Here is a 60,948-nt window from a genome sequence, read left to right as displayed (position 1 = left end):
ATAGCCCATGAAGATCTCCGCCACGGGGGGGCAACTTGGACAGGAAGATCACATCAGTGACTCAACCCACTCAAGTGACGCACCCCTCCTAGGGACGGCATGGAAGAGCACCAGTAAGGCAGTGACTCAACCCCTGTAATAGGGTTTGAGGCAGAGAATCCCAGTGGAGAGAGGGGAACCGGCCAGGCAGAGACAGCAAGGGCGGTTCGTTGCTCCAGTGCCTTTCCGTTCACCTTCACACTCCTGGGCCAGACTACACTCAATCATAGGACCTACTGAAGAGATGAGTCTTCAATAAAGACTTAAAGGTTGAGACCGAGTCCGTGTCTCTCATATGGATAGGCAGACGTTTCCATAGAAATGGAGCTTTATAGGAGAAAGCACTGCCTCCAGCTGTTTGCTTAGAAATTCTCAGAGCAGTAAGGAGGCCTGCGTCTTGTGACTGTAGCGTACATGCAGGTATGTACGGCAGGACCAAATCGGAGCAAGCCCATGTAATGCTTTGTAGGTTAGCAGTAAAACCTTGAAATCAGCCCTTGCCTTAACAGGAAGCCAGGGTAGAGAGGCTAGCACTGGAGTAATATGATCAAATGTTTTGGTTCTGGTCAAGATTCTAGCAGCTGTGTTTAGCATTAACATAGGTTTATTTACCGCTTAGCCGGAAAGTAGAGCATTGCAGTAGTCTAACCTAGAAGTGACAAAAGCATGGATTCATTTTTCTGCATCATTTTTGGCCAGAAAGTTTCTGATTTTCGCAATGTTACATAGATGGAAAAAAATCTGTCCTTGAAACAGTCTTGATATGTTCGTCAAAAGAGAGATCAGAGTGCAGAGTAACACCGAGGTCCTTCACAGTTTTATTTGAGACAACTGTACAACCATAAAGAATAATTGTCAGATTCAACAGAAGATCTTTTTGTTTTTTGGCACAAGAACAAGCATCTCTGTTTTGTCAGAGTTTAAAAGCAGAACATTTGCCACCATCCACTTCCTTATGTCTGAAACACAGGTTTCCAGGGAGGGCAATTTTGGGGCTTCACCAAGTTTCATTGAAATATACAGCTGTGTGTCATCCGCATAGCAGTGAAAGTTAACATTATATTTCCGAATGACATCACCAAGAGGTAAAATATATAGTGAAAACAATAGTGGTCCTAAAACGGAGCCTTGAGGAACACCGAAATTTACAGTTGATTTGTCAGAGTACAAACCATTCACAGATACAAACTGATATCTTTCCGACAGATAAGATCTAAACCACGCCAGAACTTGTCCGTGTAGACCAATTTGGGTTTCCAATCTCTCCAAAAGAATGTGGTGATCGATGGTTTCAAAAGCAGCACTAAGGTCTAGGAGCACGGGGACAGATGCAGAGCCTCGGTCTGACGCCATTAAAATGTAATTTACCATCTTCACAAGTGCAGTCTCAGTGCTATGATGGGGTCTAAAACCAGACTGAAGAGTTTCGTATATATTGTTTGTTTTCAGGAAGGCAGTGAGTTGCTGCGCAACAGCTGTTTCAAAACGCTGTTAGAGATGGGAAATTCGATATAGGCCGATAGTTTTTAATATTTTCTGGGTCAAGATTTGGCTTTTTCAAAAGAGGCTTTATTACTGCCACTTTTAGTGAGTTCGGTACACATCCGGTGGATAGAGAGCCGTTAAATACGTTCAACATAGGAGGGCCAAGCACTTCTAAGGTCTTTGAAAGCCAAATCAACAAACAGATTACCGACCATTTCGAATCTCACCATACCCTCTCTGCATGCAATCGGGTTTCAGAGTTGGTCATGGGTGCACCTCAGCCACGTTCAAGGTCCTAAACGATGTCTTAACCGCCATCAATAAGAAACATTACTGTGCAGCCATATTCATTGATCTGGCCAAGGCTATCGACTCTGTCAATCACCACATCCCCATTGGCAGACTCGACAGCTTTGGTTTCTCAAATGACTGCCTTGCCTAGTTCACCAACTACTTCTCTGATAGAGTTCAGTGTGTCAAATCGGAGGGTCTGTTGTCCGGACCTCTGGCAGTCTCTATGGGGGTGCCACAGGGTTCAATTCTTGGAACGACTCTCTTCTCTGTATACATCAATAATGTCGCTCTTGCTGCTGGTGAGTCTCTGATCCACCTCTACGCAGACGACACCATTCTGTATACTTTTGGCCCTTCTTTGGACACTGTGTTAACAACCCTCCAGGCAAGCTTCAATGCCATACAACTCTCCTTCTGTGGCCTCCAATTGCTCTTAAATACAAGTAAAACTAAATGCATGCTCTTCAACCGATCGCTGCCTGCACCTGCCCGCCTGTCCAACATCACTACTCTGGACGGCTCTGAATTAGAATATGTACAAATACCTAACTACAAATACCTAGGTGTCTGGTTAGACTGTAAACTCTCCTTCCAGACCCACATCAAACATCTCCAATCCAAAGTTAAATCTAGAATTGGCTTCCTATTTCGCAACAAAGCATCCTTCACTCATGCTGCCAAACATACCCTTGTAAAACTGACCATCCTACGAATCCTCGACTTCGGCGATGTCATTTACAAAATAGCCTCCAATACCCTACTCAACAAATTGGATTCAGTCTATCACAGTGCCATCCATTTTGTCACCAAAGCCCCATACACTACCCACCATTGCGACCTGTATGCTCTCGTTGGCTGGCCCTCGCTTCATACTCGTCGCCAAACCCACTGGATCCAGGTCATCTGCAAGACCCTGCTAGGTAAAGCCCCCCTTAACTCAGCTCGCTGGTCACCATAGCGTCACCGACCTGTAGCATGCGCTCCAGCAGGTATATCTCTCTGGTCATCCCCCAAAACCAATTCTTTCTTTGGCCGCCTCTGCTCCCAGTTCTCTGCTGCCAATGACTGGAATGAACTACAAAAATCTCTGACACTGGAAACACTTATCTCCCTCATTAGCTTTAAGAACCAGCTGTTAGAGCAGCTCACAAATTACTGCACCTGTACATAGCCCAACTATAATTTAGCCCAAACAACTACCTCTTTCCCTACTGTATTTATTTTATTTATTTATTTATTTTGCTCCTTTGCACCCCATTATTTTTATTTCTACTTTGCACATTCTTCCACTGCAAATCTATCATTCCAGTGTTTCACTTGCAATATTGTAATTACTTTTCCACCATTGCCTTTTTTTGCTTTTACCTCCCTTATCTCACCTCATTTGCTCACATCATATATAGACTTGTTTCTGATGTATTATTGACTGTATGTTTGTTTTACTCCATGTGTAACTCTGTGTTGTTGTATGTCTCGAACTGCTTTGCTTTATCTTGGCCAGGTCACAATTGTAAATGAGAACTTGTTCTCAACTTACCTACCTGGTTAAATAAAGGTGAAATAAAAATAAAATAAAAGCACAGGAAACAGCTCTTTCAGTAGTTTAGTTGGAATAGGGTCCAGTATGCATCTTGAAGGTTTAGAGGCCATGATTATTTTCATCAATGTGTCAAGAGATACAGTATTAAAAAACTGCAGTCTCTGAAGCTTGCTTCGGAACTCGGGTAATTTCTGTATACCAGGGAGCTAGTTTCTTATGACAAATGTTTTTTGTTTTTAAGGGTACGACTGCATCTAGAGTATTGCGCAAGGTAAAATTGAGTTCCTCAGTTAGGTGGTTAACGGGTTTTTGTACTCTGATGTCCTTGGGTAGGTGGAGGGAGTCTGGAAGGGCATCTAGGAATCTTTGGATTGTCTGAGAATTTATAGCACGGCTTTTGGTGATCCTTGGTTGGGGTCTGACCAGATTATTTGTTGCGATTGCAAACGTAATAAAATGGTGGTCGATAGTCCAGTATTACGAGGAAAAACATTAAGATCCACAACATTTATTCCATGGGACAAAACTAGGTCCAGAGTATGACTGTGTCAGTGAGTAGGTCCGGAAACATGTTGGACAAAACCCACTGAGTCGCTGATGGCTCACTAAAAATGAGAATATTATCTGCTATGACTACAAGGTCCGATAGGAATTCAGGGAACTCAGTGAGGAACGCTGTATATGGCCCAGGAGGCCTGTAAACAGTCGTTATGAAAAGTGATTAAGTAGGCTGCATAGATTTCATGACTAGTAGCTCAAAAGACGAAAACGTCTGGGTTTTTTTGTAATTTGAAATTTGCTATCGTAAATGTTAGCAACACCTCCGCCTTTGCAGGATGTGCGGGGGATATTGTCACTAGTGTAACCAGGAGGTGGGGCCTCATTTAACACAGTAAATTCATCAGGCTTAAGCCATGTTTCAGTCAGGCCAATCACAACAAGATTATGATAGTGATTAGTTCATTGACTATAACTGCCTTGGAAGTGAGGGATCTAACATTAAGTAGCCCTATTTTGAGATGTGAGGTATCTCTTTCAATAATGACAGGAATGGAGGTCTTTTTTTCTAGTGAGATTGCTAAGGCGAACACCGCCATGTTTATTTTTGCCCAACCTAGGTCGAGGCACAGACACGGTCTCAATGGAGATAGCTGAATTGACGACACAGACTGTGCTTGTGGCAGATTCCACTAAGCTGGCAGGCTGGCTAACAGCCTGCTGCCTGGCCTGCACCCTATTTCATTGTGGAGCTTAGAGGCTCCTATTTCATTGTGGAGCTACTTCCGGAGCCGACAGAGATTGCCGCCTCGCTTCACGTTCCTAGGAAACTATGCCGTTTTTTTACGTGTTATTTCTTACATTGTTACCCCAGGTAATCTTAGGTTTTATTACATACAGTCGGAAAGAACTATTGGATATAAGAGCAACGTCAACTCACCATCATTACGATCAGGAATACGACTTTCCCGAAGCGGATCCCCTCTTTTGCCCACCACCCAGGACAATCGATCGGATCCCAGCCTGCGAACCCAAAACAACGACGCCGTAAAAGGGGAAGACGAGACGTTCTTCTGGTCAGGATCCGGAAACAGGCACATCGCGCACCACTCCCGAGCATACTACTCGCCAATGTCCAGTCTCTTGACAACAAGGTAGATGAAATCCGAGCAAGTGTAGCATTCCAGAGATACATAAGAGACTGTAACGTTCTTTGCTTAACGGAAACATGGCTCACTCGAGACACGCTATCGGAGTCGGTACAGCCAGCTGGTTTCTTCATGCATCGCGCCAATGGAAACAAGCATATTTCTGGTAAGAAGAAGGGTGGGGGGGGTATGCCTTATGATTAGCGAGACATGGTGTGATCAAAACGTACAGGAGCTCAACTCTTTCTGTTCACCTGACTTTGAATCCCTCACAATCAAATTTCGACCGCATTATCTACCAAGAGAATTCTCTTCGATCATAATCACAGCTGCATATATTCCCCTCCAACGAGATACATCGATGGCCCTGAACGAACTTCATTTGACTCTATATAAACTGGAAACCACATATCCTGAGGCTGCATTCATTGTAGCCGGGGATTTTGTTAACAAGGCTAATCTGAAAACAAGACTTCCTAAATTCTATCAGCATATCGATTGTGCAACCAGGGCTGGTAAAACCCTGGATCATTGTTATTCTAACTTCCGCAACGCATATAAAACCCTCCCCCGCCTTCCTTTCGGAAAAGGCTGACCATGACTCCAGTTTGTTGCTTCCAGCCTGTAGACAGAAACTAAAACATGAAGCTCCTGCGCTCAGGTCTGTTCAACGCTGTTCCGGCCAATCTGATTCCACGCTTCAAGATTGCTTCGATCACGTGGACTGGGATATATTCCGCATTGAGTCAAACAACAACATTGATGAATACGCTGATTCGGTGAGCGAGTTTATTAGCAAGTGCATTGGCGATGTCGTACCCACAGCAACTATTAAAACATTCCCAAACCAGAAACCGTGGATTGATTGCAGCATTCGCACAAAACTGAAAGCGCAAACCACTGCTTTTTATCATTGCAAGGTGACCGGGAACATGACCGAATACAAACAGTGTAGCTATTCCCTCTGCAAGGCAATCAAACAAGCTAAGCCTCAGTATAGAGACAACGTAGAGCCGCAATTCCATGGCTCAGACACAAGAGATATGTGGCAGGGTCTACAGTCAATCACGGACTATAAAAGGAAAACCAGCCCCGTCGTGGACCAGGATGTCTTGCTCCCAGACAGACTAAACAACTTCTTTGCTCGCTTTGAGGACAATACAGTGCCACTGACACGGCCCGCTACCAAAATCTGTGGACTCTCCTTCACCTTAGCCGACATGAGTAAAACATTTAAATGTGTTATGTGCCAGACGGCATCCCCAGCCGCGTCCTCAGAGCATGCGCAGACCAGCTGGCTGGTGTGTTTATGGACATATTCAATCATCCCAGTCTGCTGTTCCCACATGCTTTAAGAGGGCCACCATTGTTCCTGTTCCCAAGAAAGCTAAGGTAACTGAGCTAAACGACCTCCGCCCCTGCAGCACTCCCTTCCGTCATCATGAAGTGCTTTAAGAGACTAGTCAAGGACCATATCACCTCCACCCTACCCAACACCCTAGACCCACTCCAATTTGCTTACCGCCCCGATAGGTCCACAGACGACGCAATCACAACCACACTGCACACTGCCCTAACCCATCTGGACAAGAGGAATACCCATGTGAGAATGCTGTTCATCGATAACAGCTCAGCATCCTCAACACTGGGGCCCCACAAGGGTGCATTCTGAGCCCTCTCCTGTACTCCCTGTTCACCCACGAGTGCGTGGCCATGCACGCCTCCAACTCAATCATCAAGATTGCAGACGACATTGCACCCCCCTTTCCACATCGACTGGACAGTAGTGGAGAGGGTAGTAAGTTTTAAGTTCCTCGGTGTACACATCACGGAGAAACTGAATTGGTCCACCCACACAGACAGCGTGGTGAAGCTGCGCCTCTTTAACCTCAGGAGGCTGAAGAAATTTGGCTTGTCACCAAAAGCACTCACAAACTTTTACAGATGCACAATCGAGAGCTTCCTGTCGGGCTGTATCACCGCCTGGTACGGCAACTGCTCCGCCCACAACCGTAAGGCTCTGCAGAAGGTGGTCCGGTCTGCAAAATGCATCACCGGGGGCAAACTACCTGCCCCGAAGGACTCCTACACCACCCGATGTCACAGGAAGGCCATAAAGATCATCAAGGAAAACAACCACCCGAGCCACTGCCTTTTCACCCCACTATCATCCAGAAGGCGAGGTCAGTACAGGTGCATCAAAGCAGAGGCCTGAGAGACTGAAAAACAGTTTCTATCTTAAGGCCATCAGACTGTTAAACTGCCACCACTAACATTGAGTGATGCTGCCTATATACTGACTCAACTCGAGCCACTTTAATAATGTAAAAATTGATGAAAAATGTATCACTAGCTACTTTAAACAATGTCACTTCATATATTGTTTACATACCCTACATTACTTATCTGATATGTATATACTGTACTCTATACCATCCACTGCATCTTGCCATCTTGATGTAATATATGTATCACTCGCCACTTTAAACAATGCCACTTTTATGTTTACATACCCTACATTACTCATCTCATATGTACAGTGCCTTGCGAAAGTATTCGGCCCCCTTGAACTTTGTGACCTTTTGCCACATTTCAGGCTTCAAACATAAAGATATAAAACTGTATTTTTTTGTGAAGAATCAACAACAAGTGGGACACAATCGTGAAGTGGAATGAATAATTTTGCACGCCCAATTTTTCAGTTTTTGATTTGTTAAAAAAGCTTGAAATATCCAATAAATGTCGTTCCACTTCATGATTGTGTCCCACTTGTTGATTCTTCACAAAAAAATACAGTTTTATATCTTTATGTTTGAAGCCTGAAATGTGGCAAAAGGTCGCAAAGTTCAAGGGGGCCGAATACTTTCGCAAGGCACTGTATATACTATACTCTATACCATCTACTGCATCTTGCCTATGCCGTTCTTTACCATCACTCATTCACATATATTTTTATGTACATGTTCGTATTCATTCCTTTACACTTGTGTGTATAAGGTAGTTGTTGTGAAATTGTTAGGTTAGATTACTCGTTGGTTATTACTGCATTGTCGGAACTAGAAGCACAAGCATTTCGCTACACTCGCATTAACATCTGCTAACCATGTGTATGTGACAAATACATTTTATTTTATTTTTTAGTTAGAGCCCTGTCTATGTTCGTAGATAAGATGAGAGCACCACTCCAGCTAGGATGGAGTCCGTCACTCCTCAACAGGCCAGGCTTGGTCCTGTTTGTGAGTGAGTCCCAGAAAGACGGCCAATTATCTACAAATTCTATCGTTTGGGAGGGGCAGAAAACAGTTTTCAACCAGCGATTGTGTTGTGAGACTGTAGAGCTCATTACTCCCCCTAACTGGATGAGGGCCAGAGACAACTACTTGATGCCGACACATCTATCTTGCTGATTTACACGCTTGTTGCTCTTGGTGACCTTTGACTGTTTCATCCTAACATTGTTGGTGCCGACGTGTATGGCAATATCCCTATACTCTCTACACTCGCCAGTTTTAGCTTTGCCAGCACCATCTTCAGATTAGCCCAAACGTCGGTAGCCCTGCCCCCTGGTAAACAGTGTATGATCGCTGGATGATTCGTTTTAAGTCTAATACTGTGGGTAATGGAGTCGCCAATGACTAGGGTTTTCAATTTGTCAGAGCTAATGGTGGGAGGCTTCAGCGTCTCAGACCCCGTAACAGGAGAAGTTGAGACCAGAGAAGGCTCGGCCTCTAACTCCGACTCGCTGCTTAACTTCTTCGATATAGGGGGCGCTCTTTTAATTTTTGGATGAAAAACGCTCCCGTTTTAAACAAGATATTTTGTCACGAAAAGATGCTCGACTATGCATATAATTGACAGCTTTGGAAAGAAAACACTCTGACATTTCCAAAACTGCAAAGATATTGTCTGTGAGTGCCACAGAACTGATGTTACAGAAAAAAACTGATAAAAATACAATCAGGAAGTGCTGCATTTTTTAAAACCGCCTCATGGCAATTACTCCTTATATGGCTGTGGAGGAGCTAGGAGTCATCTTACCTTTTCCACGTTTTCCCCAAGGTGTCTGCAGCATTGTGACGTATTTATAGGCATATCATTGGAAGATTGACCATAAGAGACTACATTTACCAGGTGGTCGCTTGGTGTCCTCCGTCACAATTATTGCGTAATCTCCAGCTGCAGTATTTTTCAGTTTTCTTCTGATGAGAAGCCAGCTGCCACCACTGATAGATTATTGAATAGATATGTGAAAAACACCTTGAGGATTGATTCTAAACAACGTTTGCCATGTTTCTGTCGATATTATGGAGCTAATTTGGAAAAAAGTTTGTCGTTGTAAGTGACTGCATTTTCATTTTTTTTCTTAGTCAAACGTGATGAACAAAATGGAGCTATTTCTCTTACACAAATAATCTTTTTGGAAAAAATTAACATTTGCTTTCTAACTGAGAGTCTCTTCATTGAAAACATCCGAAGTTCTTCAAAGGTAAATTATTTTATTTGAATGCTTTTCTTGTTTTTGTGAAAATGTTGCCTGCTGAATGCTAGGCTTAATGCTATGCTAGGCTATCAATACTCCTACACAAATGCTTGTGTAGCTTTGGTTAAAGCATATTTTGAAAATCTGAGATGACAGTGTTGCTAACAAAAGGCTAAGCTTGTGTTTCAATATATTTATTTCATTTCATTTGCGATTTTCATGAATAGGAAACGTTGCGTTATGGTAATGAGCTTGAGGCTATGATTACGCTCCCGGATACGGGATTGCTCGATGCTAGAGGTTAATAATGGGGAGAACCGGTTGAAAGTTTCTGTCGGCTGAATGAGCAACACCGGTTGAGCATTCCTACAGAATTTCCCTCCAGAAGCCATGAGAAAGTTGTCTGGCTGCGGGGACCGTGCGAGGGGATTTATACTACTATCTGTACTTACTGGTGGCACAGACGCTGATTCATCCTTTCCTACACTGAAATGACCCTTGCCTAATGATTGCATCTGAAGCTGGGCTTGCAGCATAGCTGGCCTCGCCGAAAGGTGATCGTTCTCCTGTATATTATAAGTACAGCAACTGCAATTAGAAGGCATCATGTTTATGTTACTACTTAGCTTTGGCTGTTGGACGTCCTGACGAACCATGTCCAGATAAAGCATCCGGAGTGAAAAAGTTGAATGAAAAAAGTTGAGTGAGGGAAAAACTAAAAATATAAACATAATTAAAAAGTAAAAAACGTAAAGTTGTCAGGTAGCAAAGTAAGGTTAGCAACAAAACAAACAGCAGCACGTAAACAAATTGGTAAATTGTGACCGGAAAATTTGTGTGGAGATTGATGAAAAAAAAATATATAGTTTTAACAATTTTAGAATAAGGCTGTAAAGTAAAATGTGGAAAAGAGATCTGAATACTTTCCGAATGCACTGTACATACAATGGGGCAAAAAAGTATTTAGTCAGCCACCAATTGTGCAAGATCTCCCACTTAAAAAGATGAGAGAGGCCTGTAATTTTCATCATAGGTACCCTTCAACTATGACAGACCAAATGAGAAAGAAAAATCCAGAAAATCACATTGTAGGATTTGTAATGAATTTATTTGCAAATTATGGTGGAAAATAAGTATTTGGTCAATAACAAAAGTTTATCTCCATACTTTGTTATATACCCTTTGTTGGCAATGACAGAGGTCAAATGTTTTCTGTAAGTCTTCACAAGGTTTTCACACACTGTTGCTGGTATTTTGGCCCATTCCTCCATGCAGATCTCCTCTAGAGCAGTGATGTTTTGGGGCTGTTGCTGGGCAACACAGACTTTCAACTCCCTCCAAAGATTTTCTTTGGGGTTGATATCTGGAGACTGGCTAGACCACTCCAGGACCTTGAAATGCTTCTTATGAAGCCACTCCTTCATTGCCCGGGCAGTGTGTTTGGGATCATTGTCATGCTGAAAGACCCAGCCACGTTTCATCTTCAATGCCCTTGCTGATGGAAGGAAGTTTTCACTCAAAATCTCACAATACATGGCCCCATTCATTCTTTCCTTTACACGGGTCAGTCATCCTGGTCCCTTTGCAGAAAAACAGCCCCAAAGCATGATGTTTCCATCCCCATGCTTCACAGTAGGTATGGTGTTCTTTGGATGCAACTTCTTTGTCCTCCAAACACGAGTTGAGTTTTTACCAAAAAGTTATGTTTTGGTTTCATCTGACCATATGACATTCTCCCAATCTTCTTCTGGATCATCCAAATGCTTCAGACGGGCCTGGACATGTACTGGCTTAGGCAGGGGGACACATCTGGCACTGCAGGATTTGAGTCCCTGGCGGCGTAGTGTGTTACTGATGGTAGGCATAGTTACTTTGGTCCCAGCTCTCTGCAGGTCATTCACCGTTCCTCACCGTTCTTGTGATCATTTTGACCCCACGGGGTGAGATCTTGCATGGAGCCCCAGATCGAGGGATATTATCAGTGGTCTTGTATGTCTTCCATTTCCTAATAATTGCTCCCACAGTTGATTTCTTCAAACCAAGCTGCTTACCTATTGCAGATTCAGTCTTCCCAGCCTGGTGCAGGTCTACAATTTTGTTTCTGGTGTCCTTTGACAGCTCTTTGGTCTTGGTCATAGTGGAGTTAGGAGTGTGACTGTTTGAGGTTGTGGACAGGTGTCTTTTATACTGATAACAAGTTCAAACAGGTGCCATTAATACAGGTAACGAGTGGACGACAGAGGAGCCTCTTAAAGAAGTTGTTACAGGTCTGTGAGAGCCAGATATCTTGTTTGTTTGTAGGTGACCAAATACTTATTTTCCACCATAATTTGCAAATAAATTCATTAAAAATCCTACAAAGTGATTTTCTGGACTTTTTTTCTCATTTTGTCTGTCATAGTTGATGTGTACCTATGATGAAAATTACAGGCCTCTCATCTTTTTAAGTGGGAGAACTTGCACAATTGGTGGCTGACTAAATACTTTTTTGCCCCACTGTACCTACACACACACTTTTATTACCCTCAGGTCCAGTGGACCAGAACACCAGTGCACTGTGTGCACTCAATGAATATGTGTTCTTTTACAGAAAATGAGCTAATGCCAATGAGTCAGTTTGAAAAGATTATTCATTGTATATTTTTTTATTTTAGTACACACTGAAAATGGGTCCCACAGACCCGAACACCACACATGGGTTAAATACCTCTCACACCCTACAGTAACCTGTGGATCATCAAAACCTTCATGAATCAGCAGAATGTTAAAAACCTTTTTTTATTGAGACTTTATATAGTGTCCTGTAATACTTTGCTTGAAGTGATGAACCTTTGGTAACACATACATAAAGGTGTACTGTGGTAAACACAAATATATATTTACACTTAAGGAATTATGACTAACAGCTAAAACAAATTAACATTAAAGATGATTAAACAATAGTGTAGGTGGTCCCTGAGCTGGCGGGTGAATGATACTTGCCTCTCTGCCTGCTGGACGTACTATGTTAAAAGTAACAAAGACGGTTAGGTCTGTTAGGAAATGGTTTTGTCACACCATCTGGATAAAGGCATTCCTGTGCAGTGCAAAAAATACTAAGTGGGAGCCACTCAGGAGCCCCGACATTCTGACCCTATGCAGCAAGGTCCCATCTACTTTTTAACTCCTCGCAAGTGTTGCTAGTTTGGTGTCTGTTGTGAAGGAATACCACAAGTCAACTACTTGATTTATGAAGGCATGTCATCCAGCAAAGGCAGCAGCGCAGTCATCAACTACATGCACTATTTCTTACCAAACTACGGAGTTGTTTTTTGTTTTTTTAATTTTACCTTTATTTAACCAGGCAAGTCAGTTAAGAACAAATTCTTATTTTCAATGACGGCCTGGGAACAGTGGGTTAACTGCCTGTTCAAGGGCAGAACGACAGATTTGTACCTTGTCAGCTCGGGGGTTTGAACTCACAAACTTCCGGTTACTAGTCCAACGCTCTAACCACTAGGCTAATCACAGAAATTTCAAGAGAATTTTAGAAAAATACCACTGGTCACTAAAACGTGTAACTCATTCACAGTTAAAGGGATTTCTATTCTGACTTGAGATTATCAATCCTTACAAAATAAGGAACACTCAATATGTATATATGTTTGACTGATTACAATCTGATGTGGTGCTATTGTATGTCATAATTTGACATACATAATTTGTATGTCTGTTTCTCAGCTTTTAAAATGTATGTTTTCATAAATGGTTTGACAGCAAATTATTTACATTTTAGGTTATGGTCCTTAACAATATTTTTACATTCCACCACGCAGGAAAAGGCTAGTCTACACCTGTTGCTTATGAAGCATGTGACAAATGTAATCAACATGAACTGTTGTTTTGAGGATGATATTTCTACCACATGATCAAAGGTAATCCATTTCCAATAAAGACAACCCTTGTATAAAATATTGAATTTCTACCTTTGAAACATCAGATCTTCAACATTATATCCACTATCACAAATAACAATAGGCTGGGCAGCCCCTCCTACTGGAGAATTGGTCTAGCTACAGTTATCCCTTTGGTGTTCCATCCAGGGTTTTAACCAAGCCCAGCCCTGCTTCGCTTTATTTGTCACTGACTATTACCAACGCACTATAGTAAGAATAATTGAAAGCTCCACTTAGGTTAACAAATGCTGCTGTTGGTTTTACGTCTCCAACAACCAAAAATGAAAGCAAAAAAAAAAAAAAAAACATTTAGCCAGTGGCTCCAAGCAGTAGATATCTTTAAAAATGTTGATATTTGGTTGCATTATCAACTAAACGCAATTCAATATTACTTTTGTAACTCGAGTAAATAGCCTCTTACAAACCAAGGTAATGTTTTATTCTTCAACCTTAAAATAAAATGTTTTAACCTTTAATTAGGGAAGTCAGTTCAGAACAAATTCTTATTTACAATGACAGCCTACCGGGGAACAGTGGGTTAACTGCCTTGTTCAGGGGGCAGAATGACAATTCTTAAAACGAGTTACAGTAATCAAGTTGGCCATGGATGTGGAACTATAAAATGTAATCTTAGAAAGTGGGCATGCTTAAGATAGCAGGTCTGTGGAGATCTTCACAATTGATATAAATCTGCCCAGAATCTCAAATTACATTGTAATCTCAACTGCAATCCAGGTCATAAGGTTGTGATATGAGAATGCACAGTGAAAATATATTAAATTGTATAAATAAACCAAATATCTGCCAGTGTATTCCCATTTTGAACTTTAGGTGACCACTTAACAAAAATTCAGACATTGTTTTTCCATTGGAATTTGGTTGTGCTTTTAGATGTTGAAAGCATAGTGATGACACATTTGCCTGGCTTTGTGAGTGGGTGAATATGTTGTAATCTCATTTATCAATGTCTCAAATAAATATTACTCAATTGTCCATGTTGAAATTACATACTGTTCCCAGTGGGATATGCTTGGAGAGACTGGAGGACCAAAGCTCCGTTTCCCCAGAACCTATTAAAATGTTGATTTAAAAAAAAAACTTTTTATAAAAGTGATTGTTGACAGACAATAAAATAACAATTGTTGCACTAAAACAGATAAACATATAGTCACTATCTGTGTAGAAGCCACAATTCAGCCCAATAGCGGCCATGCTAGTTCGTAACAGAATAAGCTACATCGTCATAGCCTCTGTCAAAATTCATAGACTGCTATGGAGGCCAGGACTGACAGTCCATGAACATAAACAAAGGAGTATCAAATGCAATTTTTGGGTCATGATTGGCAAGGGTACAACTAAACAGAATAGTGCTAGGCTTAAAGAGGGCATTTATATTCTGAATGTCAAATCATCATGTTAAATCAATTATGTTAGCGTTGCATGGATATGATTCATAGTAAAAACCATCATGTGGGAAATCAGGCCCAGGACTAACCATAAAAATCGGTCCACTTTGCGATTTTTGTATCAATGATAAACTGCCATCAATTATTCAAGCACTTTTACACACACAATAAATATATAAGGACACTTTATTCCTTAAAAGCTTCTGTATTCCAGTCCAATAAAACAATTCCAATAATCACATAAGGAAAAAAACATTAAGCATTTTGTTGTACTAAGGCTTGACAGAGTAAGACTGTTTAAAGAAAACTTCTCTGCAAGTAATCCTTCTCACCCCCCCCCCCCCCCTTAATGATTTAGATGCACTATTGTAAAGTGGCTGTTCCACTGGATGGCAGAAGGTGAATTCACCAATTTGTAAGTCGCTCTGGATAAGAGCGTCTGCTAAATGACTTAAATGTAAATGGGAAGATATTTTTGTATTTATACAGTCACAAATACAATCAAAGCCTAAAAATATATTCATTCTAACCACTTAAACCTTACTAACTTCTCAGCATTTAAACTCAACGACGAAACTCAAAATCAACCCCATGTGCTCTTTGCTTCACCTTGCCTTCTGCATTTTACTAATGCTTTAGCCATTGCCTATTAGATCGTTTAAAATCTGCATGATAACCATGAGGTTGTGATTAGGCGACAAAACATTTCATAATTTACCAATACCATAACCAAATAGAATGTTCCATTGTTGTCCTGCAGCTCATTATTTAAAAATAATAATTATCACTACCAAAACGTACACATTTTACAAATTGAATTGTTAAATCGCTGTCTTAAAATGACAAAATGCTGCCAAATTCAGAACAATTAAAATTTGGCCAAAAGGGTTGGACAATTCAATAAAATGTTATGTTTAATATTCAACATAATGATGTTACATATTTACAATTACACTTTCATTTTATTCACAAGCTAAAAAAAAAACTACAAAAAAACAGCAATTGTGATGCATGACATTTGAAATGTCCCATTTTGGTTTGTTATGACCAATTTTTATGAATAATGTCTAATCTTCTTTGAGGAAAGTTAAGATGAACCATATTCAGAGTTGAGAGTGAAATATTAATAAAAATTAAGCAAGTGTGCTGTCATTAGAACAATCAAATCTTTGGATCATGAAAATATATTCATGAAGTAAAGCATTTCTTTGCGAGTAGAGCAAGCTGAAAGATTTGTCAGTGGAAAAAAAACATTTCAGTACCTTGCAAGGGTCACTTATGGCCAAATCAGTCAATCATACCATTTGAATAATCCCTGGATTTTTCAAAGGCGACTAACGTGGAATAAAACTTGGATCAAAATAAGTCTATACAAAAGTTAAAGTAATTGGCCAATAGTTATACTGTTTTTAGTATTGTACATCTTCAATGCCCATTGGAACATTGAATGAAGTTCCTCTTTAAATTATTTGTATTATACTCAACCAGCAGAGGGGGACATAGATCCTTATTTTGGTTTATCAGCTCACAGTGCTGTGTCTACAACACTTTCCTTGTGTAGGAGTCTAAGCGCATTCCTCAAAATACCCCACCAAAAGTACAAACTGTTTTTGGCTGAAGAACAAGCCGATTAAAGTTTTAAAATGAATATCTGAGACACAAAGAGAGGCCTTTTTGATTGAACCTGGGTTGAACCTTTTCACAGTACACTCCAAATTCCTGGGGCAAAAATCAGAGGTGGGAAAAGCAGTCTAATTTCGACGAGGAATTTGTGGACAAAGTGGGATTTCCAAACATATGCAAATAACTCAGATGAAAACAAAATCTGTGAAAAAAAGCTATTGTTAATTCAGTTCCAGTAGAGACTTGTTACTTCACTAGGTTTATCGTGCAAGTCATTCCCCAGTCCCACAGAAAATGAAGTAAAAGTCGATTTCAGGTGAGCACAGCATTGCAAAACCTAACAATGCCCACCATGCCTTCACTCATGCAACGGTCTTCTGACCTCAGAGTGTGTGGGGCAATGCCAAATGACTGAAGTCTGAATACAGAACGTGAAAGGATGATCGTTGTAATCATTAGGGGAGAAAAGTGTGACAGAGATGGTGCTCTAAGCTTTTGCAATGAGGGACGTACAATGAGTGCAACTTTAACAATGGGACCCAGATGCATTCGCTATACACCGAAGGCTCACGCCTTTGAGCGATAGCTCCCAAGTAGGGCTGTTACAGGTGACCGTATTACCGCCACACCTGCCTCTGACCGCAGTCAAATTCCATGTGACCCTTTAGTCATGGTAACTAGGCTTCTCCAAACTCAAGAGTGCTGCTGATGGTTAGTAGCCTACTAAACTGCCTGGTAATAAGCACTCCATTGTCCCTCTAATCACTCTGACATCAATGCAAATGAGTTCGAAAATCTAATCAAACACTTCATGGGCTCATGTTGCACAACATTTCTTTAGGCTACGCAATTGCCTAAAAAGAGGATCTCATCAGCTTTCTAGAGGCTCTGCCTAATATTTATTTCTCAATATTCCCAATATTAAGCACATTGCTTCACTTTACAACAGGAGTATATCCTACCTGGCTGGCATGAAAATGAACCACGAGAAAAGCGTCCTCCACTCGCCATTTAAGTTCATAGATGACATGTATTTTTTCCCCCTGCCCCGTGACAGGGGCATGATAATGGTACATTCTAAATCAACTCATTTCACACACATTATTTAGTATATGTAAAGACAGGATTAAATGAAGAACAGTCTGATGGGTGAAAATATTAGCCTATCACTTGTGAATGTGTGCAGTAAAGCAAGAAAGAGCACATCCTTTTTTTAAATTACTTCATGCTACAAACCTAATCAAAAAGGTTTGTATCATAACTAAAGTGGCCAAATAACATCTTAAAATTAAGCACATTAAATCTAACTGGCATACATAGGCAGTTGGCATACATAGGCAGTACGTACGTGAGTTTGGTGAAGATCATTTTCACCATAAAAATACACCTTTATATAATGCATTACATGCATAAATCACATTTGCGGTCACATTTGAGAAGTTTTTTCCTGCTTATGGTTTGCATTTTGGAAGATTCACACCTATAGCCTACTGCAGTGGGAGAATTGCTACACTTACAAATGTGAAGTAGCCTAACAAGATTTTAAGATTAATGTTCAGATCTGTTGCGTCAGCCTCATTGCTTTTAAAGTTTTTTTGCTGCGAGTGGTTGTATTAATTTGTGATCTATCACACCCCACAACTGTCCCAGAGTATGTTTGGAATATTTATTTCTCGCACAGAAGGACAAGTTGACCAATATAATAGATCAACTTTTGTCCTATGGGAGATCTACTTAGGCTAGTGCTTTTGCTGTTCGTTAGGCTAGTGCTTTTGCTGTTCGTTAAAATGGCATTACGGTCACACAAGGGGGATGCCGTTAGGAAATTCGAGGCCCGGTGAGAATATTCTCAAGTGCTTGTCAAATTGTGAATAAGAGACTGATGAAGTGTGCAGCCTGCATAAGAAACAACGCAGAGCACTTGGATTTCATGAGACTTTAAAAAAAACTCATTAGTCTCTTCATGCAGCCTAAAATCTAAACATATCACAACTAAAGTTGCATAAATAACTAAATTAAGCATTTAGGAGTACCTGTTTCTTTGTTAACCGCTCAACACAGAATAGCGGCATGTGTGCACTCTCTCGGTAACGGTTTAGAGAAAATATACTTTCTATTTTATTCAGCCACGTTCAAATGTTTTCTTCATAATATAAAATAATGCCACAGAATTCTAAGAAACTTATCTGCTAAATGAACTAGTGTAGCCCACAGCCATTTGGCGCAGCCAGATCAGAGTCTAACAAGGACAACTCAGAGTATGCTATTCTGTTCTTCTGAAAAAGACTACATTTTCTTCATATGTTTCTTAAGACTGGTCTAAAATAAATAATGGATTTATTGTGATGGTGTAGGCTATATTAAATGTATTTATTAGAGTTGTGATCAAATGTAGATGTTCCAAAAGGTCTGCATCAGTGGCTTGTAGGCTATGTGTGGAAGCCAAGAGATGCTAAATGTGTTTATGTTAATTAATTGTAAATTACGGTGAGACCGGCAGTTATTTGCTCGACAATCACCGGCTGACAAAATACTACCAAGCATGGTTGGTAGATGCTTCCACATCACTCAAGATGGCTGTTGAGTGTCTCGTATCCTGCGTTGCCTGAGAGTTAAAAGCCCCTGAAAGACCAAGGGATCGAATAGCATGAATATGGGCATTTGGGCTCAGGTTTGTTTTGGTTCAGAAAGGGAGAAGAGGCAGTTTGAACAGAAGGGTCAGCAGAAGAGACAGGACACAAAGTGTAGAGAGAAATAATGAGGGTTGAGATACAAAATCGTGGGAAAGTTGTGGGGTCCCTAAGCGGTCTTCTTGACCACGTGGATGAAATAGCAGGGGGCCTGGCTCTGGCCGGGGGTGTAGGTCTTGAAGTCGCCGTAGACACTGTGCTCACACTTCCCGTGGAAGGCTCCCGTCAGGATCTCTTTGAAGTTGTCAATACGGTGAGGGTAATAGGACAGGCGGAATTTGCTGCGGGAACACAGACACGAGGCATAAAAATGGGGGAATCACACTTACTCTCCTAGCCAACGAACAAAATTAACAAATATAAAATGAAATTAAGATTTTAAACTTCAATGTAAAATAATACTGGACTAAATTATGAATTTGGTTGGAGGCAAGTAATCTCGTTTACTGGGTGATTTATCTCACGTGGTATGTTACAAGTAAACTTTTACAAGTACAAAATAGCCATTCAACATGTTTTGAAAAGAGAAAACAGAACATTGTGCTCCATTGCAAAGGTGTAAGGTTGTCAATATATTTGACCGCATCTTAATGTGCTCATGACAAGTTTTACAATGCATTATGAATACATCTTAATGATATAAGTAGTTGTACCTAAGTTCGGGGGAACTCTGTGGGCCCTCTGGCACCTGTACGGTGTAGTCCAGGGTGATCATGTGAGGCTTGTTGTCGACCCACAGCACAGAGGTGGTGATGTCCTGAGTAAGATCACTCTGAAAAATGACAGGCACACACACACGGTGGTTAGCCACAAAACAGTATGGATAAGGACATGCATACAGCATACCGAGGCATGGATGCAAACACTAGCATGTAAGAGAACTCATTACATTTTATTATGACTACAGTATATTGGTGTAAAATAGTACAGAAGACAACTGTAACCCTTCAGTGGCCAATATAGGGGCATAAACAAAGTGTTGATAGCAAGGTGGTACTGCTAACTAATCACGTAAAAATAAGGAAGCTGTTGCTATGATCAACAAGACGTTGGGCGCTGACAGACTTTTTCCATAAGTGGGCGGAATTTGCTTAAGGACTGTTTACCTGGCCGTATTCATAGGCTGCACTTTACCAGACTTTAAGAACGAGTGAGTAACTTTGAAAGCAAGTGCTTACATTTTTAAGTAGGCCTAAGAAATAAAACAAGTTGTAGATCCCAGTCTACTTCTATCAGGGCATCGAGTTCAATAAAATCTGCATCTACCTACCTAGACTCTCTGAAATTGTTTTCTTTGCAAAGAACACAATATCCGACAGGCTTTTGGGAGATTTATGCCGAAAGCTCATCTGCTGGCCAGTTTTGGCAGGAATAACATCCCCATAAATTACTGTGTCCGAATGACTTCTTCAAGCAGTAAATGCACTGATAGCACTCCCACATAGGCCAGTGGTTCTCAGCATACTTTAGGTTACTCAACCCCCAGTACCCCCTCATGTGATCCAGAGTGGCGAAGCAGTCTAAGGCACAGCATCCCAGGCTGTATCACAACCGGCCGTGATTGGGTGTCCCATAGGGTGGCGCACAATTGGCTCAGCATCGTCTGGGTTAGGGTTTCGCCGAGCTAGGCCATCATTGTTAAATAAGAATTAGTTCTTAACTGACTTGCCTAGTTAAATAAAATATGTGCAACTGATGCAGAGGCATTTATGATTCTTCAAGTACATCCTGTGGATAGGCCAGGTAACCCCCAGGGGTACTAGTATCCAAGGTTGAGAACCACCGACATAGGCTTTCACTGACCAAACACTTTTTACCTTTTAAACCCAGACAGCTTCAGTTTCTCGCACTTCATAATTCTCATGAAAAACTATAACATTTCCTCATATTTTATATTTCCCTGCGCAACAAGGCTCGGCATAAACTGTGTTAAAATCAGAATGGCAATTTGGGCTAGTGATTGCGTAAGTGGTGCAATAGCACTTTACCTTGGGAACTATTCCAAGAGATATGTTTATTTTGAAGGGAGTGAAAGTCTACAGATATGATTCCCTTGGAATATTGCAGCTTTAGTATCCCTATTGTGATTATTATTGTTTCCCCTTGCCATGCAGTCATTATACATACACACAGTACCAGTCAAAGATTTGGACATACCTACTCATTCAAGGGTTTTTCTTTATTTTTATCTTCTATTTTCTAAATTATAGAATAATAGTGATATAAAAATGAAATAACACATGGAATCATGTGGTAACCAGAAAAGTGTTAAACAAATCAAAACATATTTGAGATTCTTCAAAGTAACCACCCTTTGCCTTAATGCCAAGCTGTCATCCTCTCCACCAGCTTCACCTGGAATGCTTTTCCAACCATCTTGAACGACTTCCCACATATGCGGTGCACTCGTTGGCTGCTTTTCCTTCAATCTGCGGTCCAACTCATCCCAAACCATCTCAAATTGGGTTGAGGCACTCCATCACGCTCATTGGTCAAATAGCCCTTACACAGCCTGGAGGTGTGTTGGGTCATTGTCCTGTTGAAAAACAAAAAGATAGTCCCCACAATGCGCAAGCCAGATGGGACAGCGTATCACTGCAGAATGCTGTGGTAGCCATGCTGGTTAAGTGTGCCTTGAATTCTAAATTAGTGTCACAAGCAAAGCACTCTGACAACATCACACCTCCTCCTCCATGATTCACGGTGGGAACCACACATGGGGAGATCATCCGTTCACCTACTCTGCATCTCACACACGGTTGTTGGAACCAAAAAGCTAACATTTGGACTCAGACCAAAAGGACAGATTTCCACTGGTCTAAGTGGCCACTGCTCATGTTTCTTGGCCCAAGCAAGACTCTTCTTATTGGTGTCCTTTTACTGGTGGTTTCTTTGCAGCAGTTCTACCATGAAGGCCTGATTCACAGTCTCTTCTGAACAGTTGATATTGAGATGTGTCTGTTACTTGAACTCTGAAGAATTTATTTGGGCTGAAAGCTGAGATGCAACTTATCCTCTGCACCAGCGGTAACTCGGTCTTCCTTTCCTGTGGCGGTCCTCATGAGAGCCAGTTGCAACTGCACTAGAAGAAACTTTCAAAGTTTTTGAAATGAATTGACTGACCTTAATGTAATGATCATTTCCCTTTGCTTATTTAAGCTGTTCACGCCATAATATGGACTAACAAATCGGGCTATCATCACAAGGATTGTCTCAAACGCTCAAAAAGATAAGTCTTCATCGACCTGGCAAAGGCTCGACTCTGTCAATCACCACATTCTTATCAGCAGACTCCACAGCCTTGGTTTCTCAAATGACTGCCTCACCTGGTTCACCAACTTCTTCTCAGATAGAGTTCAGTGTGTCAAATCGGAGGGCCTGTTTGGACTTCTGGAAGTCTATGGGGTGCCACAGGGTTCAATTCTCGGGCCGACTGTTCTCTGTATACATCAATGAGGTCGCTGCTGCTACTGGTGATTCTCTGATCCACCTCTACACAGACAACACCCATCTGTATACTTCTTGCCCTTCTTTGGACAATTAACAAACCTCCAGACGAGCTTCAATGCCATACAACACTCCTTCCGTGGCCTTCAACTGCTTTTAAATGCTAGTAAAACACTTCAACCGATCGCTGCCCGCACACGCGCACCTTTCGAGCATCACTTCTCTGGACGGTTCTGACTTAGAATATGTGGACAACTACAAATACCTAGGTGTCGGGTTAGACTAAACTCTCTAGACTCTAATTAAGCATATCCAATCGAAAATTAAATCTAGAATTGCCATCCTATTTCACAATAAAGCATACTTCACTCATGCTGCCAAACATACCCTCGTAAAACTGACTATCCTACCGATCCTTGACTTCGGCGATGTAATTTACAAAATAGCCTCCAACACTACTCAGTAAACTGGATGTAGTCTATCACAGTGCCCTCAGTTGTCACCAAAGCCCCATAATAATACCCACCACTGCGACCTGTTTGCTCTTATTGGCTAGCCCTCGCTTCATATTCGTCACCAAATCCACTGGCTCCAGGTCATCTATATGTCTTTGCTAGATAAAGACCCGCCATATCTCAGCTCACTATAGCAGCACTCACCCATAGCACGTGCTCCAGCAGGTATTTTTCACTGGTCATCCCCAAAGCCAACTTCTCATTTGGCTGCCTTTCCGTCCATTTCTCTGCTGCCAAAGACTTGAACAAATTGCAAACGTCTCTTTTTTTTAATCACTGAAGCCTCATATCTCCTTCACTAACTTTAAGCATCAGCTGTCAGAGCAGCTTACCAATCATTGCACCTGTACACAGCCCATCTGTAAATAGCCCACCCAACTACCTCATCCCCACATTGTTTTTTTGCTCCTTGGCACCCCAGTATTTTTACCTGCACATTCACCTTCTGCACATCTATCACTCCAGTGTTTAAGTGCTAAGGCTCTCCAGAGGGTAGTGAGGTCTGCACAACGCATCACCGGGGGCAAACTACCTGCCCTCCAGGACACCTACACCACCCGATGTTACAGGAAGGCCATAAAGATCATCAAGGACATCAACCACCCGAGCCACTGCCTGTTCACCCCGCTATCATCCAGAAGGCGAGGTCAGTACAGGTGCATCAAAGCTGGGACCGAGAGACTGAAAAACAGCTTCTATCTCAAGGCCATCAGACTGTTAAACAGCCACCACTAACATTGAGTCGCTGCTGCCAACACACTGACTCAACTCCAGCCACTTTAATAATGGGAATTGATGGGAAATGATGTAAATATATCACTAGCCTCTTTAAACAATGCTACCTTATATAATGTTACTTACCCTACATTATTCATCTCATATGCATACGTATATACTGTACTCTATATCATCGACTGCATCCTTATATAATACATGTATCACTAGCCACTTTAACTATGCCACTTTGTTTACATACTCATCTCATATGTATATACTGTACTCGATACCATCTACTGTATCTTGCTTATGCTGCTCTGTACCATCACTCATTCATATATCCTTATGTACATATTCTTTATCCCCTTACACTGTGTATAAGACAGTAGTTTGGGAATTGTTAGTTAGATTACTTGTTGGTTATTACTGCATTGTCGGAACTAGAAGCACAAGCATTTCGCTACACTCGCATTAACATCTGCTAACCATGTGTATGTGACAAATAAAATTTGATTTGATTGAAATTGTAATTATTTTGCCACTATGCCTTACCTCCCTAGTCTTATTACATTTGCACACACTGTATATAGACTTTTCTATTGTTCTATTCTATTGTGTTATTGACTGTACGTTTCCTTATTCCATGTGTAACTCTGTTGTTTGTTTCACACTGCTTTGCTTTATCTTGGCCAGGTCGCAGATGTAAATGAGAACTTGTTCTTAACTGGCCTACCTGGTTAAATAAAAGGTGATTTTAATTTTATTTTAAACGCATTAAGGAAAAAATACCCCAAATTAACTTAAGGCACACCTGTTCATTGAAATGCATTTCCAGGTGACTACCTCATAAAGCTGGTTGAGATAATGTAAAGAGTTTGCAAAGCTGTCATCAATGCAAAGGGTGGCTACTTTGAGAAATCTACACTTTTTGATTACTACATGATTTCATGTGTCATTTCATTGTAATTGTGAAGACATCAAAACTATGTAGAAAATAGTAAAAATAAAGAAAAACCCTGGAATGAGTAGGTGTGTCAACTTGACTGGTACTGAATATATATTTTATACACCGGATAGGTTCAGTGAAACGTGTGGTTTAACAGGGTCAGCCATAGTAGTACAGCACTCCTGGAGCAAATTAGGGTTAAGTGCTTTGCTCAAGGGCACAAACAGATTTTTCACCTTGACGGTGATACATGTCATCCCCCCCAAAATAACAAATTAACTAAATAAAAGGGTAGGTAACTTGATAGATAGATTAGATGGAAGAACGGAATGGTTGGTCAGGACAGAGCGACAAACTAATATGATAATCAGATGGATTGACATAGGCGAATAGATATGCCAACCACTGCTGATACGTATTGTAGTATGTGAATGCAACGTTTCTCAGACGTTTGTTTTTATTTAGTACCTTGTAGTAGATGTTCTTGCCCTGGGGTGCTCGGCCTGTCTCCAGAATATAGTCGTAGTTACGGTGGTCAATGATTAGGATGCCCCCTGGTCTCACCATGCTGGCGATATTCTGCAGGGCTAACTTCTGATCACTCTGGTCCCCTGGGATAGACAAACATCAATACATCTTAACCACAAAACAATCAATATACTGTTACTGCCCCCAAAAATATATACACACTGCTCAAAAATAAAGGGAACACTTAAACAACACAATGTAAATCCAAGTCAATCACAATTCTGTGAAATCAAACTGTCCACTTACGGAAGCAACACTGATTGACAATAAAGTTCACATGCTGTTGTGCAAATGGAATAGACAACAGGTGGAAATTATAGGCAATTAGCAAGACACCCCCAATAAAGGAGTGGTTCTGCAGGTGGTGACCACAGACCACTTCTCAGTTCCTATGCTTCCTGGCTGATGTTTTGGTCACTTTTGAATGCTGGCAGTGCTTTCACTCCAGTGGTAGCATGAGACGGAGTCTACAACCCACACAAGTGGCTCAGGTAGTGCAGCTCATCCAGGATGGCACATCAATGCGAGCTGTTTGCGAGCTGTTTGCTGTGTCTGTCAGCGTAGTGTCCAGAGCATGGAGGCGCTACCAGGAGACAGGCCAGTATATCAGGAGACGTGGAGGAGGCCGTAGGAGGGCAACAACCCAGCAGCAGGACCACTACCTCCGACTTTGTGCAAGGAGGAGCAGGAGGAGCACTGCCAGAGACTGCAAAATGACCTCCAGCAGGCAACAAATGTGCATGTGTCTGCTCAAACGGGCAGAAACCGACTCCATGAGGGTGGTACTAGGGCCCGACGTTCACAGGTGGGGGTTGTGCTTACAGCCCAACACCGTGCAGAACGTCTGACATTTGCCAGAGAACACCAAGATTGGCAAATTCGGCACTGTGCTCTTCACAGATGAAAGCAGGTTCACACTGAGCACGTGACAGACGTGACGGAGTCTGGAGACGCCATGGAGAACGTTCTGCTACCTGCAACATCCTCCAGCATGACCGTTTTGGCGGTGGGTCAGTCATGGTGTGGGGTGGCATTTCTTTGGGGGGGCGCACAGCCCTCCATGTGCTTGCTAGAGGTAGCCTGACTGCCATTAGGTACCGAGATGAGATCCTCAGACCCCTTGTGAGACCATATGCTGGTGCAGTTGGCCCTGGGTTCCTCCTAATGCACGACAATGCTAGACCTCATGTGGCTGGAGTGTGTCAGCAGTTCCTGCAAGGGGAAGGCATTGATGCTATGGACTGGCCCGCCCGTTCCCCAGACCTGAATACAATTGAGCACATCTGGGACATCATGTCTCGCTCCATCCACCAACGCCACGTTGCACCACAGACTGTCCAGGAGTTGGCAGATGCTTTAGTCCAGGTCCGGGAGGAGATCCCTCAGGAGACCATCTGCCACCTCATCAGGAGCATGCCCAGGCGTTGTAAGGAGGTCATACAGGCACGTGGAGGCCACACACACTACTGAGCCTCATTTTGACTTGTTTTAAGGACACTACATCAAAGTTGGATCAGCCTGTAATGTGGTTTTCCACTTTAATTTGAGTGAGACTCCAAATCCAGACCTCCATGGGTTGATAAATTTGATTTCCATTGATAGCTTGTGATTTTGTTGTCAGCGCATTCAACTATGTAAAGAAAAAAGTATTTAATAGGAATATTTCATTCATTCAGATTTAGGATATGTTATTTTAGTGTTCCCTTTATTTTTTGGAGCAGTTGTGTGTGATATATATATATATAAAATACATTTTATCTTTCAAGACACTCAAGGACATCTTACAATAAAAGTAGGTCTACATAAAATCAAAAAACAAGTGCATCAAATCAAAAACAAAATCTGGCATGATGGTGTTGATGTGAGCCATGACTGGCCCTTCAAAGCACTTCATGGCTACCAACGTGAGTGCCACGGGGCGGTAATAATTTAGGCAGGTTATCTTCGCTTTCTTGGGCACAAGGACTATGGTGGTCTGTTCGAAACATGTATGTATTACAGACTCAGTTGAAAATGTCAGTTGGTCCACTCATGCTTTGAGAATAAGTCTTGGTAATGCATCTGGCACCGCAGCCTTGTGGATGCTGACCTGTTTAAAGATCTTGCTCAGATTGGCTACGGAGAGCGTGATCACAGTCGTCCGGGAACAGCTGGTGAGCTCATTCATACTTCAATGTTTCTTGCCTCGAAGCGAGCATTAGAACACATTTAGCTTGTCTGGTAGGCTTGCGTCACTGGGTTTGTCTTTGTAGTCCGTAATAGTGTGCAAGCCCTGCCACATCAGTCGAGCAATAGAGCCGGTGTAGTTGTATTCAATCTTAGTCCTGTACTGATTCTTTACCTGTTTGATGGTTGGTCTGAGAGCAGAGCGGGATTTCTTATAAGCATCCAGAATAGTGTCCCGCTCCTTGAAAGCGGCAGCTCTATCCTTTAGCTCGGTGCGGATGTTGCCTGTAATCCATGGCTTCTGGTTGGGATATGTACGTACAGTCACTGTGGGGACGACGTCGTCGATGCACTTATTGATGAAGCCAGCCTGCGCTAGCAAACATTCCTGTAGCGTAGCATCCACGTCATCTGACCACTTCCGTATTGAGCGAGTCACTGGTACTTCCTGCTTACAAGCAAAAACTAAAGCAGGAATCAGGAAGATAGAATTATGGTCAGATTTGCCAAATGGAGGGTGAGGGAGCGCTTTGTATGCATCTCTGTGTGGAGTAAAGGCGGTGTAGAGTTTTTTTCTTCTAGTTACATACGTGACATGCTGGTAGAAATTAGGTAAAATAGATGTTTGTTTGCTTATGGCCTTATACAGCTCATGAGTGCCAGCATCTGTTTGTGGCGGTAAGTAAATGGCTACGAATAATATAGATGAGAACTCTTGGTAGATAGTGTGGTCTACAGCTTATCATGATATATTCTACCTCAGGCGAGCAATGCCTCGAGACTTCTTTAATATTAGACATCAGTGGTTTACCCACTCGCCGGTGAAAGCATCCGACCATCCTCCCCTTTTCTGTCTTTTCTTCACGCGGATGACAGGTATCTGGGCCTGGTCTTGCCAAAGCAGGTTATCCTTTGCGCCAGACTCATTAAAGAAAAAGTCTTTATCCAGTTTGAGGTGAGTAATGACCGTTCTGATGTCCAGAAGCTCTTTTCGGTCATAGGACGGTAGCAACAACATTATGTACAAAATGAGTTACAAACAGTGTGAAAAAAATTAAATAAAATTAGCACAGTTGGTTAGGAGCCCGTAAAACAACAGACATCACCTCCAGTGCCATTATCAAAAGTACAATTTAAAATCAAAGGGCAAGACAATACAGGACAGATAAAAATAGGGAGGGGTTGGGTACAGGATACAAACCTGGTTTATGGTAAGGTATTAGGTTTAGGCGGTAGGTTTGGGAATAGGAAACGGACCTGGTTTAGGGTAAGGGTTTGGGGGGAACATAAGAAACTGTTAAGGCACTGAAGGAAGGGTAGAGAGAGTCAAACATGGACCATAGGCTATAGGCTTTCTTGAAGAGGTGTTTTTTTATTTTTATGAGATGACTCTCTGCATGTCGTATGTGTGGGGAGTGCATTAGTTGTATACTGTTACTAGCACTTATACTGTTATAACGGAACTATCAATTATTACTTGCAAGGTCAGATATCATCCCGGTCCTGCAAAGCTACACAACGTGCAGGCTTTAGTTCCAGCCCAACAGAGAAGGCACAATAATAAAGTACCAAGAACTTCAAAGAGTGCACAAATAAGTTACTTGTGAGTCCAAAATCAGTTAGGTAATGACAATACTGGCTGCCTGCCCCTCACTCACCTTTGAAGTCTGGCAAGTGAGCGAAGGAGTTTCCCAGGCAGATGACTGCATCAAACCCATTCCCTGGCTTCTGCACATCTTCTGTAAGCGTCAGCCAGTTGGCCTCTTCGATCACTGGAGGCGGGTAACGAAAAAGAGGAACAAAATTAAGAAATTATATTTAGGTCTAGAGTATTTTCATTGACATCTTCCCTCCTAGTTTAATACCAATTAGGAAAGCTGAGGAATTGTGAGCTAAGCTTTAGCTCAGCAGGCTAACAAATAGAGATGTTAACGGCTAACCGTTAATCAGTTAACGGCCAAAAATACATTTTACCGGTAATACTTATTGGTCTATAGGGTCATTTGCATAATTGTGTGGAGTTAAACTGCAGCGTGTGTATTTTCGTTTGTCATCATGCAGCTTATCATTCCACACCCACAGCATACAGAGCCTACCACCTGTCAGACAGCACAAGAGTAGCTCCTCAAAAAGTCTGTAGGCTACTGGAGTGAAACCTGTTTTTGTAAGCCTAGTTATTGCACAACAAATAACAATTCTCAAATTAAACTTTATGTCACATGCACTGAATACAACAGGTGTCTTTCACCTTACCGTGAAAGAACTCAACTCTTTCTTGAACTGCACTGCTTTAAAATGATATATTAACACAATAAAATAACAATAAAGAGGCTATATACGATTCTAAACGCAATCACGTGTTAACTTGCGACCACGATTAAAAAGGAGACATTTTAATTTCTGAACTCTGAATTAAAGCGCACCTCCCATTCACCATTCAGGTGTATAGGCTATAAGCCTGCCTACCGTTGACTATCAAAGTGTCACCCACCACCTTGCAATGTGATCTTGAAATAGTAGAATTGTTTGAAACCTGAATGTTTTACTTTACTTCAAATGATGAGGCATGTCTTACCTTGCGAAAATCCATCCGTAGAAATGTGGATGCAATTATTTTATAAGACTTCCTCGTGCCATTAACAGCATTTCTCACCTGTTCTACATATCAATTTTCTTTAGTTGTCCAGAAGCCAAAAGGCACAAACCTAGTCAAAACCTTTCTAAGTTTTTAACTGAGATTTTAATCTTGGTCACAACTGCTCATATTAGGTTAAGAACGACAGTGTTCTACACAAATTGCCTTTTGGCAAATGTTTGAAAATTACGTTTTATTAGCTGCTTCATTACAGGACTTGCATGTTCAATAATAGGCTATAGCCTTTTGAACAGTGAGACGATAGGCTTGCTATTGTTGCATGTTTCCATTAAGCTCTTAATGAAAAATGTCCAGTCCTTGTATGCATACTTAGTATCAGAAAGGAAGAGGCAAAGCGAGAAGTTTCACTCTCGCCAAAATCTGTCCAAAACAAACCCATATTATTTTGGGCATAAGCTTGTCGCCTACCCTCCCACCTTGGGCCGACTCCCATTGTTAGGGCGGAAACTTAAGCATCTCATTATATACAGATCTCTAATAGTATTTTCTGTTGGTCACGTCATTTTACTGTTTGGAAAACATGTTACTGTGCATGCCTACTAACAAAGCATTGTTGCGCACAGGAGAAGCAGATTTGAATCTGTCAGACACACCATCACTACTCACCCCACTGGTCAAAGGCATGCTCTTTTCTTCTCTCCCACCTTTCCTTCAGCGCGTACTTGAGCATTTTGTCGCTGGCGTCCACGCTCGTCATCTTAAATCCCTCCTCAACCAACATGATGGAGTCCACGCTGCAATAAATCAAAACCATTGGTGTTGGGCTTTGAACAAATTATTTGCTTATCTAACCTTCAAGGAGAAGTTCAGGTGTGGAAATTGTTGTAGAAACACATAACGATAAACATTCAGTAACATGGCAGTAACAAAACCACAGGCCTATATGAAGTTGCCTAGCTTTGTGCTAAACTAAGCTAGCGTCAGCTACCCAGTCCCTAAATGGTCCTAAGCTAAACTATCACTGCTTTTGTTGGGTGTGTCACTCAATTCGGTGTGTTGCTAAGGTTAAAGGTAAACAGTCTGGTTGATGAAAAATGGATAACAAACAACTTACAAATGATTACCAATATGTACAGTGACTCCTGCAACAGGTTTGTTAAAGCCAATGCTCATACATTTTAGTGGACAGCGAACACACTACTATAGAAACTTTTGAATGGGGTGGACCTGTGCTCAAGCTTTTGCTGAGCTGGCAGTCTGTGTGCCAATTAGTTCCATAGTAGACCATTGCGACACAAATCGAAACAGCATTGGCAGTTAAATTAGTCACACTCACTGTATCATTGGTTGAGAAGAGGGATTTAGTACTCAGAGAGCAAGAGTATATACGTAGATCAAATGACAAAACAACTAGATGGTTTGCTATGGCAGAACATTCCAAAAGCCCCAAATAGTATATAGCACGGACACTCCTAAATAATCCAGTTCCACCAGCCATGTTTACTTTGGGAGATACCAGGGCACACTTGCCAAACTCAAAAGGTCTACTGCCCTACTCTGCCAGTATGTTCATATAACCATGGATTTCTCCTTGGAAATTAGGATAATTCTACAACTACCACACGGGTCGCTATGTGAATTAGGACACATGTTAGGGCCATAACTCAAATTAGCTCAGTAGAAGAGTACACCAGATAGTGACTACTGTACAAACCAACCGGATATCAAGTGTAGCAATGATACAATGATTAGGTTAACACATTGTCTGAACTTAGCCAGTCAATCTTTTCCAATTCATCTACTTACTAAATCATGGATACAATATACAACCCTCACACTTATGTAGGCTTTTGCATTGACGATCACGTCTTTGCCAATGAAATGTGCCTTTGTTTCCAATAATCTATGGTCTCTCCAACAATGGCGACATAACAGAATGCTGGATGAAAGAAGTTTACAATGTTTGGAAAAACATGTTGATGACTAGCAGCGTCCTAGATTATTTGACCTCCAAAATCAGATACACACTATCCGTGTGGAGGAAAACCAGTCAAAACACACCACTATCAGACCAATATTGGTGCAAAGCACTGAGTCACTTTTTCCCAGTACACACCCTTACAGAAGGTTTAGATGGGCTATTCCTTGGACTCTTCCAACTTGATGTGCTGGACAGCCTATTCCAACCTGCAACATGTACTTTTTTCATGGGTGTGAGTCACGCCATCTGCCCAGCCAATCTGAAAACAGCTCCACATTTTACCCCTGCATGAGTAAACATTTGGTATGTGGCAAAACGTTTCACAAGCATTGAAGCGGTACAGCTAAAAGGAGCTGCTAAAAGTAAAGTAACTGCAGTGGACGGCAACCCGCTGTTGCTTTTTGGTTATTTTGGAGAACATCCGTTAGTCTTTTTAAGAGTTATGTTTCATAACTTAAACATGCAGGTAGTGCCTATAATTCTGTATACTATGCCCTGAATAGGGACCCATAATGAAAACAAACATCTCTTCACAGGTAACAAGTTGGTCCATATTGTGTAAGAAAAAAAATACACCAATTTACTATAATAAATCAAAATGTATGCTTTATGCCTTCAAGGTGTAATCCCAAAACTGCTGATAGGGTTATGATAGTGAGCACTAGTAGGTATCAAGGTATGTAAACATGTATACCCTGCTTTCTGAAGTTACCCAATGGCAGCAGTTTGCAACTGAGCATTTGTTGGTAATATTTAGAGAAATAAATTTATGCCACGTTGGGTTCCATTCAGTCTTTTGAGCTAATCCATATCCAAAACAAATCCAGTGTTGAGTAAATGTGGGAAAGGATTATTTGGGTCAAATTCGTAAATTGCAGTTCTCAACGCTGAGCAGATTTCCTTAAATAAGCCTACATTTCCGCAGAATAAAATTTGCTTTTCATTCGTTGAAGGCAGTCCTATCTAGCCAATACACACGACGTTTATTTTGTGGAAGCGTACGTTGCATAAAAAGCAGGTGGTAACTAATGGAATATTTCAGCAACTGCAATCAAGGCCTAGCCAAAGGCTAGACACGAAAGAGACGATGCTACAAGCAATACGAACCACACGTAAATCTGACAGGTTGGTTTAGCGCTCGATGTGTTATGTGCTTATTATAGGGATGTTTGCAGTGGTCTACGAGGGCCCACAAGCTGTTGTGTACGGATAAACGTACAGTTCAGAAATACTAGCTGTATCGGCGACATGCCTACCCTGTGCCGCAGGCAACATCCAGGATCCTTTGCACACCGTGCTGTTTTAGCAGGGACACCACCCAGCTTTTGTATTCTTCCGTTCTACTCCGCGTGTCTCCGATGTACAGCTGCCACACCTTTGCTGCTTTTCCGTCGGCATATTGATCAGGAAGCCCCACAGAAGCAACGCCGAGAGAACGCGTCCGAAACACACTGTCGACTGACATTCTGTATCTTCAGTGATCACACCGCTACTTTGTGCAGAAATATCAAATTCTAGACTAATGGAATATTTATGAAAATAGTGAGGCACGTATTATATATTGGATATCCGTATTTCTTTTGTCTAGCCTTTCTCCACCTAAATCTTAACGGTGTTATTATTATTTATACTAGCTAGAGATAAACTGGAAGCGAAACTTTAGCCCAATGAGACGCCTGTATACTCACGCCTTCTTTCTGATTGGACACGGCGTAGTCCTCACGTCAACATTGAGGAGTTCAATTAATGTCCGGGCATCTGCTGGTAAAGCGGGTAAGCATTGAAAAAAAAAAGTAATGCTTTTGATAAAAAAGGGTTTATCTGCCTTAATGAAAACAAGTTTGAAAATGTGAAGATGTATTTCATGGAAAAGAGATGTATTTTTTATGAAGGAAGCATCATTTTTCCTAAGTGGCTCAGATTACTGTTCGATTTGAAGATGCGCTCCTCACTCACCGCTGTTCATATCGCGGGCCATATCCCGGTGCACTGCGGCACAGGTTAATAAAACTCCCTCAATCGTATGAGGTGATGAAACATGGATCAAAATTCTCCGCCCTCAATCTACTATTTCATCAGTTGTATGAAAGTAAAACATATGTTGATGCCGCTGAATGAAATGTGTGGTTAAGGCTGAATTTAAGTGAAACATTTGAGTGAAACATTTATTTGTAGCCTATTATAGTTATAAGCAATTATCAATACAATTGTAATCAAGAACTGACGCTACAGGTAGTTTTTCAAAGTCCACAATACACAAACTATGTAGGCCTAACCACTATCAAACGTTTTCAAATACACCATTTGTCTATTTGATGTATTTTTTTATTAGTCTGCAAAAATTTACAGCACAACATTAAATTGTTTATGGGGCAGGTTTTCTCTACACACCCAACTGTCTAGGAAAGTAGACACCTCCTATGCTGATTGGCCAGTAGACTTCACCACAGACCCTCCACCCTCTGGTTCAGGCAGATCCGGTACTATCCAGGCCAGGGTAAAGGTTTCGGTAGGTTACTTTCTAAATGTAATCCGTTACCGTTACTAGTTACCTGTCCAAAATTTGTTTCTGTAATGTACCTTTTGGATTACCCAAACTCAGTAACGTTATCTGATTACATTCAGTTACTTTTAGATGACTTTCCCCCTAACAAGAGGCATTAGAAGACACAAATGTATGTTACCAATTGAATGACATCTATTGCAGAATAAATCAATGTTAAAGTTTACATAGCTGGCCATATATGGATGTTAAATGGTACTTTATGGGTTGGTTATGTAGGCTTCTTCTAACCCATAACTTTCTACTACATATAATATTATTAAATTACATCTTTACATTAATATTTGTATTTGTATTTAATAGGGAACCCCATTAGCTGCGGCCAAGGCCGCAGCTACTCTTCCTAATATGTTCCTGGGGTCCAAATATATCATATATGTATATGTATATATAAGTCCAAAAATTGATGAAGCAACCTCAGATTGCCCCTTTAAGTCTATCAAAGTGTGCAAATTTGAGCATGTCTCCATTGACCTATGTATTTTTTTCCAGCATGAATTAGAGCAATAAAATTCCCACTTTTATTACGTAGGCTGGGATCTGCACTATGCATCTTTTGCAAGAGCGCATTCTTCACTGGCTGTCCACTGGCTTCAAAAACAATGATTGATAGGCAGCTTAAACTTCTTGAATTCAACCATTATTGGGTTCAAATACACATTTACATTTGTGAACAGCCATCCACAACAACCACAATCCGTAAGGCGCAAATAGCTAAATTAAAGAGCAGCAGTGAGATTCACATCAATGCGCTATGTAGATATCAATAATAAGTGATATCTGTATCGCCATAGACTACACCACAAATTGGATAATCTTTGGATGCTGACAGCTGTCGCACAATTGGAAGATATAGCTTGGTCTGTAGCCCACAAAAGCCTATTTCTGCTCTTTTCCCGCGATCCATCAAACACATTTGGTGTGTCATCATAGTGGTCAATGACTTGTGGTCAGACTCGCTCAAGTGGAACAAACTTGATCTTGCGCCTTTTTTCAATGCTGATTTGAATGTTATTGAGAAAATAGAGAAGTGTCATATTTTATTTTTAACGGAATAAGTTGGAAGTGTAACAGTTGTTAATGTACTATGTGAATTTCACCAGGTTCATATAATCAATATGTTGTGTTGATTTGTTATGCATGCCTGCATCCTGGGAGAAGGGGAGTGTGTACTTACGTTTTGCCTGGTGTGCTCGTTCTCAAATCATTTTGATGCACTGAGAGAGGTAGGCACGCTTTTTCTGTCTTCAGAAAAGTTTGATTCTTTTAAGGACAAAGTCATACACACAGTGTTTTGTTCATGAATAATGATGTATATTTAGAGGTTACTCATAAGTGGATACTATTGTTAAGATGCACTTGTAGTTGTACTTTTTAGGATGATATCAACATTCTGAATTCAACATGTGGTTAACAGCTAGCTAAGGTATTAGCAGGCTATTGTATGTGTGAACGATGGCTAGCTCCTCGAATGATCCCAGTCCCTCCTATTGTGCATCTGTTGTAGAAAGAGGTGACGATTCTCAGAACATATGTGCTCTACAAATGTTTTATTTCCTTTTGGATGCAGATGCAGGATGCAGAGAGTCAGTTCTGCTTGATTAAAACTACCTGATCTCCAAAGTCCACGTTTATAGTCTCAATCAACCACACACAATGCGGAGTTACAGTGGTGCAGTATAGCACCGGATACAGAAGCACCAAGATTCTTCATAGAGCTGGCCACCCGGCCAAACTGAGCATTTGGGGGAGAAGGGCCTTGGTCAGGGAGGTGACCAAGAACTCGATGGTCACTCTGACAGAGCTCCAGAGTTCCTCTGTGGAGATGGGAGAACCTTCCAGAAGGACAACCATCTCTGCAGCACTCCACCAATCAGGCCTTTATGGTAGAGTGCCCAGACGGAAGGCACTCCTCAGTAAAAGGCACATGATAGCTCACTTGGAGTTTGCCAAAAGGCAACTAAAGACGCTCAGACCATGTTGAAGCAAAGATTGAACTCTTTGGCCTGAATACCAAGCGTCATGCCTGGATGAAACCTGGCACCATATCTACGGTGAAGCATGGTGGTGCCAGCATCATGCAGTGGGGAGGTTTTTCAGAGGTCAGGGACTGGGAGTCTAGTCAGGATCAAGGGAAAGATGATCGGAGCAAAGTACAGAGAGATCCTTGATGAAAACCTGCTCCAGAGCTCAAGACATCACACTGGAGTGAAGGTTCACCTTCCAACAGGAAAGCGATCCTAAGCACACAGCCAAGACAACACAGGAACAGCTTTGCAACAAGCCTCTGAATATTGTTGAGCGGCCCAGTCAGAGCCCGGACTTGAACCCGATCGAACATCTCTGGAGAGACCTTAAAAATAGCTGTACAGCAACGCTCCCCATCCAACCTGACAGAGTTTGAGAGGATCTGCAGAGAAGAATGGAAGAAACTACATTTACATTTGTGCCAAGCTTGTAGCATCAAACCCAAGAAGACTTGAGGCTGTTTTCGCTGACAAAGGTGATTTAACAAAGTACTGAGTATAGGGTCTGAATACTTATGAAAATGTGATATTTCCGCTTTTTTTTTTTAGATACATTTGCAAACATTTCGAAAATCCTGTTTTTGCTTTGCCTGCTCAGCACACATTTGGGGGCAGTCCTGGTATGTACACTTACAGATGCATGTACACAACACACACGGGTGCAATTGACATGCATGAACCCAAACACATACACCAGAATGCTTACAGTACGTTCTTAACTCTCTTACACTTATGACGTCACATTACATAGCCTACTCACAAACACACACAGTACAGTTTAGCACTGTACTATGACCAAACCATATACATGTGTTCAGATACACACAACACTATACAGTGCTGCATTAAGAACACAAAGTACATACCCTCTTACCCCAATTATGGAGTATTCCTTCATGTTCTAAATGTCCTTAAACACTTGCTTTTATTTGTTAAAGGCTTCAGTCATTTTACTTCTGGTGCTGCTATTGAGCCAAAAGGGGTCCCTTAACTGGACAGAAATCTTGGTATTTCATTTGACAGAAAGGGGCACACTTCCCCACACACAATCAGATAGCAAACATTGTTTACCTAAAACTATTAAAAGTATTTCTGTGGTTTTATAAGATAATATGTTCATATTCTATCATATACTGTATGTATACTTGAACTTAACTAGACTGTATCTACTACCTCAAGGCTTTGGGAGTAAAAGGCTGTTGAAGCACAGGCCAGTCCAACCTGCGAGAGTAGGCTGATGCAAGTTTCCTTTCCAGTTTTTTCATCAACCTGACTGAGCTGGAATCTTTGGCTTAGTTAGTCTGTGTGTGTGTGTGTGTGTGTGTGTGTGTGTGTGGTGTGTGTGTGTGTGTGGTTTGCTGGCAGGATCAATGGCACTCAGCGTTGACAGAAAACATATCAATTTAAATTTTGTAATTGAATTTGGAAATGTAATATTCCCAGGGTTTGATGCAACACTCACAATGCAAATAGGAAGAATGAGAGGCAGTTAATTTCTTGTCATATTCTTATTTTCCTGTCATATTCTCTTTTGCAAGTCTTTCTTTATTTTGTAGCCAATTATACAATTATCAAAACATAAAAGGATGTCATAGTGTGAGTCATTGTGTTATAGGCAGCATCAGAATGACTAGGCACTTTATTGCTACCGGCTCATGATTGATTTCTATTACTAATGTGCTACTAGAAGGTGTGGCTGTTTGCCTGCTAAGGAGCTTCTGGTACAGTCATAAAAAACATGCCAAGATTAGTTTTTTTGTTGTTAATCCATTTAAGATGGGGACTTAAAAATATATACACTACCGTTCAAAAGTTTGGGGTCACTTAGAAATGTCCTTGTTTTTGAAAGAAAAACTCATTTTTTTGTCCATTAAAATAACATAAAATTGATCAGAAATACAGTGTAGACATTGTTAATGTTGTAAAGGAATACTGTAGCTGGAAACTGAAGATTTTTAATGGAAAATCTACATAAGCGTACAGAGGCCCATTATCAGCAACCATCACTCCTGTGTTCCAATGGCAGGTTGTGTTAGCTAATCCAAGGTTATCATTTTAAAACGCTAATTGGTCATTAGAAAACCATTTTGCAATTATGTTAGCATAGCTGTTAGCATATCAAAACTGTTGTTCTGATTTAAGAAGCAATAAAAGCATTTGTGGGTTTGATTACAGGCTCAAAATGGCCAGGAACAAAGACCTTTCTTCTGGAACCCGTCAGTCTATTCTTGTTCTGAGAAATGAAGGCTATTCCATGCGAGAAATTGCCAAGAAACTGAAGATCTCATACAATGCTTTGTACTACTCCCTTCACAGAACAGCACAAACTTGCTCTAACCAGAATAGAAAGAGGAGTGTGAGGCCCCGGTGCACAACTGAGCAAGAGGATAAGTACAATAGGGTGTCTAATTTGAGAAATAGACACCTCACAAGTCCTCAACTGGCAGCTTCATTAGTACCTGCAAAACACCTGTCTCAAAGTCAACAGTGAAGAGGCGACTCTGGGATGCTGTCTTTTGAGGCAGAGTTGCAAAGAAAAAGCCATATCTCAGACTGGCCAATAAAAAATAAAAAATGACGATGGGCAAAACAACATAGACACTGGACAGAGGAACTCTGCCTAGAAGGCCAGCATCCAGGTCGCCTCTTCACTGTTGATGTTGAGGTGTTTTGAGAGTACTATTTCATGAAGCTGCCAGTTGAGGACTTGTGAGGCGTCTATTTCTCAAACTAGAAATAACAATCTAAAATAACAATATTTTGGAAATTATTTTGTTTTCAAATAATGTAAAATGAGCAAGGAAAAGGCCATTCTTGAACATGGGGTGAGACATTGTTACTAATTTGTAAATAAAGCCAGTTTGTTATTTAGAATTATTTATTTCTGTTTTTAGAGGGAGAAAAACCAAAAAACCTACAGTTATTTCACATGGCTCCCAGTTGAGGCCAGCACAGGTATTGAACCAGCATCTGTAACAACACAGCTTGCAAAGCCATGCAGTGTCTTAGACCATTGCGCCACTCAGCTGCTGTGCAACATGGCTGGTCGGGAGTGGGGTACAGTACTACAGTAAGAGCAAAATAATCCTAACACCTGACTGGTGTCACACTTTCTCTCCATCCCTAGCAACACAGCTGATTAATCTAATTGTATTCTAAACTGAAGAACATTAGGTGATTATTGGAGTCAGGTGTGTTAGTTGGGGCTGGGGCCCTTGAGGACTGGATCAGGCCCTCGGGGACTGGAATTTCCCATCCCTGGTCTAAAGGCTAGCTGCTAGCTTTACTCATAGGCAATCCTGGCACAGTTAGCCACTTTGCTAAGTACGACCAGGTGAGAAACATGATTATAGCTGGTAACAAATTATGTATCAGCATTCTTAACAGAAGACAAGGGACCGTTCTGATAATCAAAGTAACCAAATCACGTGTGTTTGAGTGACTGGTCAAGTAAAGTAGCTCACAGAGTTTTTTTACCCTTTGAAATGTAGAATTACATTTATTGTGTTGAGAAGGGAAGTGCAGCCAACAGTTTGAAAATGAAGAATACATTTAATAAGGAGCTACATCTTTCTTCAGCCTTGCAGACAAACACACTGCTGTGCCCTAATTATCATATTGCATTGGCTATATCACATGGATGTGTACAGCTACAATGTTATCTTTGTATGCATTTTCATAATCATCTACATATGCGTTATTTGACTCCACAGCAGTGGATCGTTTTTCCCTAAAATAAAAACCTCACTCGAGTGGGATTAGTAGTATGGTATCTCACCATTTCCAGGTTTACCACTTTAGTGGATTATGCCACTAGTCAGTGATAAATTACAGGTATTTTACAAGACCACAAGCTTCTTCAGCTTAATTATTTTTTTCAATGTATAAACTTGGATGTTGTATAATAATCCTACATCTTTATGTCTGTGAATGCACATGGATGTGTGTGAAACGGATAGGTAGAATTTTGGAATATATGCAAAAAAAGTGTCTTGAATTTTGTGTAACTTTAGCAGGCTAACTTAATCAAGGATGCATCTTGCAATATATACTTAACAAAAATACAAATGCAACATGGAAAGTGTTGGTCCCATGTTTCATGAGCTGAAATAAAATATTTCAAAATTAAAAGTTTTTAAAATGTAAAATACCCACAAAATTACTATTTTTCTAAAATGCCCCATGCCCCAAGGATCTCTACACAATTCCTGGAAGCTGAAAATGTCCCAGTTCTTCCACGGCCTGCATTCTCCCCAGACCTGGTGAGCATGTTTGGGATGGTCTGTATACGACAACGTGTTGCAGTTCCTGCCAATATCCAGCAACTTCACACAGCCATTGAAGAGGACCTGGCCACAATCAATAGCCTGATCAATTCTATGCGAAGGAGTTGTATCGCGCTGCATGAGGCTAATGGGGGTCACACCAGATACTGACTGGTTTTCTGATCCACGCCCATACCTTTTTTTTAAGGTATCTGTGACTAACAGATGCATATCTGTATTCCCAGTCAAGTGAAATCCATAGATTAGAGCCTAACTGATTTCCTTATATGAACTGTAACTTAGTATAATCTTTGAAATTGTTGCATTTATATATCTGTTACAGACCAAGGGTAATAAACCTTAAAGTTTGAGGTTTTAGAAACTCCCACTAGTGCAGGCCTGGGCAATTCCAGTCCTCAGGGGCCTGATTGGTGTCACCCCCCCATCCCTAGCAAACACAGCTGATTTAAACTAATTGCATTTCTAACTAAAGATCATGGTTAGTTGATTATTGGAGTCAGGTGTGTTAGCTGGGGCGGGGGGAAAAGTGTGACACCAATCAAGCCCCTGAGGACTGGAGTTGCCCAGGCCTGCTAGTGGCTAAATTGACCTGTTTAGCAAATAAGATTGGATGATGGCTCTACCGTTTAAGGTTTCTGATAAATTTATGTGTTATTTTGTTAGTTGACTTATAAATGACTTGTGGTGGCCAGGTGGCTAATTATGCCAGGTTTGCCTATAAGAAAAGCTAGCATGTTAGACTAAAGGTCTAAACCTCTGGTCTAAGCAAAAGTTCATGAGTATGGACCCTGGGAGAGATCATCTGGACCGGGGCTTTGTTTACACCCTGCATATTAGTCTAGATAAGGGTAGAATTTCACCCACACCATACTGGTCTAGACTGCCCCCAAGTCCAGCAGACTGAGGCCTCCCCGGTTAGATACCAATCTAAACGAAAGGTTAGCATTTTCACCTTTGTCCTCCAGTCCCTCCCTGTAACCTCCATTTGAAAAAAGTAAATATTTACCTGACATGTTCTGTTTAGGATTGGTAAGGAAATTAATGATTAGTAATTGCTGCAAGTATAGCCTAAAAGGTCATTTAGGGACGCTTTACAAAAATAGTAAAAATACATGATGTAGGTGGAATTATATAGATAACAGAGAGCAGAATACATTTGCCAGTATGCATCACAAACAACCTTTTGGTGTATCTTTTTTGTTAACTTTTATTAACCTGAAATCTCCCTAACCTTCAGTCCACGTTATCTGATTCAAGTTTTGATGGCACGTGCACAAGTACAGTGAAATGCCTTTCTTGTAACCTACAAACCCAACAATGCAGCAATCAATATCAATGTAGCACTAAAAATAACATGATAGAACAATAGCACACAATAAATAAGTTACAATAAGTTATAGAGGTAGATACACTATAAATACAAAAGCATGTGGACATCCCATCAAATTAGTGGATTATCCTATTTCAGCCACACCTGTTGCTGACAGGTGTATAAAATTGACCACACAGCCATGCAACCTCCATAGACAAACATTGGCAGTAGAATGGCCTGATTGAATAGCTCAGTGACATTCAATGTTGCACCGTCATAGGATGCCACCTTTCTACAAGTCAGTTCACCACGAAGTGGTAGGTCACATAAGCTCACAGAAAGCGACCGCTGAGTGCTGAAGCGTGTAGCGCATAAAATCTTCTACCCTCGGTTGCAACACTCACTACCAAGTTCCAAACTGCCTCTGGAAGCAACGTCAGAACAAGAACTGTTCAGCTTCATGAAATGGGTTCCCATGGCCGAGCAGCCGCACACCAGCGTCGGCTGGTGTGGTGTAAGCTCTCCCCATTGGACTCTGGAGCTGTCACGCCCTGACCTTAGAGAGCCTTTTTATGTCTCTATTTGGTTTGGTCAGGATGTGATTTGGGTGGGCATTCTATGTTTTGTATTTCTTTGTGGTTGGCCGAGTGTGTTTCCCAATCAGAGGCAGCTGTCTATCGTTGTCTCTGATTTGGAATCATACTTAGGTGCCTTTTTTTTCCACCTATGTTGTGGGATCTTGTCCTTGTATTGTTGCTGTTGAGCCCTACAAGGCTGTACGTTTCGTTGGTTCTCGCTTTCCTGTTTAATTATTCATGGAAGAATATGATTAACCTACCCCACGCTGCTTCTTGGTCTAATTCCACCAACGACGTTCGTTACAGAAGATCCAACCACAAAAATACCAAGCAGCGTTTTCTGGAGGAGTGGACATGGGAGGAGATACTGGAAGGTAAGGGACCCTGGGCGCAGGCTGGAGAATATTGCCGTCCAAAGGAGGAAATGGAAGCAGCAAAAGTGGAACGACGAAGCATGCACGAGAGGCAGCTCCCAAAAAATTGGGGGGGGGGCACACGGGGTGATTGGCGGAGTCAGGTTATAGACCTGAGCCAACTCTCCGTGCTCACCGTGGGGAGAGTGTGACTATACAGGCACCATGTTATGCGGCTCTGCGCAATGTGTCTCCGGTGCGCATGTACAGCCCGGTGCGCTCTGTGCAAGTGTAACAGTACTCTTCTTGTGTTGTGTACAATCAGTCATTGACACGGAACTCCAACATGTAGCACCAGTCATGGAGATTTATTCTGATAGGAACGGCACAAAATTGCACGTCATGCAATGCACATCTCACCATCCAACTCTGCACTCACGCACGCTGGTTTGGTGCTTGTTCACTGGGACGATTCTAACTGGAACATCCCCCCTCGTAAGCAAGCCACGCAAACCAGCCAATAAGATGCCATGTTGAGTAGGTGAAGGCAAGACAAACTCAAACCAAAAATCCATTGGCTTAACAATAAAGTGGCAAGGGGAATCACCAATATAACCCTGTTACACTCCCCCCTACTGAATTCCACTTGCCAAGAAAAATAACAAAATACAAAACGGCACTGTGCAAACATACCAGATACAGAGACACTCAACATATGTACAGAATAATCCAGAGAAAAAAAATGTATATACTACCTAATAGAGAACTAAAAGGTAAAGCTGTGTATATCAAGGATGCAGACCCTGCTTTAAATCAGTCACTAAATATTCCAGTCATTAGACTATTCTCCTTGAGAATTAGAGTGAAAAGCGGTTGCTCAATCCCCTTAGCCCTCATAGGTAAACATGCCTGTCACATGTTAAGTACACTCAGTGACTTTAAAACATCCAAGTAATAAAATAAACCACCATAAGAGACTATCATATGTCACATTACCATCCTGCAACCTCTAATCATGGTCACAATGATGTAAAAGCAAAACAAATAAAAGATGTCAATACCATTGACCCTCTATTCACATATTTAACCTTCAAGAGCTAACTTTCTGCTGATTCATAATCTCAATCAGTCTTGATACTGGTTTAAATAGCCTTCCTGCCCTTGACCTAATATGACCCCGACTACCTTCAACAGTGTTGTGTACTGTTGCAATAGTGTGTCCGTCAACACAGTCAGTACGTAACTGATTAGGTAAGGAATGGTCCGCGTTTGGTTGGTCATTACGGATATCGTATGCAGACTGGTCAATTAGCTCACTCACTACACTGTTACAGTCTCGGTCAGATTGTTGAAGACTCTCTGATCGAGGCAGACCTTCCAGCTGCAGTATATCATCCACGGAATCCAAAGGTGGAATATCCTGAGCATCCAAGGATCGCACATCACCCTCCAGGCTTGTGTCACCTGTTCCTTCCGAAGACAACTCTGACACCCACACTCTGGTTCTGTACTCAGCACCATCATCCACTGCAGTGTCCATGGCAGCTGAGACCACAAGGCTGTCATTCATGTCCTCAGGCTCTGTTAATCCAGACATGTCTGTTCCCTCCTCAACAGCAGCATGGGGAAGAGGAAGAAAGTTGACTGGCATTATCAGGTTGCAATGTACCGTCTTCTCCCGTCCAGTGGAGCTGTTCTGAATCTTAAAAGTGTGACTGTCAGCATTCAATCCAGTGACAAGGTAGACAGTATCCTCCCAACAGTCAGCGAGCTTTCGCTTTCCCCACTCCCCCTTGTTAGCCAGCAATACTCGATCCCCAATCTCCACTGGTGCTTCTCTGACTCTTCTGTCATAAAGGTCAGTATGCCTCTTCAACTGCTTCACTGCAGATGCCTGTGCTGCATTCATGGCTTCTTTCAGATCTCTCCTCAAAGACTGAACAAACTGGTCATAGTCGACAACTTCTGGGTTCTCTATGACAGAGCCAAAGACTATGTCAACAGGCAGTCTTGGCATCATCCCAAACATTAGCAGGAAAGGGGCAAAGTCTGTGGTCTCGTGGATTGTACAATTGTATGCAAACGTAAGGGACTTCAGCGCCTGAGGCTATCTGTGCTTTGCTCTCGTTGGCAGGGCCCAGATCATGTTTCCCAAAGTCCTATTCATCCTTTCGCAGGACCCGCTCCCCATCGGATGGTACGGCGTAGTGTGAGACTTCTGAACGCCTGCAACACTCAACAGTTCGGCTATTAAAGCGCTCTCAAAGTTGGCTCCCTGGTCTGAGTGTATACGGCGAGGCATCCCGTAGACACAGAAATAGTTGTTCCACAACTGATGAGCTACTGACTTAGCAGACTGGTTCGGACACAAGAAGGCATGAGCCAATTTGGTAAAGTGGTCAGTAACAACGAGCACATCCAAGGATTTGTTTGAAGAATCTTCTGCAGACCAGAAGTCTATGCACACTAGTTCAAGAGGCTCAGTTGTTATTATGCTCTCAAGAGGAGCTCTTGCTTCCAGATCAGGAGTCTTGCTCACCACGCATCTCCTGCAGCACTTCACATAAGCTTTTACCTCCCTCTCCAGGCCATGCCAGAAGAACCTCTGTCTTGTCAGGTAGACTGTTCTCTGTTGGCCCTGGTGGCCAGCTTCATCATGGACACCCTTCAACACCATTGCTTTCATGGAGCCTGGAACCACATACAGATACATTTTCCTCTTTGTAACCACATTCTTCGAAACACGATACAGTACACCCATCTTCATGGTCAACTTGTCCCAACTTCTGAGAAGACACAACCTCAACACTCATGGGCACGCTCTCTCCGGGATGGTCTTCTCCCCCTCTCCACAAAGAAGATGACTTTGCTGATCACGTTGTCATCACGCTGCTTACTCATCAGTAGGTCGTGTGGCAGAACATCGACATCGGTCTGCTCTGATGGCATCACAGCCTGTGGGAGCTGTGGCAACAGCAGTGCATGAGAGCCCACTTCACCCACCCAGCACCTGTGTGAATGAAGAGCAGCTGCAACTTCATGTCTTGATAAAGCACCAGATGGGGGGGTCAACAGTAGCCTGACAGCTAATGACCACTTTGTTGGAGTCAGAGGCTTTGTCAAAGGGGTGGCTGGACCAGCAAAACACATCTTGCACTCTGTCTGTGCGCACAGCGTCGGCTTCAGCTAGTAAGGTCTTGTACGGGACCCTTGTCAGGCGATGGAGTGCACTGGGTTGTACGAAGGGCTCTCTGCTCAAAGCATCTGCAATTTTTCCAGGGATGTACTTAATGTCAAACTCGTACGGTGCCAGTTGGCGACCCATCTCTGTTCACAAGCATCAAGCTTTGCTTTGGTCAGAATGTATGTCAAGGGATTATTATCCGTCCATACCGTGAACTGCTGTCCCCGTAGCCAGTGGTGGAACTTGTCACAGATAGCCCATTTCATGGCAAAGAACTCGAGCCTGTGCGCAGGATACCTCGACTGTGCATAACTGAGGGACTTGCTCGCGAAGGCTATAGGTCTCGCTGTAGCTCCCGGTTCCTGCACCTGAGAGCACAGCACCTAAGTCATTGCTGGATGCATCCACCGAGAGTAGAAAGGGTTTTTTGAAGTTGGGGTGGGCCAACAAAACCTAGTCCAGTAAGGCTTGCTTTAGCTGGAATAAGGCCTGTCTGCATTCTGTTGCCCAGTCGGCAGCCATCAACTTCCTGACAGGTGAGCATCGCTTCTTTTTCCAGCGTGGAGCCTTGTGTCCAGTAGTCAATCCAAAGAGAGGCTTTGCAATGGTCGCACAACCTTCAATGAACTGTTGATAATACACCACCATCCCAAGGAATGACCTCAATTTCTTCTGAGATGGAATGACAGTGCCATCTTTCATCAGATCAGCTTCTGTTACTCCTGTAATGGCCCTCACCTTCTCAGGGTCTGTAGCTACACCATCCGCACTAATGATATGCCCCAGAAACTTCACAGACCTCTGCAGAAAGTTACACTTTTTTTGGCGCCAACTTCAGGTTGTGAGCCTTGAGACGCTCAAAAACCATTTCCAGGCGCTGTATAGCCAGATCTTCAGTGGGCGCATAGATCAAAACATCGTCAAGGTAACACAGCAGGCTAAGAAAGTTCTGATCCCCAAAGATGTTTAGCATCATCCTCATAAAGGTTGCAGGACTATTACACAACCCCTGTGGCATTTGATTGTATTCGTACAATCCAAATGGCGACGTAAAAGTTGTGAATCTCCGGTCATCCTCATGCACTTCCACATTGTAGTAGCCAGAGGTAAGGTCCATTGTCGAGAAAAAGGCATTTCCACCTAATGCAGCAAGCGCATCAGCCTGGTGAGGGAGTGGGTGGGCGTCTTTGATGGTGCGAGCATTGAGCAAACGAAAATCAGTACAGAGTCTCAGGTCTCCAGACTTCTTCCATACAAGGACAAGGGGAGAGGAGACAAGGACAAGGGGAGAGGAGAACTCACTACTAGACTACTACTACTACTACTATTATGATAACACGGTCTTCCATCTCATTCAATGCTTGTTTGAGCTTCTCATAATTATTTGGTGAAAGGCGTCGGTAGGGCATCCGAAAGGGTTTCTCATCACTCAGTTGAATGCGGTGAAGATATCCGGAAGCTTTTCCACAATCCAACTTGTGCCTGGAAAAAATAGACTGGTACTCAGCTATGAGCTGGATGAGTTTCTTTTTACCAGCAGGAGACGCTTGACAGGAGGAGACATCAATATCAGTCAAACCTAAGTCGCGTAAGACCTCAGGATTGCTTGAACTGTCAGGTCCGTCAGTGTTGTGAAGTTGGCTGGAACCGTCAGTCAGTGTCAAGTCATCTTGGCAGTCAGTGAGTATATCAGCCGTTCTCTGCACTTGCTGCTGGAAAGCTGCTGATGAGTCATCATTCACACACGAACAGTCAAAATCCTCTAGAGCCATGCAAGGAAAGACATCGGCTAGAGTGGCGTTTCGTCTCAATGTCACTGTCTTCTGAGAAGGGTTTATCACTCTAACAGGGAGCCACCCATCACCCCGCAATAGAGCTACTGTCCTCCCTACCAGTATTGACCTTGGTGTTGACCTTGAACTGCTGGGCTCAATGACAACAGCCCTGCCAGCTGATAGATTCTGAGTGTTTCGTAGTCTGCCCCAGACTAAGTGCTCCTGCATAGGCTCTAGAGTCACAGCCCCTTTTAGTCTCACAGTTCCAACTTTGTCAGGTACTTCACTGTCTCTCCATCTCTCCACATTAGCCATCATATCGATTAGCTTGCTCTCCTCACCCCCGTCACACACAGGAGTATAAACCCTCTTCCAGAGATCTCCATCCGTCTTCAGGTGGCGAATCAATGCTTTAGGAGATTGCTGCCCAAGATGAGGTCATCACTCTGGCCTTCAACCACCAGTGTAGGCAAAGCAACTTTACATCCGTACACCTCCATCTCCAGCTCACATACTCCCAAAGGTCTCGTCTTCAACCCACCACAACCAACCAAGACTGCCTCTGTAGGACTCAATGATGGACTTTTCAACACTCCTGCATGCAACAGTTCAGGTAAGACCCTAGAGCTCAAGGTACAAGCCATGGATCCACTGTCAAGCATAGCTCTCACTTCTACTTCTCCTCCTATTAACATCTTGGCATAGAATAACTCATCATACGGGGAAAGTCTCTGTGTGTTCTGCATTATGATACTCTTCTCAGTCTCCATTTCGTCACAAACACTTTTATATACAGACTCCAAATCAACAGCTCTCACTGATGGGGACTCTACAAAAGGCCCAACACTCTCCCCTTCTACATGCAGGCCTACTAGTTTTCTGGGAGCTGAGCAGTGATTACTGTAGGGACTCCACCAGCTGTGCTCAGAGCTGCGGCCTTGGGGCACTGAGAGCGTGCGTGGCCAGCTACATGACAAAGAAAGCAGAGGTGATTGGCCCTGCAGTGAAAGTAAGTATCATGTCCAGCATCCCCGCACACGTTACATGGCCCATTAGACTTCAATTTGCTCCTATTCCCTTTTTGGAACTTATGGTCAGACTGTTGTGGCCTCTGCTCCAGCACACGCTCCAGCATTGCAAGGATACGTTACATCGGCTCAGCTGAGCCCTGAATAGTCTGGGCTGGGTAAGGCAACGTATTGGGTACTTCCATGTGGGTTCTCACAGCAGGCATGGTGATCGGCATGACAGCACCAACTTCCTGCTTCATTGTTGCGATGGCTGGGGTCAACTTAGAGAAGTGAGAGTACCTCCGCTCCCTCCTGTATTCATCCAGCCTCTCATGAACATCTGCAGTAGTCCACTGATGTAATGGCGTGCACTTAAAGATAAGCGACAGTTTAGGGCAATGTCTGATAAACATAACTGTGAGCTCACGAGATGGGTCTTCAACACTTTTTTTCCTGTCTCTTTAGACAATCTTCAGCAACCTCCATAGCCCTGTTCAGTCTGAGCCAATATTCAAATGGTTGTTCATCAGTCAGAGGTAATGTGGCATAAAAGTCAGCAAGGGGCATGCTTGAAAAAACAGTGTCACTAAAATGTTGTTTCAGTATGTCAAAGATGGGACTCGGGCCTTTAGATAAATCAATGGGGAGATTGCTGCGTATGCCAACATTAACAACATCGCGGGCCCTTCCCATAAGCCTGCCCATAACCTCAACTGCTTGGTCCATCACAGACACGCCCCTCTTACACATGTAAATCATTACCATATCCTCCCACTCATGCACTGTGCACTTTTCAGAGTAATCCTCCGAAAGTACATCGGTTCCCTGATATCAGACTTCAATACCAGGTTTAGGCCTGACACATCCATACCCCTCGAGCTGCATACACTCCCCATAACATTGTCCCCAACATGCCCAACAATTGCCTTTGACTCCAAACAGGAGGCAATGTTCTCCCCAATGGAAAGACCAATCTGCTGTACTATGTCTGCTATGATATCCATGGAGACCTCCCCACTTCCTGTATTTGGCAAAACTCTTTCATACACATCCTTGGGCGTGTCCATGGGTAACCTATCATCAAAACCCTCCAGTTTGGGCATAGGTGTAGAAGTAACTGGAATTTTGGCTGAACCCCTACCAACAGATGGTGACGGATTAAATGACAGGAAACCCCTACCTCTCCCAACACCTGCCATTTTAGCAATGGGAAATCAACACCCTAATAAAAATGTAAATAGCAAAACATATATATATATATAGTGCCTTGCGAAAGTATTCGGCCCCCTTGAACTTTGCGACCTTTTGCCACATTTCAGGCTTCAAACATAAAGATATGAAACTGTATTTTTTTGTGAAGAATCAACAACAAGTGGGACACAATCATGAAGTGGAACGACACTGTGGATATAGAAGAGTTCAGAAGTCAATATTTGGTGGAATAACTCATGCATCTTGGCATGCTCTCCACCAGTCTTTCACTTTGATGTTGGGTGACTTTATGCCACTCCTGGTGCAAAAAATCAAGCAACTCGGCTTTGTTTGATGGCTTGTGTCCATCCATCTTCCTCTTGATCACATTCCAGAGGTTTTCAATGGGGTTCAGGTATGGAGATAGGGCTGGCCATGACATGGTCTTGATCTGGTGGTCCTCCATCCACATCTTGATTGACCTGGCTGTGAGGCATGGAGCATTGTCCTGCTGGAAAAACCAATCCTCAGAGTTGGGGAACATTGTCAGAGCAGATGGAAGCAAGTTTTCTTCCAGGACAACCTTGTACTTGGCTTGATTCATGCGTCCTTCACAAAGACAAATCTGCCCGATTGCAGCCTTGCTGAAGCACCCCCCCAGATCATCACCGATCCTCCACCAAATTTCACAGTAGGTGCGAGACACTGTGGCTTGTATGCCTCTCCAGGTCTCGCACCCACTGTGAAATTTGAGACTCAAAATTGAGTTCTGGTGCATCCTGTTTCCATTGATCATCCCTGAGATGTTTCTACAACTTGGAGTCCACCTGTGGTAAATTCAATTTTCTGGACATGCTTTGTCTATACAAGGCACTGTCAATGGCAGGACATCTCAGAGCAAAAACAAAGCCATGAGGTCAAAGGAATTGTCCGTAGAGCTCCTAGAAAGGATTGTGTCAACGCACAGCTATGGGGATTGGAACCAAAAAATGTCTGCAGCAATGAAGGTCCCCAAGAACACAGTGGCCTCCATCATTCTTAAATTAAAGAAGTTTGGAAGCACCAAACTGCCTGGCCAAACTGAGCAAGTGGGGGAGAAGGGCCATGGTCATGGAGGTGACCAAGATGGTCGATCTGACAGAGCTCCAGAGTTCCTCTGTGGAAATGGGAGAACCTTCCACAAGGACATCTCTGTAGCACTCCACCAATCAGGCTTTTAAGGTAGAGTGGCCAGACGGAAGCCACTCCTCAGTAAAAGGCACATGACAGCCCGCTTGGATTTTGCAAAAAGGCACCTAATGGACTCTCAGACCAGCGCTCAGAACCTCAGACTGGGGTGAAGGTTCACCTTCCAACAAGATAATGACCCTAAGCACACAGCCAAGACAACACAGGAGAGTCTCTGAATGTCCTTGAGTGGCCCAGTCAGAGCCCGGATTTGAACCCGATCAAACATTTCTGGAGAGATGTTTGAGGAATTTAGTTCTTATGTGCTCATTAACCAATTCAATTAAAACACTCTGTCCGTTTCTAAGAATTTGTAAGGTTCTTATTTGCATAAAATGGACAGAGACCAGTCTCAAAATTAATCAATAGTGTTTATTCCCGAGAGCTCTGGTCATAATACCATGTACATTGGTTTATATACCTCACATTTCGTCATAAATGTCCCTCCTCCTCTCAGATACATTGGCAATATAGTTCACAAGCCTTCTCACACTGTCTGCCACCTGTTAAACAATCTACTACAAGCCCAAGGCCTGGGTAGGGACAGAATGTCCTGTAAGGAACACAGTATTCCAGCCGGTCTGACGATAGCTCCATTCGTTTCTAACAAGGAACAGAAAGTCCTTGTTCTAATTCTTGACTAAAACTACACACCTTATATTCAGTATTATGATTATAATAAGATTCATACAGTAACAGAGTAGTATTCTGTTTAGTTATAATTCTAATCTAAATGTATTCATAATTTAGTCCATTATTCATAAAAATTCCATAACAAGAGACCTGAAAATAGCTATGCAGCGATGCTCCCCATCCAACCTGACAGTGCTTGAGAGGATCTGTAGAGAAGAATGGGAGAAACTCCCCAAATACAGGTCTGCCAAGCTTGCAGCGTCATACCCAAGAAGACTTGAGGTTGTTATGTTTTTTTACGTGTTTTTTACGTATTTCTTACATTGGCACCCCAGGTCATCTGGTCATTGGCACCCCAGGTTTCATTACATACAGTCGAGAAGAACTACTGAATATAAGAGCAGCGTCAACTCACCATCAGTACGACCAAGAATATGACTTTCGCGAAGTGGATCCTGTGTTCTGCCTTTCACCCAGGACAACGGAATGGATCCCAGCCGGCGTCCCAAAAAAACGACTTCGTAAAAGAGGGAAACGAAGCGGTCTTCTGGTCAGACTCCGGAGACGGGCACATCGCGCACCACTCCCTAGCATACTTCTCGCCAATGTCCAGTCTCTTGACAACAAGGTTGATGAAATCCGAGCAAGTGTAGCATTCCAGAGGGACATCAGAGACTGTAACGTTCTTTGCTTCACGGAAACATGGCTCACTGGAGAGACGCTATCGGAGTCTGTGCAGCCAGCTAGTTTCTCCACGCAATCGCGCCGACAGAAACAAACATCTTTCTGGTAAGAAGAGGGGCGGGGGCGTATGCTTTATGGTTAACGAGACGTGGTGTTGTCACAACAACATACAGGAACTCAAGTCCTCCTGTTCACCTGATTTAGAATTCCTCACAATCAAATGTCGACCGCATTATCTACCAACGGAATTCTCTTCGATTATATTCACAGCCGTATATATTCCCCCCCCCCCAAGCAGACACATCGATGGCTCTGAACGAACTTTATTTGACTCTTTGCAAACTGGAATCCACATATCCTGAGGCTGCATTCATTGTAGATGGGATTTTAACAAGGCTAATCTGAAAACAAGATTCCCTAAATTGTATCAGCATATCGATTGCGCAACCAGGGCTGGCAAAACCTTGGATAATTGCTATTCTAACTTCCGTGACGCATATAGGGCCCTCCCCCGCTCTCCATTCGGAAAAGCTGACCACGACTCCATTTTGTTGCTCCCTGCCTACAGACAGAAGCTAAAACAAGAAGCTCCCACGCTGAGGTCTGTTCAACGCTGGTCCGACTAATCTGAGTCCACGCTCCAAGACTGCTTCCATCACGTGGACTGGGATATGTTTCGTATTGCGTCAAACAACAACATTGACGAATACGCTGATTCGGTGAGCGAGTTCATTAGAACGTGCGTTGAAGATGTCGTTCCCATAGCAACGATTAAAACATTCCCAAACCAGAAACCGTGGATTGATGGCAGCATTCGCGTGAAACTGCTTTTAACCAGGGCAAGGTGACAGGAAACATGACCGAATACAAACAGTGTAGCTATTTCCTCCGCAAGGCAATCAAACAAGCTTAGCGTCAATATAGAGACAAAGTAGAATCGCAATTTAACGGCTCAGACACGAGGTATGTGGCAGGGTCTACAATCAATCAAGGATTACAAAAAGAAAACCAGCCCAGTCACGGACTAGGATGTCTTGCTCCCAGGCAGACTAAATAACTGTTTTGCCCGCTTTCAGGACAATACAGTGCCGCTGACACGGCCCGCAAGCAAAACATGCGGACTCTCCTTCACTGCAGCCGAGGTGAGTAAAACATTTAAACGTGTTAACCCTCGCAAGGCTGCAGGCCCAGACGGCATCCCCAGCCACACCCTCAGAGCATGCGCAGACCAGCTGGCTGGTGTGTTTACGGACATATTCAATCAATCCCTATCCCAGTCTGCTGTTCCCACATGCTTCAGTAGGGCCACCATTGTTCCTGTTCCCAAGAAAGCTAAGGTAACTGAGCTAAATGACTACCGCCCCGTAGCACTCACTTCCGTCATCATGAAGTGCTTTGAGAGACTAGTCAAGGACCATATCACCTCCACCCTACCTGACACCCTAGACCCACTCCAATTTGCTTACCGCCCAAATAGGTCCACAGACGATGCAATCTCAACCACACTGCAAACTGCCCTAACCCATCTGGACAGGAGGAATACCTACGTGAAAATGCTGTTCATCGACTACAGCTCAGCATTTAACACCATAGTACCCTCCAAACTCGTCATGAAGCTCGAGACCCTGGTTCTCTACCCCGCCCTGTGCAACTGGGTACTGGACTTCCTGACGGGCCGCCCCCAGGTGGTGAGGGTAGGTAACAACATCTCCACCCCGCTGATCCTCAACACTGGGGCCCCACAAGGGTGCGTTCTGAGCCCTCTCCTGTACTCCCCGTTCACCCACGACTGCGTGGCCACGCACGCCTCCAACTCAATCATCAAATTTGCGGACGACACAACAGTGGTAGGCTTGATTACCAACAAAGACGAGACGGCCTACAGGGAGGAGGTGAGGGCCCTCGGAGTGTGGTGTCAGGAAAATAACCTCACACTCAACGTCAACAAAACTAAGGAGATGATTGTGGACTTCAGGAAACAGTAGAGGGAACACCCCCCTATCCACATCGATGGAACAGTAGTGGAGAGGGTAGTAAATTTTAAGTTCCTCTGCATACACATCACAGACAAACTGAATTGGTCCACCCACACAGACAGCATCGTGAAGAAGGTGCAGCAGTGCCTCTTCAACCTCAGGAGGCTGAAGAAATTCGGCTTGTCCCCAAAAGCACTCACAAACTTCTACAGATGCACAATCGAGAGCATCCTGTCGGGCTGTATCACCGCCTGGTACGGCAACTGCTCTGCCCACAACCGTAAGGCTCTCCAGAGGGTAGTGAGGTCTGCACAACGCATAACTGGGGGCAAACTACCTGCCCTCCAGGACACCTACACCACCCGATGTTACAGGAAGGCCATAAAAATCATCAAGGACAACAACCACCCGAGCCACTGCCTGTTCACCCCGCTATCATCCAGAAGGCGAGGTCAGTACAGGTGCATCAAAGCTGGGACAGAGAGACAGAAGCTGTTTTTCAATCTCAAGGCCATCAGACTGTTAAACAGCCACCACTAACATTGAGTGGCTGCTGCCAACTCACTGACTCAACTCCAGCCACTTTAATAATGGGAATTGATGTCAAATATATCACTAGCCACTTTAAACAATGATTCTTAATATAATGTTTACATACCCTACATTATTTATCTCATATGTCTACGTATATACTGTACTCGATACCATCTACGGCATTTTGCCTGTGCCGCTCTGTACCATCACTCATTCATATATCATTATGTACATATTCTTTATCCCTTTACACTTGTGTGTGTGTGTATAAGGTAGTAGTTTTGGAATTGTTACTTAGATTACTCGTTGGTTATTACTGCATTGTCGGAACTAGAAGCACAAGCATTTCGCTACACTCGCATTAACATCTGCTATCCATGTGTATGTTTTTTAAAATTTTATTTCACCTTTATTTAACCAGTTAGGCAAGTTGAGAACAAGTTCTCATTTACAATTGTGACCTGGCCAAGATAAAGCAAAGCAGTTTGACACATACAACGACACAGAGTTACACATGGAGTAAAACAAACATACAGTCAATAATACAGTATAAACAAGTCTATATACGATGTGAGCAAATGAGGTGAGATAAGGGAGGTAAAGGAAAAAAGAGGCCATGGTGGCAAAGTAAATACAATATAGCAAGTAAAACACTGGAATGGTAGATTTGCAATGGAAGAATGTGCAAAGTAGAAATAAAAATAATGGGGTGCAAAGGAGCAAAATAAATAAATTAATTAAATACAGTAGGGAAAGGTAGTTGTTTGGGCTAAATTATAGGTGGGCTATGCACAGGTGCAGTAATCTGTGAGCAGCTCTGACAGTTGGTGCTTAAAGCTAGTGAGGGAGAAGTGTTTCCAGTTTCAGAGATTTTTGTAGTTCGTTCCACTCATTAGCAGCAGAGAACTGGAAGGAGAGGCGGCCAAAGAAAGAATTGGTTTTGGGGATGACGAGAGAGATATACCTGCTGGAGCGTGTGCTACAGGTGGGAGATGCTATGGTGACGAGCGAGCTGAGATAAGGGGGGACTTTACCTAGCAGGGTCTTGTAGATGACATGGAGCCAGTGGGTTTGGCGACGAGTATGAAGCGAGGGCCAGCCAACGAGAGCGTACAGGTCGCAATGGTGGGTAGTATATGGGGCTTTGGTGACAAAACGGATTGCACTGTGATAGACTGCATCCAATTTGTTGAGTAGGGCATTGGATATAAAATTTGATTTGATTTGGTGTTGAACGCTGAGCAACATTTCAACAATTCCTTTTATTTAGGTGGGTGAGGGCAGCATGCAATTGAGATTGTGTCGTCTATAGATCTGTTGGGGCAGTATGCAAATTGGAGTGGGGCTAGGGTGTCTGGGATGATTTAAGTTGATGTGTGCCATTACCAGCCTTTCAAACCACGTCTTGATTACAGATGTGAGTGCTACATTGTGCTAGTCATTGTGGCATGATGCCTTAGAGTTCTTGCATAGAATGATGGTAGTCATTTTAAAACGTGGGGATTACAGACAAGGAGAGGTTGAAAATTACTGTGAATATTCCTGCCAGTTGATTTGTGCAGTCCTGTAGCCTAATCTCTGATTCTGATGACCATTTATCAACGGAGTGAGTCACGTGCACTTTAAAAATAGCAAAAAATGCATAGGACAGACTCTTGAAAACCTTGTTCGTTATGAAACATTTTTGACTGTCTGTTTGCAATTTATGAATGTGTTATTCAATGGGTTTTTATGGGCTATAGCAGTGAATGCCAAATTCAATGTTTCATCAATTCATTTTTAAAATATATTTTTTATACCTAATCAAATTGCTAAATTATACACTTTTAAGAACATTTTAAAACAATATATAGGGTTGCATGGAGAAATTCGGACCTCTCTGAAATGAAAATGGATGGCCCTCCCTTCAGCAAAATATATTTTACCTTACTGAACACTTGAAAAAATACATCAAGTGGATAGTAGATGACATGCCTACCGTTTACCCTCACTTCTTGGACAGACCCGAGCCTTAGATACAGTATGCAGTTTTAGAAACTGTAAGCATTACATGGCAATGCGTCGCTGCACAGTTATTTTCAGGTCTCTCCAGAGATGTTAGATCGGGTTCAAGATAGGGTTCTGGCTAAGCCACTCAAGGATATTCAGAGACTTGTCCCAAAGCCTCTCCTGCATTGTCTTGTCTGCGTGCTTAGGGTCGTTGCCCTGTTGGAAGGTGAACCTTTGCCCCAGTCTGAGGTCCTGAGCGTTCTGGAGCAGGTTTTCATCCAGGATCTCTCAGTACGTTCTTCTGTTCATCTTTCCCTCGATCCTGACTGGTATCCCAGTCCCTGCCGCTGAAAAACATCCCCACTGCATGATGCTGCCAACACCATGCATCCCATAGGGATGATGACAGGTTTCCTCCAGGCGTGACACTTGGCATTCAGGCCAAAGAGTTATTGGTTTCATCAGACCAGAGCATCTTGTTTCTGACAGTCCTTTATATGCCTTTTGGTAAACTCCAAGCGGGCTGTAACTGAGGAGTAGCATCCGTTTGGCCACTCTAACATAAAGGCCTGATTGGTGGAGTTTTGCAGAGATGGTTGTCCTTCTGGAAGGTTCTCCCATTTCCACAGAGGAACTCTGGAGCTCTGTCAGAGTGACCATCAGGTTTTTGGTCACCTCCATGACCAAGGCCCTTCTCCCCCAAATGCTCAGTTTGGCCGGGCAGCCAGCTCTGGGAAGAGTCTTGGTGGTTCCAAAGTTATTTCATTTAAGAATGATGGAGGCCACTGTGTTCTTGGGGACCTTCAATGCTGCAGACATTTTTTGGTACTGTTCCCCAGATCTGTGCCTTAGCACAATCCTGTCTCGGAGCTCTATGAACAATTCCTTCGACCTCATGGCTTGGTTTTTGCTCTGACATGCACAGTCAACTGTGGAACCTTATATAGACAGGTGTGTGCCTTTCCAAATCATGTCCAATCAATTGAATTTCCACATGTGGACTCCAATCAAGTTATAGAAACATCTCAAAGATTAGCTTGCTCGCTACATCCAGACACAAATGAGACTACTCTGACCATTTTAGTCACCCTAGCAGAGCTGGTTAGGCAGTTTTCATGTTATCCAGAGCGTTGTTGACTAACTGTGCTGCTGGCAGCAATTGAATTACACTTTTTTAATTACCCTTTTTTTTGTAAGGTAACTTTATTACATTGCTCAACATTTTCTTAATATTTGTCATAATTAGTTAAAGCAATGAATTTCTAACTGCTCTCGTTGTACTTCGGCTGCATATTTTCTGCCATTTTCTTCAAGTCTGAAAACAATGTGAAGCCACGCCCATTTCCTGAATAATTGTATTATGGGCCCTAAAGTACGGAAATAGTGTCCTCTGCGTTTAAACTTGATATTTTGGCAAATGTAGTACTACATCCGGGAACTTCATAGCTATAGCCTGTCATTTTATTGAGACCACACAAAATGTCACGCCTGCTCCAGCTCTCCCTCTCTAGCGCTCGAGGGCACCAGGTAGCTCATAATCACGGACACCTGTCACCATCGTTACGCGCATCAGTGCTTCATGGGACTCACCTGGACTCCTTCACCTTGTTGATTGCCCCCTCCAAATCTGTCTGTTCCTCAGTTAGATCCCTGTGTCAGCATTATTGTTGTTATGTTTCCCCTGTCCAGATGCTGTCCTTGTTTGTTTCATGTCGGTTATTTATTAAATGTTCACTCCCTGCTTCTCGTCTCCCAGTGTATGTCCTTACAGAGTGCTGACACCAATATTGGAAGCATCGGAGTTTTTTACTTTTGTTTTTGTTGGTGACGTCAGGTCTGGGTGCCGCTGCCGATGGAACCGGGGGTGCCTCAGCTGGCTCGTCAGGCTTCCATGCCTTAGCTGGCTCGAGGTTTCCTTGCCTCGGTTGGCTCGGCAGGCTCCCAACCCACGTCATGCCTCAGTCGGTTCGTCGGACTCCCACTCCTCAGCCAGCTTGTCAGGTTTGCCCATGTGGGATGCCAGGTGGCGACCCTAGAGGGGGGGTACTGTCACGCCTGCTCCCACTCCCCCTCTGTGGCACTCGAGGGCGCCAGGCCATCATTATGCACACCTGTCACTATTGTTACGCGCACCAGCGCTTCATGGGACTCACCTGGACTCCTTCACTTTGTTGATAGCCCTCTCTCTATCTGTCTGTTCCTCAGTTTGATCCCTGTGTCAACATTCCCCTGTCCAGACGCTGTCCTTGTTTGTTTCATGTCGGTTATTTATTAAATGTTCACTCCCTGTACTTGCTTCTCATCTTCCAGCGTCTGTCTTTAGACTTGATAGTGCGTGCCCAGTGGAGAATCAGAGATGAGGGGCGGGACACATTTATATATACCCTAATAAGAAAATATTTTTTATAAACTGAGAATTATTAAAACTTCATAAATTACAAATTGTATGACCCTCTCCTGGACTGGAAACAAAAATACCAAACCCTCCTCTAGAAAAGCATGAACCCCCCCCCCCCCATTTTCCCCCAGTTACCAATTCTGTAAATTTTGATCACCTTAGTTTATTAGATATTGCGATCTAAGTGCTTAGACCTGTTGGGGTTAACTTTTCCTATTGGTTCTGTATTGTAATTCTTATCACTACGGGGGGTAATATATTTCTGGCCACTAGTTGGTTGGTTTTGTATTGGTTTGTGGTGCTTGGCCACTGTAGAAAGGACACTTTCAGTCTGTCTACTAGCTACCTCAAGGAGCGAGCAACCCTCACTGTAGACTAGGTTGACCACATGTCCAGGATTGTGGGGGACAGTACATCATTTTGTCTATGTCCTACATTGTAGAATAATGGTGAAGACATCAAAACTATGAAAAAACACATATGGAATCATGTAGTAACCAAAAAAGTATTAAACAATTCAACAAATATTTTAGATTTGAGTTTATTCAAAGTAGCCACCCTTTGCCTTGATGACAGCTTTTCACACATCCACACCATCTCAATTGGGTTGAGGTTGGGTGATTGCGGAGGCTTAGGTCATCTGATGCCGCACCATCACTCTCCTTCTTGGTCAAATAGCCCTTACACAGCCTGGAGGTGTGATGGGTAATTGTCCTATTGAAAAACAAATGATAGTCCCACTAGTCCAATGACTGGAACAAATTGCAAAAATCTCTGAAGCTGGAGTTATATATTTCCCTCTCTAACGTAAAGCATCAGCAGTCAGAACAGCTTACCGATCACTGTACCTGTACATAGCCAATCTATAAATAGCACAACTGACTACCTCATCCCCATATTATTACATACCTTTTGCATCCCAGTATCTCTACTTGCACATCATCATCTGCACATCTCACTCCAATATTAATGCTGAATTGAATTTATTTATTTATTGCCTGCCTCCATACTCTTCTACATTTACACACACTATACATAGATTTGTCTATTTTTCTTATTTTGTGTTCTTGATTGTACGTTTGTTTGTAACACACTGTGTTGATTTTGTCGTACTGCTTTGATTTATCTTGGCCAAGTTGCAGTTGTAAATGAGAACTTGTTCTCAACTGGCCTACCTGGTTAAATAAAGGTGAA

The 60,948-nt window shown here is 42.7% G+C and overlaps 1 protein-coding gene across 1 annotated transcript; it reads right to left on the bottom strand.

The window, feature by feature from the left end:
- Positions 1 to 14,993: 14,993 nt before the first annotated feature.
- Positions 14,994 to 33,689, bottom strand: gnmt (glycine N-methyltransferase). Its single transcript, XM_064925564.1, has 6 exons — positions 33,291 to 33,689; positions 30,720 to 30,847; positions 29,116 to 29,229; positions 25,232 to 25,374; positions 19,792 to 19,910; positions 14,994 to 19,419 (listed from the first exon to the last, which is right to left on the bottom strand). The coding sequence occupies exons 1-6, from the start codon at positions 33,497 to 33,499 to the stop codon at positions 19,248 to 19,250; spliced, it is 885 nt and encodes a 294-aa protein (XP_064781636.1). The 5' UTR covers positions 33,500 to 33,689; the 3' UTR covers positions 14,994 to 19,247.
- Between the last annotated feature and the right edge of the window lie 27,259 nt (positions 33,690 to 60,948).

Source organism: Oncorhynchus masou, chromosome 2 (genome assembly GCF_036934945.1).
Source record: "Oncorhynchus masou masou isolate Uvic2021 chromosome 2, UVic_Omas_1.1, whole genome shotgun sequence".
In the NCBI taxonomy this organism is placed as follows: Eukaryota; Metazoa; Chordata; class Actinopteri; order Salmoniformes; family Salmonidae; genus Oncorhynchus; species Oncorhynchus masou.
The sequence above is the reverse complement of the archived record's forward strand: the minus strand, read 5'-3'. Positions and strand labels throughout refer to the sequence as shown.

Excerpts from the sequence above, each read along its gene's own strand:
- gnmt (XM_064925564.1), bottom strand. The coding sequence starts at position 33,499 with ATGTCAGTCGACAGTGTGTTTCGGACGCGTTCTCTCGGCGTTGCTTCT. Across the intron at positions 30,848-33,290 it reads GATGTTGCCTGCGGCACAGG|CGTGGACTCCATCATGTTGG; the intron begins GTAGGCATGTCG and ends GATTTATTGCAG. Across the intron at positions 25,375-29,115 it reads TCACTTGCCAGACTTCAAAG|GGGACCAGAGTGATCAGAAG; the intron begins GTGAGTGAGGGG and ends TGTCTATCCCAG.